The following is a 71097-nucleotide window of genomic DNA, read 5'->3' as shown; positions in this document are numbered from 1 at the left end:
CAGGGAAAACTGTGGCTTGTTCTAAAGCTTTTTTGGAACCGCTTGCGTAGCCCCACAGACCTGGGGGCTGCAGGCTTTCCTGCTGCCTTCAGCCTCAAAACCACCCTTTCCCACTTGGCGCCAAGTCAGGCACTAAAATGGCCATATGTCTGGAGATGGGTCCCACGCCCAAAGAGCCAGCAGGGAAAACTAGGCCTTGTTCTAAAGCTCTTTGGGAACCGCTTGCGTAGCCCCACAGACCTGGGGGCTGCAGGCTTTCCTGCTGCCTTCAGCCTCAAAACCACCCTTTCCCACTTGGCGCCGTGACAGGCACAAAAATGGCCATATGGCTGGAGATTGGTCCCACGTCCAAAGAGCCAGGAGGTAAAAATGTGCCTTGTTCTAAAGCTTTTTGGGAACCACTTGCGTAGCCCCACAGACCTGGGGGCTGCAGGCTTTCCTGCTGCCTTCAGCCTCAAAACCACCCTTTCCCACTTGGTGCCGCGCCAGGCACAAAAATGGCCATATGGCTGGACATTGGTCCCACGGCCAAAGAGCAAGCAGGGAAAACTAGGCCTTGTTCTAAAGCTCTTTGGGAACCGCTTGCGTAGCCCCACAGACCTGGGGGCTGCAGGCTTTCCTGCTGCCTTCAGCCTCAAAACCACCCTTTCCCACTTGGCGCCGCGCCAGGCACAAAAATGGCCGTATGTCTGGAGTTTGGTCCCACGCCCAAAGAGCCAGCTGGGGAAATTATGACTTATTCTAAGCTCTTTGGGAACCGCTTGCGTAGCCCCACACACCTGGGGACTGCAGGCTTTCCTGCTGCCTTCAGCCTCAAAACCACCCTTTCCCACTTGGCGCCGCCCCAGGCACAAAAATGGCCATATCTCTGGAGATTGGTCCCACGCCCAAAGAGCCAGCAGGGAAAATTATGACTTGTTCTAAAGCTCTTTGGGAACCGCTTGCGTAGCCCCACACACCTGGGGGCTGCAGGCTTTCCTGCTGCCTTCAGCCTCAAAACCACCCTTTCCCACTTGACGCCGCGCCAGGCACAAAAATGGCCATATGGCTGGAGATTGGTCCCACGCCCAAGAGCAGCAGGGAAAATTATGACTTGTTCTAAGCTCTTTGGGAACCGCTTGTGTAGCCCCACAGACCTGGGGGCTGCAGGCTTTCCTGCTGCCTTCAGCCTCAAAACCACCCTTTCCCACTTGGCGCCGCGCCAGGCACAAAAATGGCCATATCTCTGGAGATTGGTCCCACGCCCAAAGAGCAGCAGGGAAAATTATGAATTGTTCTAACCTCTTTGGGAACCGCTTCCGTAGCCCCACACACCTGGGGGCTGCAGGCTTTCCTGCTGCCTTCAGCCTCAAAACCACCCTTTCCCACTTGGCGCCGTGCCAGGCACAAAAATGGCCATATGGCTGGAGATTGGTCCTACGCCGAAAGAGCAAGCAGGGAAAACTATGCCTTGTTCTAAGGCTCTTTGGGAACCGCTTGCGTAGCCCCACAGACCTGGGGGCTGCAGGCTTTCCTGCTGCCTTCAGCCTCAAAACCACCCTTTCCCACTTGGCGCCGCGCCAGGCACAAAAATGGCCATATCTCTGGAGATTGGTCCCACAGCCAAAGAGCCAGCAGGGAAGAATATGCCTTGTTCTAAAGCTCTTTGGGAACTGCGTGCGTAGCCCCACAGACCTGGGGGCTGCAGGCTTTCCTGCTGCCTTCAGCCTCAAAACCACCCTTTCCCACTTGGCGCCGCGCCAGGCACAAAAATGGCCATATGGCTGGAGATGGGTCCCACGCCCAAAGAGCCAGCAGGGAAAACTAGGCCTTGTTCTAAAGCTCTTTGGGAACCGCTTGCGTAGCCCCACAGACCTGGGGGCTGCAGGCTTTCCTGCTGCCTTCAGCCTCAAAACCACCCTTTCCCACTTGGCGCCGTGCCAGGCACAAAAATGGCCATATCTCTGGAGATTGCTCCCAAGCCCAAAGAGCAGCAGGGAAAATTGTGACTTGTTCTAAAGCTCTTTGGGAACCGCTTGCGTAGCCCCACAGACCTGGGGGCTGCAGGCTTTCCTGCTGCCTTCAGCCTCAAAACCACCCTTTCCCACTTGGCGCGGCGCCAGGCACAAAAATGGCCATATGGCTCGTGATGGGTCCCACGCCCAAAGAGCCAGCAGGGAAAACTAGGCCTTGTTCTAAAGCTCTTTGGGAACCGCTTGCGTAGCCCCACAGACCTGGGGGCTGCAGGCTTTCCTGCTGCCTTCAGCCTCAAAACCACCCTTTCCCACTTGGCGCCGCGCCAGGCACAAAAATGGCTGTATGTCTGGAGTTTGGTCCCACGCCCAAAGTGCCAGCTGGGGAAATTATGAGTTGTTCTAAGCTCTTTGGGAACCGCTTGCGTAGCCACACAGACCTGGGGGCTGCAGGCTTTCCTGCTGCCTTCAGCCTCAAAACCACCCTTTCCCACTTGGCGCCACGCCAGGCACAAAAATGGCCATATCTCTGGAGATTGGTCCCACGCCCAAAAAGCTGCAGGGAAAATGATGATTTCTTCTCACCTCTTTGGGAACCGCTTGCGTAGCCCCACAGACCTGGGTGCTACAGGCTTTCCTGCTGCCTTCAGCCTCAAAACCACCCTTTCCCACTTGGCGCCGTGCCAGGCACAAAAATGGCCATATGACTGGAGATTGGTCCCACGCCCAAAGAGCAAGCAGGGAAAACTATGCCTTGTTCTAAAGCTCTTTGGGAACAGCTTGCGTAGCCCCACAGACCTGGGGGCTGCAGGCTTTCCTGCTGCCTTCAGCCTCAAAACCACCCTTTCCCACTTGGCGCCGCGCCAGGCACAAAAATGGCCATATGGCTGGAGATTGGTCCCACGCCCAAAGAGCCAGCAGGGAAAACTAGGCCTTGTTCTAAAGCTCTTTGGGAACCGCTTGCGTAGCCCCACAGACCTGGGGGCTGCAGGCTTTCCTGCTGCCTTCAGCCTCAAAACCACCCTTTCCCACTTGGCGCCGCGCCAGGCACAAAAATGGCCATATGTCTGGAGATTGGTCCCACGCCCAAAGAGCAGCAGGGAAAATAATGATTTCTTCTCACCTCTTTGGGAACCGCTTGCGTAGCCCCACAGACCTGGGGGCTGCAGGCTTTCCTGCTGCCTTCAGCCTCAAAACCACCCTTTCCCACTTGGCGCCGTGCCAGGCACAAAAATGGCCATATGGCTGGAGATTGGTCCTACGCCCAAAGAGCAAGCAGGGAAAACTAGGCCTTGTTCTAAAGCTCTTTGGGAACCGCTTGCGTAGCCCCACAGACCTGGGGGCTGCAGGCTTTCCTGCTGCCTTCAGCCTCAAAACCACCCTTTCCCACTTGGCGCCACGCCAGGCACAAAAATGGCCATATCTCTGGAGATTGGTCCCACGCACAAAGAGCAGCCGGGAAAATTATGACTTGTTCTAAGCTCTTTGGGAACCGCTTGCGTAGCCACACAGACCTGGGGGCTGCAGGCTTTCCTGCTGCCTTCAGCCTCAAAACCACCCTTTCCCACTTGGCGCCGCGCCAGGCACAAAAATGGCCGAATGTCTGGAGTTTGGTCCCACGCCCAAAGAGCCAGCTGGGGAAATTATCACTTGTTCTAAGCTCTTTGGGAACCGCTTGCGTAGCCCCACAGACCTGGGGGCTGCAGGCTTTCCTGCTGCCTTCAGCCTCAAAACCACCCTTTCCCACTTGGCGCCGCGCCAGGCACAAAAATGGCTGAATGTCTGGAGTTTGGTCCCACGCCCAAAGAGCCAGATGGGGAAATTATGACTTGTTCTAAGCTCTTTGGGAACCGCTTGCGTAGCCACACAGACCTGGGGGCTGCAGGCTTTCCTGCTGCCTTCAGCCTCAAAACCACCCTTTCCCACTTGGCGCCGCGCCAGGCACAAAAATGGCCATATGGCTGGTGATGGGTCCCACGCCCAAAGAGCCAGCAGGGAAAACTAGGCCTTGTTCTAAAGCTCTTTGGGAACCGGTTGCGTAGCCCCACAGACCTGGGGGCTGCAGGCTTTCCTGCTGCCTTCAGCCTCAAAATCACCCTTTCCCACTTGGCGCCGCGCCAGGCACAAAAATGGCTGAATGTCTGGAGTTTGGTCCCACGCCCAAAGAGCCAGATGGGGAAATTATGACTTGTTCTAAGCTCTTTGGGAACCGCTTGCGTAGCCACACAGACCTGGGGGCTGCAGGCTTTCCTGCTGCCTTCAGCCTCAAAACCACCCTTTCCCACTTGGCGCCGTGCCAGGCACAAAAATGGCCATATGACTGGAGATTGGTCCCACGCCCAAAGAGCAAGCAGGGAAAACTATGCCTTGTTCTAAAGCTCTTTGGGAACCGCTTGCGTAGCCCCACAGACTTGGGGGCTGCAGGCTTTCCTGCTGCCTTCAGCCTCAAAACCACCCTTTCCCACTTGGCGCCGCGCCAGGCACAAAAATGGCCATATCTCTGGAGATTGGTCCCACGCCCAAAGAGCAGCAGGGAAAATTATGACTTGTTCTAAAGCTCTTTGGGAACCGCTTGCGTAGCCCCACACACCTGGGGGCTGCAGGCTTTCCTGCTGCCTTCAGCCTCAAAACCACCCTTTCCCACTTGGCACCGCGCCAGGCACAAAAATGGCCATATCTCTGGAGATTGGTCCCACGCCCAAAGAGCCAGCTGGGGAAATTATGACTTGTTCTAAGCTCTTTGGGAACCGCTTGCGTAGCCCCACAGACCTGGGGGCTGCAGGCTTTCCTGCTGCCTTCAGCCTCAAAACCACCCTTTCCCACTTGGCGCCGCGCCAGGCACAAAAATGGCCATATGTCTGGAGATTGGTCCCACGCCCAAAGAGCAGCAGGGAAAATAATGATTTCTTCTTACCTCTTTGGGAACCGCTTGCGTAGCCCCACAGACCTGGGGGCTGCAGGCTTTCCTGCTGCCTTCAGCCTCAAAACCACCCTTTCCCACTTGGCGCCGTGCCAGGCACAAAAATGGCCATATGGCTGGAGATTGGTCCTACGCCCAAAGAGCAAGCAGGGAAAACTAGGCCTTGTTCTAAAGCTCTTTGGGAACCGCTTGCGTAGCCCCACAGACCTGGGGGCTGCAGGCTTTCCTGCTGCCTTCAGCCTCAAAACCACCCTTTCCCACTTGGCGCCGCGCCAGGCACAAAAATGGCCGAATGTCTGGAGTTTGGTCCCACGCCCAAAGAGCCAGCTGGGGAAATTATCACTTGTTCTAAGCTCTTTGGGAACCGCTTGCGTAGCCCCACAGACCTGGGGGCTGCAGGCTTTCCTGCTGCCTTCAGCCTCAAAACCACCCTTTCCCACTTGGCGCCGCGCCAGGCACAAAAATGGCCATATGGCTGGAGATTGGTCCCACGCCCAAAGAGCCAGATGGGGAAATTATGACTTGTTCTAAGCTCTTTGGGAACCGCTTGCGTAGCCACACAGACCTGGGGGCTGCAGGCTTTCCTGCTGCCTTCAGCCTCAAAACCACCCTTTCCCACTTGGCGCCGCGCCAGGCACAAAAATGGCCATATGGCTGGAGATTGGTCCCACGCCCAAAGAGCCAGCAGGGAAAACTAGGCCTTGTTCTAAAGCTCTTTGGGAACCGGTTGCGTAGCCACACAGACCTGGGGGCTGCAGGCTTTCCTGCTGCCTTCAGCCTCAAAACCACCCTTTCCCACTTGGCGCCGTGACAGGCACAAAAATGGCCATATCTCTGGAGATTGGTCCCACGCCCAAAGAGCCAGCAGGGAAAACTAGGCCTTGTTCTAAAGCTCTTTGGGAACTGCGTGCGTAGCCCCACAGACCTGGGGGCTGCAGGCTTTCCTGCTGCCTTCAGCCTCAAAACCACCCTTTCCCACTTGGCGCCGCGCCAGGCACAAAAATGGCCATATCTCTGGAGATTGGTCCCACGCCCAAAGAGCAGCAGGGAAAATTATGACTTGTTCTAAAGCTCTTTGGGAACCACTTGCGTAGCCCCACACACCTGGGGGCTGCAGGCTTTCCTGCTGCCTTCAGCCTCAAAACCACCCTTTCCCACTTGGCACCGCGCCAGGCACAAAAATGGCCATATCTCTGGAGATTGGTCCCACGCCCAAAGAGCCAGCTGGGGAAATTATGACTTGTTCTAATCTCTTTGGGAACCGCTTGCGTAGCCCCACAGACCTGGGGGCTGCAGGCTTTCCTGCTGCCTTCAGCCTCAAAACCACCCTTTCCCACTTGGCGCCGCGCCAGGCACAAAAATGGCCATATGTCTGGAGATTGGTCCCACGCCCAAAGAGCAGCAGGGAAAATAATGATTTCTTCTCACCTCTTTGGGAACCGCTTGCGTAGCCCCACAGACCTGGGGGCTGCAGGCTTTCCTGCTGCCTTCAGCCTCAAAACCACCCTTTCCCACTTGGCGCCGTGACAGGCACAAAAATGGCCATGTGTCTGGAGATTGGTCCCACACCCAAAGAGCAAGCAGGGAAAACTAGGCCTTGTTCTAAAGCTCTTTGGGAACCGCTTGCGTAGCCCCACAGACCTGGGGGCTGCAGGCTTTCCTGCTGCCTTCACCCTCAAAACCACCCTTTCCCACTTGGCGCCGCGCCAGGCACAAAAATGGCCATATGTCTGGAGATTGGTCCCACACCCAAAGAGCCAGCAGGGAAAACTAGGCCTTGTTCTAAAGCTCTTTGGGAACTGCGTGCGTAGCCCCACAGACCTGGGGGCTGCAGGCTTTCCTGCTGCCTTCAGCCTCAAAACCACCCTTTCCCACTTGGCGCCGTGCCAGGCACAAAAATGGCCATATGGCTGGTGATGGGTCCCACGCCCAAAGAGCAAGCAGGGAAAACTATGCCTTGTTCTAAAGCTCTTTGGGAACCGCTTGCGTAGCCACACAGACCTGGGGGCTGCAGGCTTTCCTGCTGCCTTCAGCCTCAAAACCACCCTTTCCCACTTGGCGCCACGCCAGGCACAAAAATGGCTGTATGTCTGGAGTTTGGTCCCACGCCCAAAGAGCCACCTGGGGAAATTATGACTTGTTCTAATCTCTTTGGGAACCGCTTGCGTAGCCCCGCAGACCTGGGGGCTGCAGGCTTTCCTGCTGCCTTCAGCCTCAAAACCACCCTTTCCCACTTGGCGCCGTGCCAGGCACAAAAATGGCCATATCTCTGGAGATTGGTCCCACGCCCAAAGAGCAGCAGGGAAAATTATGATTTCTTCTCACCTCTTTGGGAACCGCTTGCGTAGCCCCACAGACCTGGGGGCTGCAGGCTTTCCTGCTGCCTTCAGCCTCAAAACCACCCTTTCCCACTTGGCGCCGTGCCAGGCACAAAAATGGCCATATGACTGGAGATTGGTCCCACGCCCAAAGAGCCAGCAGGGAAAACTAGGCCTTGTTCTAAAGCTCTTTGGGAACCGCTTGCGTAGCCCCACAGACCTGGGGGCTGCAGGCTTTCCTGCTGCCTTCAGCCTCAAAACCACCCTTTCCCACTTGGCGCCGCGCCAGGCACAAAAATGGCCATATGTCTGGAGATTGGTCCCACGCCCAAAGAGCCAGCAGGGAAAACTAGGCCTTGTTCTAAAGCTCTTTGGGAACTGCGTGTGTAGCCCCACAGACCTGGGGGCTGCAGGCTTTCCTGCTGCCTTCAGCCTCAAAACCACCCTTTCCCACTTGGCGCCACGCCAGGCACAAAAATGGCCATATGGCTGGTGATGGGTCCCACGCCCAAAGAGCCAGCAGGGAAAACTAGGCCTTGTTCTAAAGCTCTTTGGGAACCGCTTGCGTAGCCCCACAGACCTGGGGGCTGCAGGCTTTCCTGCTGCCTTCAGCCTCAAAACCACCCTTTCCCACTTGGCGCCGCGCCAGGCACAAAAATGGCCATATGGCTGGTGATGGGTCCCACGCCCAAAGAGCCAGCAGGGAAAACTATGCCTTGTTCTAAAGCTCTTTGGGAACTGCGTGCGTAGCCCCACAGGCCTGGGGGCTGCAGGCTTTCCTGCTGCCTTCAGCCTCAAAACCACCCTTTCCCACTTGGCGCCATTCCAGGCACAAAAATGGCCATATGGCTGGAGATTGGTCCCACGCCCAAAGAGCCAGCAGGGAAAACTAGGCCTTGTTCTAAAGCTCTTTGGGAACCGCTTGCGTAGCCCCACAGACCTGGGGGCTGCAGGCTTTCCTGCTGCCTTCAGCCTCAAAACCACCCTTTCCCACTTGGCGCCACGCCAGGCACAAAGATGGCCATATCTCTGGAGATTGGTCCCACGCCCAAAGAGCCACCTGGGGAAATTGTGACTTGTTCTAAGCTCTTTGGGAACCGCTTGCGTAGCCCCACAGACCTGGGGGCTGCAGGCTTTCCTGCTGCCTTCAGCCTCAAAACCACCCTTTCCCACTTGGCGCCGCGCCAGGCACAAAAATGGCCATATCTCTGGAGATTGGTCCCACGCCCAAAGAGCAGCAGGGAAAACTAGGCCTTGTTCTAAAGCTCTTTGGGAACCGCTTGCGTAGCCCCACAGACCTGGGGGCTGCAGGCTTTCCTGCTGCCTTCAGCCTCAAAACCACCCTTTCCCACTTGGCGCCGCCCCAGGCACAAAAATGGCCATATCTCTGGAGATTGGTCCCACGCCCAGTGAGCCAGGAGGCAAAACAGTCCCTTGCTCTAAAGCTCTTTGGTAACCACTTGCATGGCCCCTCGGACCTTGGGGCTGCAGGCTTTCCTGCTGCCTTCAGCCTCAAAACCACCCTTTCCCACTCAGTGCCGCGCCAGCCTCCAAAATTTCCGTTTAGAGGTTGTAGCATCAAAAGGCAAGTCCTGAATGCTTCCCGCTGCCTGTGTCCCCCCCAGCTCCTTTTCTACCTCTGGTCCCCCATTAAAGTCCCAGAGAAATCCATTAGTCAGAGCTGGGGCAAGCTGGGCAGGTGTCCTCTTCTCCGCTTGTGTCATGTCTGTAATTCATGCTCAGTGAGTGTGGGGCTCGTGTGCCTTTAGCTATTGTAATATCATAGAATCATGGAATAGAATCACAGAATGGTTTGGGTTGGAATGGACCTTTAAAGTTCATCCAGTCCCAGCCCCTGCCCTGGGCAGGGACACCTCCCACCACACCAGGTTGCTCCAAGCCCCGTTCAACCTGCCGTTGAACCCCTCCAGGGATGGGGCAGCCACAGCTTCTCTGGGCAACCTGGGCCAGGGGCTCACCACCCTCACAGCAAACAATTTCTGCCTCACATCTCATCTCAATCTCCCCTCTGTCAGTGTAAACCCCTTCCCCCTCGTCCCATGGCTCCCCTCCCTGCTCCAGAGTCCCTCCCCAGCTTTCCTGGAGCCCCTTGAGGGACTGGAAGGGGCTCCAAGGTCTCTGCGGAGCCTTCTCTTCTCCAGGCTGAACCCCCCCAACTCTCTCAGCCTGTCCCCACAGCAGAGGGGCTCCAGCCCTCCCAGCATCTCCGGGGCCTCCTCTGGCCCCGCTCCAGCAGCTCCGTGTCTCTCCTGTGCTGAGGCCCCAGCGCTGGAGGCAGCGCTGCACTGCATCCTGTGCCACATGAAATACCCTGTGGAATCCCTCCACACCTCCACCTGACATTGCAGAGGGCCATCTGTCATTGCCACCAGTCTCCCAGTGGTCCCAAGCCCCATCCATAAGCCACATCCAGAGCATCTCAGATGCTCCTTGGAAACAACCAAACATTTCCTAAGCATTTAAGAAACAAAATTCTGCCCTACAGTCCCTGCTTAGTTTGGTAAAATAATATCGCAGAAGAAAATTTTGCAGAAACCTGCTTTGGAGGCTTGGAGACCTGTCGAGTCATGACAGTAGCCCAGAAGAGGGTTGTTTTTGTTGTTTCTTTAGCAGAAGCAACAATGGTCCTTATTCTCGGGGAAGTTCAGCTTGTGGGACAGGCAGAAGCAGCTCTCCATTTGGGAAAAGTCTGGCCAGAGACATCACAAAAGGATTTTTCACCAGCTGTCAAAAGAACTTGCATTTCCTTTCTTGTTTCTGCAGCAGCTGGACACTTGAAAGCCTGATGTTGTCCATGGGTGTGACCGCTGCAGAAACGTGGCACAAAGGGCTGAGGACTTGGGATGAAGCCTCCCCTCCATCATCTCAGCAGGTAGGACCCTGGGATCCGCTGTCTCAGGAATCCCACACCAGCTCAATTGCTCCGGCACACCAGGGTTGCTCCTGCTTCATGTCACGCAACCGTCAAAGGCTCCTTCAAAATCCAGCCCACCCTGTTGTCTTTTATTCCGACCGAGCGCATGTTACGCCATTTCTCGTAAGGCAAACAGAGGGGTGTCAAGACAACTGTCTGCTAAGGCACTCTCCAACGCCGGAGCACAAAGAGCACAGAAGGGAATTCAATTAAAAGATGCAGGAGGTGGCATTTCTAATGCAAGGAGAAAGAAGCATCATAATTTTTAAAAGGCCATTACATTGGTGGAGGGTAAACTGGATCGAGTGACCAGGAGAGTCCTACAGGGATGTATTTGACAGCAATGTCAATTTTGTAGCATATCAGTGGTTTCTACGCTTGCCGATAAAAGGCAGTGAAGCGCTTAGGCTCCAAATCAACCAAAGGAAAACAGATTGTCCTACAGATGCAAGTTATTAAAGAGAAAGGTTGGGAGAGCAGCAGAAACAGCAGATGGTATTTGCAAAGAAGGAGACAAACTTGCCCGACACAAGGCAGAAAAAGGATGGAGAACACAGAAACAGCAGGAATAGGACATGGCATGGGCTGGTTGGGCTTTGTTTCATCTTTTAACCAGTAAATATGCAGTATCCCACCACGTATCCGCAAAAAGCCCACAACAATTTAAAGCACAAAATGGTTCATACCCAATAAATGAGCAGTTGTCTACTCATCACCTCCCCTCCGAGCAAGGAAGGAGGCGGATGACCCAGCACCACCTCAGCCCCTACAAGTTACCTGAATCCCATCCCAGACTGCCACAACAGAGGAGATTTCAGCCCAATGACAGCTTGAATCCAAGCTCTCCTGTGTGCTTGGTGCACTCATTCTATATATTTATCTATAGACAGATGGGTTGGAAACAGATAGGCAGCTCCACACGTTGCCCTTGGTTCACAAAAAAACACAGAAAAGAAATTCAGCCCAAGTAAGAATTGCACCCTTTATTCTTGTCGTGGTTTTGGCCAAATTGGCCAATGGTCGGCAACAGATGCTCCCCCCCAGCCTCTCTTACATGGAGAGGAGGAAGAGAGATAAAGAGATTTATGAGTTTAGAAGAAACTAAACTACTTTAATGAAATATTAATAATAAAATAAAAAGGAAAATAACAAAATAGATACAGAATATACAAAACCGTATTAAGTTCCCAGGATGATGTCACTGGCAGGCACTGGGAAAGTCCCAGACTGGACTCAGCCACGGGTGGGAACTGGATTCCAGAGCTGGAGTCAGGAACACACGGATCAGATCAAAGGCAGATGAACAGACAGGGTCCTCCTTGGACGTCGGCCATTGAAGAAAGAGAGCCTGACTCTTTGATCCCTCAGCTTTTATACTGAGCATGGGGCAGATGGGATGGAATACCCCTGTTGGTCAGTTTTGGGTCACCAGTCCTGTCCGCTCCTCCCTGCAGGTGGGACCCCTCTATGCTTTTCCGCTTCTGACCTTCCAACAGGGCAAATAACAAAATCAGCTGACCTGGGTTGTTATAGCAATAAACATAAGCAAGAACCTCTCTGCGTACCGTTCCTTGGCAGAAACTGTAAGCGGTGGTCTTATCACTCTGAGAACGAACTGTTTTCAACACGACATGCTATTAATGTCAAAGGGTTAGAAGAGGCCTAGTTAAGATGTAAAATTACTGAACAGAAAGCTGGTTCTGTTTTACCTCAAACCAGGACAATTCCTCGTCGTATCAACACCAATAATAAGTGCTAAGGGTACCACCCAGCCAAATCCAAAAGGAGGAGGAGGAGGACTTCTCATCCACTCACAAGAACAATTTCCCAGTGCATGGTCCTCACAGCAGCAGACACCTCTTCCACTTCAATTAGGACCACCCTAATGACGTTCCCAGTGGATGCCACTGGAACCTGCTTCTCCTTCTCTGCTTTGTTCACATGCCACTTCCAGCTCCTTGGAAAGCTGGAAAGCAAAGCCATGCTAATAACCAGCTATTCACCAGGATAGAATAGCAGCCAAGCAAAACATGAACAGAAATAGGAAGGTTTAAAATGTTTTTTTTTTCAAATCCTTCTGCATTTTACTGGATTTCCATGCATATCTAAGCTGTTGGAAAAACCCCACTTTATATCTCAGCAGCTAAAATACACCCTCCTGAATCCAGTTCACTCCATCTCATTAATCATTTGACCAACGTTTCTTTCTGATCACATTGCAGTTGATTAGCAGATGATGACCTGGCCCATGAGACTGAGCTTCATGGTCTCCCAGGACCGTGAAGCCCATCTGACTACATGCAGGTGTGCCCAACACATCTCCAGATGGACTAATTACTTTTGGGCTCCTTTGAAAGTCAGTGGAGATCCAGTCAATCTAGTTCCTCCTTTGGTTCCAGCTCACACTAAAATAGATATTTCAAGTAAGCCAGAGGTCTCATGCCCTAAAAGTTCTTGTTTCTGTCCTTCAACACGTAGAGGGAGCCCAGGGTGATTTGCTGGACTGGGGACACCAAATCTGAAGATGTCCAACGTGAAGTAAGAGCCACTCCACACTACCCAACATGACAGTGGTATGCATCAAAATTCACGTAGCTTTTTAGAGGCTCTTGGTCAGACCAGTGGTTTTCACAGCCTCACCCTACAAAGGGGCAAGCGTTTCATCATCCATGGCAAACCAAGGTGCTTGTTCCCTGACCCAAAGCCAGGCTGCAACTCATAGCTGGTGTCCACATGCTTAAAACCGTTCCCCCACAAAATAAATGGGCAAATTAGGTCTGGTCCTTGGCCTGTGTCACACCCGAACTTTGCCAGAACATTGTTTGGGACTGTTCCTTCCCACAGCCCAAACCCACGGCAGGTGCATGCTAGCCATGAAGTTGTCTGGGCCATCATCTAACTGAGCTTGGGGCTGTTAAATATAGTATTGGCTGCCAGGTTCCTAAACTGGGGCCACCTCTGACTAGTCGTGAGAAAAGGATGAGCCAAGGCTTTATGGCCAGGCTGTGGATGAGACAGGAAGGTGGCCCCAGAGAAGCCACTCAGTCTTCTCAGAGGACACGTTCCTGTGCAACCTGCGCTAGGTGACCCTCGTCTGGCAGGGGGCTGGACTAGATGGTCTCCAGAGGTCCCTTCCAACCCTACAATTCTGTGATTCTGTGATGCTGTGATTCCCATTTGCGCCATGCCAGGTTCCAAAATTTCCATATGCGCTTCCACCCACGCCCAACGAGCCAGGAGGGAAAACTATGGCTTGTTCTAAATCTCTTTGGTAACCACTTGCATGGCTGCTCAGACCTTCGGGCTGTAGGCTTTCCTGGCGCCTCCAGCCTCAAAAGCACCCTTTCCTACTTGGTGCCGCGCCAGCCACCAAAATATCCATATGTTTGGAGATTGCTCCCACACCCAACGAGCCAGGAGTGAAAACTGTGGGTTAATCTAAACCTCTTTGGGAACCGCTTGCATAGACCCACAGACATCGTGCTGTGGGCTTTCCTGGCGTCTCCAGCCTCAAAACCACCCTTTCTCACTTGGTGATGCGACAGCCTCCAAAATTTCCAGATGTCTGGAGATTTCTCCAACGCCCAAAGAGCCAGGAGGGAAAACTGTGGCTTCTTCTAAAGCTCTTTGGGAACCACTTGCATGGCCCCTCAGACCTTGGGGCTGTAGGCTTTCCTGCTGCCTTCATCTCAAAACCACCCTTTCCCACTTGGTGCCGTGCCAGCCTCCAAAATTTCCATGTCTCTCTGGACATTGTTCCCACGCCCAAAGAGCCAGGAGGGAAAATTGCGGCTTATTCTAAAGCTCATTGGGAACTGCTTGCATGGCCCCATAGACCTAGGTGCTGCAGGTTTTCCTGGCGCCGTCAGACTAAAAAACACCCTTTCACACTTGGTGCCACGTCAGCCTCCAAAATTTCCATATGTCTGGAGTTTGCTGCCACGCCCAAAGAGCGAGAAGGGAAAACTGTGGCTTCTTCTAAAGCTCTATGTGAACCAATTGCATGGCCCCACAGACCTTGGGGCTGTAGGCTTTCCTGCTGCTTTCATCCTCAAAACCACCCTTTCCCACTTGGTGCCGCGCCAGCCTCCAAAATTTCCATATGTCTGGAACCTGATCCCACACTCAAAGAGTGAGAAGGGAAATCTGTGGCTTTTTCTGAAGATCTTTGGGAACTGCTTGCATGGCCCCACAGCCCTTGGGACTGCGGACTTTCCTGGCGCCTTCAGGCTCAAAACCACGCTTTCCCACTTTGTACCGCGCCAGCCTCCAAAATTTCCAGATGTCTGGAGACTGACCCCACGCCCAAAGAGCCAGGAGGGAAAACTGTGGCTTCTTCTAAAGCTGTTTGGGAACCGCTTGCATGGCCCCACAGACCTAGGGGCTCCAGGCTTTCCTGCTGCTTTCAGCCTCAAAACCAACCTTTCCCACTTTGCGCCGCGCCATCCTCCAAAATTTCCATGTCTCTGGAGATTACTCCCACGCCCAAAGAGCCAGGACGGAAAACTGGCTTATTCAAAACCGCTTTGGGAACCGCTTGCATAGCCCCACAGACCTGGCGCTGCGGGCTTTCCCGGTGCCTTCAGCCTTAAAACAACCCTTTCCCACCTGGTGCCGCGGCAGCCTCCAAAATTACCATAGGTCTGGCGATTGCTGCCACGCCCAAAAAGCCAGGAGGGAAAACTGTGGCTTGTCCTAAAGCTGATTGGGAACCGCTTTCGTGGGCCCACAGACCATGGGGCTGCGGGCTTTTCTGCTGCTTTCAGCCTCAAAACCACACGTTCCTCTTTGCGCCACACCAGCTTCCAAATTTTGTATCTTTGGGAACAGCTTGCATGGCCCCAGAGCCCTTGGGACTGCGGACTTTCTGGCGCCTTCAGGCTGAAAACCACCCTTACCCACTTGGTGTCGTGCCAGTCTCCAAAATTTCCATATATCTGGAAATTGCTCCCACGCCCAAAGAGCCAGGAGGGAAAAATGCGGCTTATTCTAAACCTCTTTGCAAAACGCTTCCATAGCCCCACAGACCTTGGGCTGTGGGATTTCCCGGTGCCTTCAGCCTAAAAAACGACTCTTTCCCACTTGGCGCTGCGCCAGCCTCCAATATTTGCATATGTCTGGAGATTGCTGCCACGCTCAAGAATCCAGGAGGGAAAACTGTGGCTTCTTCTAAAGCTCTTTGGGAACCGCTTGCATGGCCTCACAAACCTTGGGGCTGCAGGTTTTCCTGGCACCGTCAGCGTCAAAACCACCCTTTCCCACTTGGCACTGCCTGAACCTCCAAAATTTCCATATGTCTGGAGCTTTCTCCCACGCCCAAGGAGCCAGGAGGGAAAACTATGGTTTGTTCTAAATCTCTTTGGGAACCGCTTGCATAGCCCCACAGACCTGGGGGCTGCAGGCTTTCCTGCTGCTTTCATCCTCAAAACCACCCTTTCCCACTTGGCACCGTGCCAGCCTCCAAAATTTCCATATGTCTGGAGATTGTTCCCACGCCCAATGAGCCAGGAGGGTAAACTGTGGCTTCTTCTAAAGTTCCTTGGGAACCGCTTGCATAGCCCCACAGACCTGGCGCTGCGGGCTTTCCCCGTGCCTTCAGGCTCAAAAGCACCCATGCCTACTTGGCACCGCGCCAGCCTCCAAAATTTCCATATGTCTGGAGATTGCAGCCACACCAAAAGAGCCAGGAGGGAAAACAGTGGCTTATTCAAAACCTCTTTGGAAACCGCTTGCATAGCCCCACAGACCTGGCACTGCGGGCTTTCCCGATGCCTTCAGCCTCAAAACCACCCTTTCCCACTTGGCGCCGCAACAGCCTCCAAAATTTCCATGTGTCTGGAGATTGCTCCCACGCCCAAACAGCAAGGAGGGAAAAATGTGGTGTTTTGTAATGCTCTTCGGGAACCTTTTGCATGGCCCCACAGCCCTTGGGGCTGCAGGCTTTCCTGCTGCCTTCAGCCTCAAAACCACCCTTGCCCACTTGGTGCCGCGCCAGCCTCCAAGATTTCCGTATGTCTGTCCATTGTTCCCACGCCCAAAAAGCCAGGAGGGAAAAGAGTCCCTTGCTCTAAAACTATTTGGGAACCGTTTACATGGCCGCACAGACCTTGGGGCTGCGGGGTTTCCTGCTGCTTTCAGCCTCAAAACACATTTTCCCTCTTGGACCCGCGTCAAACTCCAAAAATTACATATGTCTTGCGATTGCTTCCACGCCCAAGGAGTCAGGAGGGAAAACTGTGGCTTGTCGTAAAAGTCTTTGTGAGCCGCTTGCGTGGCCCCACAGACCTTGGGGCTGCGAGATTTCCTACTGCTTTCAGCCTGAAAACCACCCTTTCCCAACTGGCCCCTTGACAGCCTCCAAAATTTCCATATGTCTGGAGATTGCTCCAACGCCCAATGAGCCAGGAAGGAAAACTTTGGCTTGTTCTAAAGCTCTTTCGGAACCGTTTCCATGGCCCCACAGACCTTGGGGCTGCGGGCTTTCCTGGTGCCTTCAAGCTCAAAACCACCCTTTCCCACCTGGTGCCACGCCAGCCTCCAAAATTTCCATGTGTCTGGAGATTGCTCCCACGCCCAAACAGCCAGGAAGGAAAAATGTGATGCTTTGTAATGCTCTTCGGGAACCTTTTGCATGGCCCCACAGCCCTTGGGGCTGCAGGCTTTCCTGCTGCCTTCAGCCTCAAAACCACCCTTGCCCACTTGGTGCCGCGCCAGCCTCCAAAATTTCCATGTCTAGAGTTTCCTCCCACGCCCAAAGAGCCAGAAGGGAAAAATGATGCTTCTTCTAAAGCTCTTTGGGAACTGCTTCCCTGGCCCCACAGACCTTGGGGCTGCAGGCTTTTTTGGCGCCTCCAGCCTAAAAACGACCTTTCCCACTTGGCATCGCCTCAGCCTACAAAATTTCCATATGTCTGGAGATTGCTCCCACGCCCAAAGAGCCAGGAGGGAAAACTCTGGCTTCTTCTAAAGCTCTCTGGGAACCGCTTGCATGGCCCCACAGACCTTGGGGCTACAAGTTTTCCTGCTGCCTTCAGCCTCAAAACCACCATTTCCCATTTGCGCTACGCCAGATTCCAAAATTTCCATATGGCTGGTGCTTTCTCCCACATCAAACGAGCCAGGAGAGAAAACTCTGGCTTGTTCTAAAGCTCTTTGTGAACCGCTTCCATGGCCCCACAGACGTTGCAGCTACGGGCTTTTCTGGCGCCTTCAGCCTCAAAAGCACCCTTTCACACTTTGTGACACGCCAGCCTCCAAAATTTACATATGTCTGGACATTGCTCCCACACCCAAAGAGCCAGGAGGGAAAACTGCGGATTATTCTAAACCTCTTTGCGAACCGCTTGCATAGCCCCACAGACCTGGGGCTGTGGTCTTTCCTGGTGCCTTCAGCCTAAAAAATCATCCTTTCCCACTTGGTGCCGCGCCAGCTTCCAATATTTCCATATGTCTGATGATCTCTTCCACACCCAAAAGAGCCAGGAGGGAAAATTGTGCCTTGTTCTAAAGCTCTTTGGGAACTGCTTAAATAGCCCCACAGACCTTGGGGCTTTGGGCTTTCCTGGCACCTTCATCTCAAAACCACCCTTTCCCACTTGCTGCCGTGCCAGCCTCCAAATTGTCCATATGTCTGGACATTCCTCCCACGCCCAAAGAGCCAGAGGGGTAAAATGCGGCTTGTTCTAAACCTCTTTGCGAACCGCTTCCATAGCACCACAGACCTGGGACTGTGGGATTTCCCGGTGCCTTCAGCCTAAAAAACCACTCTTTCCCACTTGGCGCTGCGCCAGACTCTAAAATTTCCGTATGTCTGCAGATTGCTCCCACGCCAAAAGAGCCAGGAGGGAAAAATCTGGCTTTTTCTAAAGCTCTCTGGGAACCGCTTGCATGGCCCCACAGACCTTGGGGCTACGGGCTTGCCTGCTGCCTTCAGCCTCAAAACCACCATTTCTCATTTGCGCCACTCCAGCTTCCAAAATTTCCATATGTCTGGCCCTTTCTCACACACCCAACAAGCCAGCAGGGAAAACTATGCCTTGTTCTAAATCTTTTGGGGAACCGCTTGCATAGCCCCACAGACCCGGCGCTGCGGGCTTTCCCGGTGCCTTCAGCCTCAAAACCACCCTTTCCCACTTGGTGCCGCGGCAGTCTCCAAAATTTCCATATGTCTGGACATTGCTCCCACGCCCAAAGAGCCAGGAGGGAAAACTGCGGCTTATTCTAAAGCTCATTGGGAACTGCTTGCATGGCCCCATAGACCTAGGTGCTGCAGGTTTTCCTGGCGCCGTCAGATTAAAAAACACCCTTTCACACTTGGTGCCACGTCAGCCTCCAAAATTTCCATATGTCTGGAGTTTGCTGCCACGCCCAAAGAGCGAGAAGGGAAAACTGTGGCTTCTTCTAAAGCTCTTTGGGAACCGCTTCCATGGCCCCACAGACCTTGGGGCTGTAGGCTTTCCTGCTGCTTTCATCCTCAAAACCACCCTTTCCCACTTGGTGCTGCGCCAGCCTCCAAAATTTCCATATGTCTGGAACCTGATCCCACGCTCAAAGAGCCAGGAGGGAAAACGGTGGCTTTTTCTAAAGATCTTTGGGAACTGCTTGCATGGCCCCACAGCCCTTGGGACTGCGGACTTTCCTGGCACCTTCAGGATCAAAAGCACCCTTTCCCACTTGGCACCGCGCCAGCCTCCAAAATTTCCATATGTCTGGAGATTGCTCCCACGCCCAAAGAGCCAGGAGGGAAAATTGGGGCTCATTCTAAAACGCTTTCGGAACCGTTTGCACGGCCCCACAGACCTTGGGGCTGCGGGCTTTCCTGCTGCTTTCAGCCTCAAAACCACCCTTTCCCCACTGGCACCATGACAGCCTCCAAAATTTCCATATGCCGGGAGATTGATCCAAAGCCCAAAGAGCCAGGATGGAAAATTGTGGCTTCCTCTAAAGCTCTTTGGGAACCTCTTGCATGGCCCCACAGCCCTTGGGGCTGCGGGCTTTCCCGCTGCCTTCAGCCTCAAAAGCACCCATGCCTACTTGGCGCCGCGCCAGCCTCCAAAATTTCCATATGTCTTGAGCCTGAGTCCACGCTCAAAGAGCCACGAGGGAAAACTGTGGCTTTTTCTAAAGATCTTTGGGAACTGCTTGCATGGCCCCACAGCCCTTGGGACTGCGGACTTTCCTGGCACCTTCAGGCTCAAAAGCACCCTTTCCGACTTGGTGCCGCGCCAGCCTCCAAAATTTACATATGTCTGGAGATTGCTCCCACGCCCAAAGAGCCAGCAGGGAAAACTGCGGATTATTCTAAACCTGTTTGCGAACCGCTTGCATAGCCCCACAGACCTGGGGCTGCAGGCTTTCCTGATCCCTTCAGCCTCAAAACAACCCTTTCCCACTTGGCGCCGCAACAGGCTCCATAATTTCCATATGTCTGGAGATTGCTCCCACGCCCAATGAGCCAGGAGGGAAAACTGTGGCTTCTTCTAAAGCTCTTTGGGAACTGCGTGTGTAGCCCCACAGACCTGGGGGCTTCAGGCTTTCCTGCTGCCTTCAGCCTCAAAAGCACCCATGCCTACTTGGCGCCTCGCCAGCCTCCAAAATTTCTATATGTCTGGAGATTGCAGCCACACCCAAAGAGCCAGGAGGGAAAACAGTGTCTTATTCAAAACCTCTTTAGAAACCGCTTGCATAGCCCCACAGACCTGGCACTGCGGGCTTTCCCGGTGCCTTCAGCCTCAAAACCACCCTTTCCCACTTGGCGCCGCAACAGCCTCCAAAATTTCCATATGTCTGGAGATTGCTCCCACAGCCAAAGAGCCAGCAGGGAAAATTGGGGCTTATTCTAAAGCACTTTTGGAACCGTTTGCATGGCCCCACAGACTTTGGGGCTGCGGGCTTTCCTACTGCTTTCAGCCTCAAAACCACCCTTTCCCAACTGGCCCCGTGACAGCCTCCAAGATTTCCATATGTCTGGAGATTGCTCCCACGCCCAATGAGCCAGGAGGGAAAACTGTGGCTTCTTCTAAAGCTCTTTGGGAACCGCTTGCATGTCCCCACAGACCCTGGGGCTGGCGACTTTCCTTGCGCCTTCAGCCTCAAAACCACCCTTTCCCACTTGGCGCTGCGCCAGCCTCCAAAATTTCCATATGTCTGGAGACTGCTCCCACAACCAAAGAGCCAGGAGGGAAAACTGAGGCTTTTTCTAAAGCTCTTTGGTTGTTGACGTGGAAGGCTCAGACAATAACACTACGACCAATATGATCGTGTTAATGCCACTTTATTTCACAGATAGCTCTGTTATTATAGACGTTCTGATTCTGCATCACGCGCCGACAATTTGCTGATTGGTTGCAAGAGCTGTACATGCAGTAAGCAACATATTATAGTTGGCTTAACACATCTGTCCACGCGAACAATCACCCCTCCTATTTCCTGGGACAAGTTCGGCATTTCGCACGCTGAGTTCAGCACACTTTCTCATATCTTGTTTGTCTCAGCATTTCTAATGTTGCTACAATGTTTTCACAGAACGTTCAAACTCACAAGGCCTGCATAGTTGTTAGCAATTCTTTGGTACTTGGAGTGTTCACAGGATGACCTCTTTGTACTAAAAATCCTCCCACAGATCCCCCTTTTTGTTTTTGAACAATCCAAGCACCTGAAAACATTTTTTCTGTAGACACTTCTAAAGATCTTTGTAGACAATAAAACAAACATGGTAAAATGATCAGCAGTATCATTACAACAATCAAAATTACAAGGCCCTGTTTCAACAAATCATGTACCCTGCCAGCCAGTCCCCAAGAATTAAACAATTGCTCCAACCATGAATGACCCTGAGTGAGCTTATGCATATTGTGCTGTAACTGGGCTAAGTGGTCATGAATGGAACGTGAGTGATCAGACAAATTCATACAACACATCCCTTCAAAATCCTCACAACCATGGCCTTGTGCTAACAACAAAAAATCAATGGCAGCACAATTCTGCAGCACAGCATGTCGTATACTATCAGCATCTGTTAATAAAGCAGAAATCATCTCAGAAGTCAGGTTAAACTGTTTTATACTCCAACAGGCTAACTTTTCTAGATCCGTTAAAGCCTTGTCTGCAGCCACACCTGGAGCTAAAAAGCCTGCAAAAATTTTTGACGGGCGATCCCAAAACTCGATGTGGTCACTGCACTCAGGGTTAAAATCAGTAATCGTTTGTCGCGATCGCCGTGACTGGTTCCTAAGACTAATAAGACTAATCCTGTCAGGAGCAAACAAGGTAAGTCTGCCTAAATAACACAGTCCTCCTACTGAACAACTAGGGATGCCTCCCCAAGCTCGGTCTCCACATATCAAAAAATATCCAGGTGGAAGTAGCTTAGGAAAAGATGCATTATTCCAAATCCCTCCAAACGACAGTCCTAGGTCAGCACCTCCATTTTGACAATAATTACTCTTAATAAATGAAGCAGTGGGAGTAACATTTTGCATACCAGTGAAGGCACCTGTCATATTAAATCTATAATCTCTATATAATACTGGATTTTGCCCTCCCAATTCAATGTATCTTAAGCTAAAGTTGCCAATATGCCTGCCAGTATTATTTCCAGCATGATGTCCCACTGCTGGAAGTGACCCCAAAAGATCCAATTCCTGCAAAGGGAGAGGAAATGATCAGTTTAAATGATCAATGAGATTACCTTGAAATAGGGGTCCTACTCCTTCTGGACACCAAGAGTTGTCTGCAAATCCTCGCGACAGGTTACAAGTGACGTTAACCTGCTCTGATTCTAACAGCGAACTATTTGTTAAATTGACTTGGAATACGTAGCCTTCAAAATCCTCCAATCGCAGGAATGGAAAACCAATCAAACATGTTCAGAAAGGATCTGATGGAGTGGCCATGGATAAGCAAAAGGCCGAGTTGCCTGTCTGATTTGCCCATGTTACCCATATGTTCTGTCTAGAGGATATGTTTGTAATACCTTCCACTCCCGATCCCACTAAACCAATAATCATTATCCCAATTATCCAACCCATGTTGCCGTTATGGTTTTCCCTTTTGCTTCCAACCAAATCACCTTGCACACTTTTTCTTTGTTTTCTCCCACTCTTCCAGTTTTACCTTCCAAATGCGGGGTATTAAAACGTCTTTGCTATACTTGACTACTAAAGGATCATAGTTATCCTGATACTTCCAAATTGCTCTAATCCAACAACGTGTTTCCCAAGCTAACCGATGATTATGATTCTCGTCGACGTCATGCCCTGTTAAAATGGCTACACGAACAGCCTGTTGTATTCTTGCATACTGAACTTCCAGGCAAGCCGAACACCAAAACCCTGCTAATCCGGCACATTGATAAAGCTGTTTCTTGCACTCGTTACACTCGCAAAGAACCCATGGTTCACACTCTCTACAAGCTGGACATATGACAGTTGCCAAGCCTGCGAGAGCCAGAGTGGTGAGTTCACTTGGTCACATCACCATCTCGTGTTCCACTCTCTTGCGTTTTAGGTTCCCTCCACGGCTTAATCCAACGTGCTGGTACCCATCTTGGACCTTGATCTGTCAAAACACAAGCATATCCGCGACCAATCATTTTTATCTCCACTGGACCCTTCCATTGCCCTGATTGCAAATCCTTATACTGTACCCATACTGGTGTGGTTGCTTGCAAACCAGACCGTAATGACATGTGATGAATCACTATCGGAGGTGAGTCATGTTCTCCAGTTAACCGCAAATAGTTCAATACATATAAAGCTTTTGCAAGGCGTTCTGCAGGAGAAGAGGTAATTTCTCCCCCTTTTTGTTTTTGCAAAAGCGCCTTCAGCGTAGTGTGTGCACGCTTGACTATGGCCTGTCCCATGGGAGAATGAGGAATTCCAGTATGTTTACGTATACCCCATAGAGTACAGAATTTAGCAAATCGTTGAGAAACATAGGCAGGTCCGTTACTGGTTTTAATTTCCTGGGGTACCCCCAAAAGTGCTATAGCTGCACACATATGCTTAATAACATGTTTGGCTGTTTCTCCAGTTTGTGCTGTGGCCCAGATGGCGTGCGAATAGATGTCAATGCTTATATGGACATATTTGAGCCATCCAAACTCAGGAACATGGGTAACATCCATTTGCCGTAATTGCAAGGAATGGAACCCACATGGGTTCACGCCTAGGCCAAGCCCAAAACCATTTCCTTGGCAATCCGGACAGGTTTGCACAATGCCACGTGTCTCAGAAATAAGTAAATTAAACTGCCTCGCTAATACTCTAGCCGATTGATGAAAAAATTCATGAGACACTCGAGCTTGTTCAAATAAGTTGGTTTGACGGTTCTCCCAGGTTGCTGCAACCAAATGGTCAGCACAGTTATTACCAATGGCCAGGCCATAATCAGGCTGATGGCTACGTATGTGCACTATAAAATAAGGATACGTTCTCTGATTTAACAAATGTAACAATTGTAACAATAACTAATATAAGAGAGAATTTCGAAGAGATCAAAGCATCAATCGTTCCAGTTTCATAACAGTACCGACAACATACATAGAATCTGAAACAACATTAATCGGTTCATTCTGCCAGTTTTGAAAAGCCCACACCACTGCCCGTAGTTCTAAAGTCTGTAAAGAATCTTGTAAAACACCATTTAGTACTTTGGAGTGCCATTGTCCGTTAAGGCACCAGGTAACCGCTGCCCTTTTTGATTTCTTTCCGGCATCTGTAAATACCGTGAGTCCAGACACCGGAGAATTCGAACGTCGTGGATTCTCTTCAAAAGTTTGATTTCGAATTAATGGCAAAAGTTTCATTGGTGGGTACGCATTAGTTATCTGTCCGGAAAAATCCGCTAATGCATATTGTAAAACCTCTGAGGAAGAGAGAAGCCAATCCAGATAATTCTGGGTAATTGGAACATATATAACCCCCGGCTCACGTCCAGTTAAGTCAACGATACGAAGTCTGCCTTTTATAATAAGGTTTGCAAACATTTCTATACGAGTGCAGACAGTATTCTTAGGTTGGTAAGATAGAAAAACCCATTCTATTATAGACACCGTACAGTAGACCTGTTGCACTAACAAGCCTACCAAATGTTCTCTGCCAGACCCACAATTTATCACAATCAATTGTAGGGGAACTCCTGTCGTCAAGCGTTGCGTGCACCCAGTCATGATTTTTTGAACTGTGAAATCTAAAGCCTTTTCTTGAGTTGGTGAGAGTTGCCGACAAACTTCAGCCTGTGTAGAGGTGCCTAGCAATGACATCAGAGGAGCCAGGTCATCATTGGTGATACTGGATACAGATCACACCCATTGAATATCTCCTATTAATTTCTGTACATCCATTAAAGTTTTAATTTTGGTCGTTAGCTGAATCTTTTGAGGCTTAACAGTACTTTGAGTAATAATCCAACCTAAATAGTGCCATGGTGCGTTCTTTTGTACCTTTTCAGGAGCAATTTTCAGACCCTTTTGCTCTACTGTTTCAGTTAACTCCTTCAAGGTTGCTTCAACATCCAAATTTGGGCCTGCCACTAAAATATAATCCATATAATGACATACAAGCAAAAACGGATTATTTTCCCTAAACGGACGTAAGGCCCAGGCCACAAACATTTGACACAAGGTGGGAGAATTCTTCATTCCTTGTGGCAGAACAACCCAATGATACCGCTTAGCTGGTTCTTTCTTATTTGTTGATGGCACGGAAAAGGCAAATTTTTCTGCATCTTCCGGATGCAACGGTATAGTAAAGAAACAATCTTTTAAATCTACAATAAACAAATTCCATTCTTTTGGTATCATCGCAGGTGATGGTAAACCTGGCTGTAATGCCCCCATATCCTGCATTACTGCATTAATGGCTCGGAGATCATGTAATAGGCGCCATTTTCCTGATTTTTTTTTGGAATAGTAAAAATAGGGGTATTCCAAGGGCTTGTTGAGGGTACAATATGACCTGCCTCCAACTGTTCCTGTACTAACATTTGAACAATATGCAGCCGATCCTCTTTTAGCGGCCACTGGTCCACCCACACAGGAGTTGTAGTGGTTCAGGTGAGCTTCAATGTTGGCTGCTCGACCGTGACCATTCCTGAAAAGGCGATGTCACAAGTCGAGCCCCAAGCTGAGAAAGCACATCTCTACCTATCAAGGCGACAGGTAGCTGCATCACGTATGGCTTGACTGAGACTACGGTTCTATCCATAAATGTAAAAGAAACTAAAGTTTGGCTGATCGTTGTCCTTTGTGGACCCCCTACTCCAACTACACTCATCGCAGCAGGAACAAGGGGCCACGCTGATGGCCAGCTAGAAATAGTCACAATGGTAACATCAGCACCTGTGTCTATCAACCTGTGTCTATCAGGGTAATAGACGATCCTGAAGGATGCGTCACAACCACCTTTTCTTCAGGCTTGCCTCGTGCAATATCAATAGCTAACAAGACATCAGGAGACCCTGTTGAGCCAAAACCTCCGGCACCGCTCTGTTTTGGCAGCCACCTGGGGACCATTAATCGAAATAGTATCAATTGTGCAATTTTTGACCCCTGAGGAATGGTAATCGGGGGGGTCAGCATATATACCATAATCTTTATAATCCCTGTATAATCAGCATCAATAAGGCTCGGTACAATAAAAATGCCCTGACGGGACACGGAGGAGCGCCCAATTAACAGAGCACTCAGTCCATGGCCCAGCAGTCCTAGCTGATCTGAATCAATTAGAGTGACCGCCGTTGTGACTAAAGTGGTATCTACCGCTGTTGCCAGGTCCATTCCCGTGCTTCCTGCGGTGGCGCAACAGTCCAGACGCCCTGTACCGCCTCCTGTACTTGTGTCATAGCGTGAGGAGGACGCATTGTGCTCGGTACCTGGTTTCCCGATCGCCTACACTCCGCAGAATTATGGGTGGCGCTTAGACAATTCACACACCATCTACCTCCACTCTGACGTGGGGAGCTTACTTGCCCGCTTGCTTGTCCCTTACTTGCGTTTCTGCACTCTTTATGAAAATGACCTGATTTTCCACAATTATAACATTTCTTATCATTATTATTACATTTTCCTTTTGATTGCTGTTGCACCAACGGACGTACTGCCACTCCAACAGCAGCAGCCATAACCATAGCCTGTTCTTGGGAAAGCACCCGTTCTGCTGTTTCCAGCAGCTGAGCAGTGGTACTGCCTCGAGGTAGGGTACTAAGAGCTTTCTTGGTTTTATCGTTCGCATTATCAAAAGCAAGTCTAAAAACTTCGCCTTCATGGTCTCATCAAGGTCAGGGTGAGAGAAATGGCGACATGCAATCTATCAACAAACCCAGAATAAGGCTCCGTAGGTCCTTGGCGAACATTTGTAAAAGCAGGAGGGTTTTTTTCCCCTCTAATCCCAACAAAGCCCTGTGAGCTAGCTGTTGACTGAGTTGCAAAACCTCCACAGCAAAATTAGCTTGCCAATCAGTTCGAACGTAAGGTCCCGTCCCCATTAACATCTGTGTCTGTACCCCATACAAAGGATCACCTTGAGGATGTGGGGTGGCACCAGCCTGATCACATAGGTTCTGCCACACACTGAAAAACTGCAACTGCTGAGAAGGGGTGAGCAACATTTGAGAAATCTGCTTTGAATCACGTGGTGTGAGTAAATTTGCAGTAAATAAATGCTCCACCATAGCCCTAGTATAGGGAGAGCCTAGTCCATATTGACTAACAGCCTGTTTCGCCTCCTTTAACAATTTCCAATCAAACGGTTCCCAATCCTTTCCACCCTCCGCATTAGCAAACACCGGAAACGCCATAGGCTCAAGAAACATGACCTCAATTGCCTCGTCTCTAATTACTCCCCTCCATCGGTTTTTCAATTCTTTCTCCCCTCCTACCGCTCCCCCACCCCCCTCAAATCCCGACGATGGCAGCCACGACAAGGCATGATGAGGCAGTGGCAAAGGAGCAGGGTAAGCTGGAGGAGCTCGTAAACTGGATTGATCGTCTAGATGAGCTTCCAACGCTTCCAACTTTTTTAACAACTCCCAGAATTGATGGTCTGTCAGTCCACCAGGTGGTACTCTAGTGCTGCTGCCAGGTGATGGCAGAGTAGAGGGCGGCAGAGGAGGGTACGGCATTGGCTGATCCCTGGAATCCTCAGGGGGGTCTCCTTCGGTACTTTTGACAACAGTGTCTTTGGGAGGGGGAGGAGGAAATTTAGTTTCTTCCTCTTTTCCACTTTCATAAGCAGCTGTCTCAAGAGGGTCTGTAACAGGAGAAGGCTGGCTCGGGGCAGTAACGGCACGACTTGCTACATTCCCCTGTGTTATTCTGCAGCCCCGGGGTTGAGGGATGGCAGCTTCTGGCGATCCCCTAAAAGAAAGGCTTGTGGGGGAAACATCCTTAACTCCGGGTGTTAATGCTGCAAAGGCAGAAGCGGCCGCAGCACGTTCTGCCTGCATTCTTTTCAAAGTCTCTGATACTAACCTCCATACAGTGGAGAGTTTCTCCGCCTCCTTGGATCCTTTACTTACTTCATCCTACAACACCGCTCCTATTTTAGCCCACATATCTTGAGCAAAAGCGTCAGCAACAGTGGGAATAAGTCCTTTATCCCGTGCCCATGATAAGAGCACCTTTAAGGTAGGCGTATCATACTTCAATCCTCTCGTAGAGAGTATATGTTGGAGGAGCTTAACTACCGCCTCTTCTTCTTTGGAGAGCGTAGACCCCAACTCCTCCCCGGCCGCTCGCTTGGCCAGAGCGAGATTCCCTAACTTGATGCGCTAGCGTCTTCCCGAGTGCCAAGGCAGCACTCACTTATTGACCGGCTTCTTCCACCCCCTCCGTCCGTCGGTTGCTCATCGGCTATTCGCTGATCCCAACACCGATCTGAGGGTCCCTGTTCGGGCGCAAGTTGTCGGCACGGAAGGCTCAGACAATAACACTACGACCAATATGATCAGATTAACGCCACTTTATTGCACAGATAGCTCTGTTATTATAGACGTTCTGATTCCACATCACGCGCCGACAATTTGCTGATTGGTTGCACGAGCTGTACATGCAGTAAGCAACATATTATAATTTGCTTAAAACATCTGTCCACGCGAACAATCACCCCTCCTATATCCTGGGACAAGTTCGGCATTTTGCACGCTGAGTTTAGCACACTTTCTCATATCTTGTTTGTCTCAGCATCTCTAATATCGCAACAATGTCTTCACATAACCTTCAAACTCCCAAGGCCTACATAGTTGTTAGCAATTCTTTGGTGCTTCGAGTGTTCACAGGATGACCCCTATGTACTAGAAATCCTCCAATGTTTCAGAACTGCTTGCCTGGACCACAGACCTTGGGGCTACAGGCTTTGCAGGTGCCTTCAACCTCAAAACCACCCTTGCCCACTTGGCTCTCCGCCAGACTCAAAAATTCCACATGTCTGGAGATTGCTCCCATGCCCAAAGAGCCAACAGGGAAAACTGAGGCTTGCCCTAAAGCTCTTGGGGAACTGCTTCCATGGCCAAACAGACCTTGGGGCTGCGGGTTTTCCTGCCGCCTTCAGGCTCAGAACCGCCCTATGCCACTTGGTGCTGTGCCAGCCTCCAAAACTTCCGTAACTCAGGAGATTTCTCCCACTGCCAACGAGCCAGTAGAGAAAACTTTGGCTTTTTCTAAAGCACTTTGGGAACCGCTTGCATGGCCCCTCAGACCTTGCGGCTCCAGGCTTTCCTGGCGCCTTCAGGATCAAAACCCCCCCTGCCCACTGGCGCCGAGAACTCTTCCAAAATTTCCATATATCTGGAGATTGCTCCCACGCCCAAAGAGCCAAGAGGAAAAACTGAGGCTTGTTCTGAATCTCTTTGGGAAACGCTTGCATGGCCCCACAGACCTTGGGGCTACGCGCTTTCCTGGCACCTTCAGCCTCAAATCCACCCTTGCCCACTTCACGCAGCACCACACTCCAAAATTTCCATATGTCTGGAGATTGCTCCCACACCCAAAGAGCCAGGAGGGAAAACTGAGGCTTGTTCTAAAGCTCTTTCTGAACTGCTTGCCTGGCCCCCATACCTTGGGGTTGCAGGCTTTCCAGGTGCCTTCAGCCTCAAAACCACCCTTGCCCACTTGGCGCAGCACCAGACTCCAAAATTTCCATATGTCTGGCGATTGCTCCCACGCCCAAAGAGCCAGCAGGGAAAATTGTGCCTTGTGCTAAAGCTCTCTGGGAACTGCTTAAATGGCCCCACAGACCTTGGGGCTTTGGGCTTTCCTGGCACCTTCAGCTCAAAAACACCTTTTCCCACCTGTCACCAACACCCTCCAAAATTTCCATATGTCTGGTGATTGGTCGCACACCCAGGGAGCTAGGAGGGAAAACTGTGCCTTGTTCTAAAGCTCTTTGGGAACCGCTTGCATGGCCCCACAGACCTTGGGGCTGCGGGCTTTCCTGCTGCCTTCAGCCTCAAAACCACCAATTCCCACTTGGCACCACACCGGTCTCCATAATCTGTCATATGACTTGAGATAGCTCCAACGCCCAAAAGGTCCAAAAGGGAAAACTGAGGATTGTGCTAAACCTCTTTGAGAACCGATTGGCCGGCCGCCATACGTTGGGCTTGCAGGCTTTCCTGGCACCTTCAGACTCAAAACCACCATTTACCACTTGGCGCTGCGCGACACTCAAAAAATTTCTTATGTCTCCAGATTACTCCCACGCCCAAGGAGCTAGGAGGGGAAACTGTGCCTTGTTCTAAAGCTCTTTGGGAACCGCTTGCATGGCCCCACAGACCTGGGGGCTGCAGGCTTTCCTGGTGACTTCAGCCTCAAAATGACCCTTGCCCACTTGGCACCACACGAGCCTCCAAAATCTTTCCTCTGTCTGGAGATTGCTCCCAGACCCATAGGGCCAGGAGGGAAAACTGTGGCTTGGTCTAAAGCTCTTTGGGAACTGCTTACCCGGCCCCTATACCTTGGGGTTGCAGGCTTTCCTGCTGCCTTCAGCCTCAAAGCCACCTTTTCCCACTTGGCGCCGCGCGACACTCAAAAAATTTCATATGTCTGGAGATTACTCCCATGCCCAAAGAGCCAATAGGGGAAACTGTGCCTTGTTCTAAAGCTCTTTGGGAACCGCTTGCACGGGCACACAGACCTTGGGGCTGCGGGCTTTCCTGGCGCCTTCAGCCTCAAAACCACCCTTTCCCTCATGGCGCAGTGCCAGCCTCCAAAATTTCCAGATGTCTGGAGATTGCTCCCACAACCAAAGTGCCAGGAGGAAAAACCATGCCTTGTTCTAAACCTCTTTGGGAACTGCTTGCCTGGCCCCTATACATTGGGGCTGCAGGCTATCCTGGGGCCTTCACCCTCAAAGCTACCTTTGCCCACTTGGCGCTGCGCCAGCCTCAAAAAATTTCATGTCTGGATATTAATCCCACACCCAAGTAACTGGGAGGGAAAACTCCACCTTGCTCTAAAGCTCTTTGGTAACAGCCTGTATGGCCCCACAGGCCTTGGGACTGCGCGCTTTCCTGGCACATTCAGCCGCAAAATCATCCTTTCTCATGTTCGCCAGGGCCAGCCTTCAAATTTCCATATTTCCAGAGATTGCTCCCACGCCCAAAGAGCCAGGAGGGAAAACTGTGGCTTGTTCTAAAGCTCTTTCTGAACTGCTTGCCTGGTCCCCATACCTTGGGGTTGCAGGCTTTCCAGGTGCCTTCAGCCTCAAAACCACCCTTGCCCACCTGTCACCACACACCCTACAAAATTTCCATATGTCTGGCGATTGCTCCCACGCCCAAAGAGCCAGCAGGGAAAATTGTGCCTTGTTCTAAAGCTCTCTGGGAACTGCTTAAATGGCCCCACAGACCTTGGGGCTTTGGGCTTTCCTGGCACCTTCAGCTCAAAACCACCTTTTCCCACCTGTCACCATACACCCTCCAAAATTTCCATATGTCTGGTGATTGGTCGCACACCCAAGGAGCTAGGAGGGAAAACTGTGCCTTGTTCTAAAGCTCTTTGGGAACCGCTTGCATGGCCCCACAGTCCTTGGACTGCAGGCTTTCCTGGCACCTTCAGCCTCAAAACCACCAATTCCCACTTGTCACCACACCAGTCTCCATAATCTGTCATATGACTTGAGATAGCTCCAACGCCCAAAAGGTCCAAAAGGGAAAACTGAGGATTGTGCTAAATCTCTTTGAGAACCGATTGGCCGGCCACCATACCTTGGGCTTGCAGGCTTTCCTGGCACCTTCAGACTCAAAACCACCATTTACCACTTGGCGCCGCGCGACACTCAAATTTCTTATGTCTGCAGATTACTCCCACGCCCAATGAGCCAGGAGGGGAAACTGTGCCTTGTTCTAAAGCTCTTTGGGAACCGCTTCCATGGCCCCACAGACCTTGGGGCTGCACGCTTTCCTGGCGCCTTCAGCATCAAAATCATCCTTTCTCATGCCCACCAGGGCCGACCTCCAAAATTTCCATATGTCTGGAGATTCCTCCCACGCCCAAAGAGCCAATAGGGAAAACTGTGGCTTGTTTTAAAGCTCTTTGGGAACCGCTTGCATGGCCCCACAAACCTTGGGGCTGTGTGCTTTCCTGGAGCCGTCAGCCTCAAAACCACCCTTGCCCACTCGGCACAGCACCACACTCCAAAATTTCCATATGTCTGGAGATTGCTCCCACACCCAAAGAGCCAGGAGTGAAAAATGAGGCTTGTTCTAAAGCTCTTTCTGAACTGCTTGCCTGGCCCCCATACCTTGGAGTTGCAGGCTTTCCAGGTGCCTTCAGCCTCAAAACCACCCTTGCCCACTTGGCGCTGCGCCAGCCTCCAAAATTTCCATATGTCTGGATACTAATCCCACACCCAAGTAACTGGGAGGGAAAACTCCATCTTGCTCTAAAGCTCTTTGGTAACAGCTTGTATGGCCCCACAGGCCTTGGGGCTGCTCGCTTTCCTGGCGCCTTCAGCCGCAAAATCATCCTTTCTCATGTTTCCCAGGGCCAGCCTCCAAATTTCCATATTTCCAGAGATTGCTCCCACGCCCAAAGAGCCAGGAGGGAAAACTGTGGCTTGTTCTAAAGCTCTTTGGGAACCGCTTGCACGGGCACACAGACCCTGGGGCTGCGGGCTTTCCTGGCACCTTCAGCCTCAAAACCACCCTTGCCCACTTGGCGCAGCGCCAGCGTCCAAAATTTCCATATGTCTGGGGATTGGTCCCACACCCAAGGACCTAGAAGGGAAAACTGTGCCTTGTTCTAAAGCTCTCTGGGAACCGCTTGCGTGGCCCCACAGACCTTGGGGCTGCGGGCATTCCTGGTGCCTTCAGCCTCAAAAACACCTTTTTCCACTTGGCACTACACCATCGTCTAAAATTTCCATATGTCTGGTGATTGCTCCTCACCCACAGAGCCAGGAGTGAAAACTGAGGGTTGTTCTAAAGCTCTTCGGGAACCGCTTGCATGGCCCCACAGATCTTGAGGCTCTTGGCTTTCCAGGCACCTTCAGCCTCAAAACACACTTTCTCAGTTTCCCCAGGAGCAGCCTCAGAAATCATGGAATCATAGAATTGTTAGGTTTTTGAAGGAACCTTAGAGGTCGTCTAGTTCCAACCCCCCTGCCATGGGCAAGGACATCTCCCACTATATCTGGCTGCTCGGAGCCCCATCCTGCCTGGTCTTAAAAAGTTCCAGGGATGGGACTTCCCCCACCTCTCTGGTTGATCCTTTCCAGTGTCTCACCACTCTTATGGTGAAGAACTTCTTCCTAACATCCAGTCTGAATCATCCCATCTCTAGTTTTAATCCCTTCCCTCTAGTCCTACCGTTACCCAACATCCAAAGAAGTCCCTCAGCAGCTTTCTTGTAGGCCCCCTTAAGATACTCGTAGGCCACTATAAGGTCTCCTCGGAGCTGCCTTTTCTCCAGACTGAACAACCCCAACCCTCTCACTCGGTGTTCATAGGAGACCATGCCCTGTGATAGGAGATCAGCCCTCTGATCATCCTCGTGGCCCTTCTCTGGATACGTTCCAGCACGTCCATATCTCTCTTGTAGTAGGGGCTCCAGAATTGGAGGCAGTACTCCAGGTGGGGTCTCACAAGAGTGGAGTAGGGGGGGAGAATCACCTCCCTCGACCTGCTGACCATGCTTCTCCTGATGCAGCCCAGTATACGATTCGCTTTCTGGGCTGCTAGTGCGCACTGATGGCTCATGTGGAACCTCTCATCCACCAGCACCCCCAAGTCCTTTTCTTCGGGGCTGCTCTCAAGCCAGTTGCTGCCCAGCCTATATTGGTGCTTGGGATTGCCCTGACCCAGAAGGAGGGCCTTGTACTTGGTCTTGTTGAACTTCATGAGGTTGGCATGGGCCCACTCCTCCAGCCTGTCAAGGTCCCTCTGGATGGCATTCCTTCCCTCCAGCATGTCAGCCGACCCACACATAGAATAGAATCATAGAATTGCTGAGGTTGGAAGGGACCTTTAAGATCATCAAGTCCAACCATTAACCTACCCTGACAAAAACCACTTCTAAACCATGTCCCTAAGTGCTCCACCTACCCTTTTTTTAAACACCTCCAGGGATGGTGAATCCACCACCTCCCTGGGGAGCCTATTCCAATGGTTAATAACCCTTTCAGTGAAAAAATGTTTCCTAATATCCAATCCAAACCTCCCCTGACATAACTTGAACCCGTTTCCTCTCATCCTATCACTTGTCACCAGGGAGAAGAGGTCAGCCCCCATCTCTCTACAACCTCCTTTCAGGTAGTTGTAGAGGGTGATAAGGTCTCCCCTCAGCCTCCTCTTCTCCAAGCTAAACAACCCCAGCTCCCTCAGTCGTTCCTCATAAGGTTTGTCCTCCAGACCCCTCACCAGCTTTATAGCCCTTCTCTGGACACGCTCCAACACCTCAATGTCCCTCTTGTAGCGAGGGGCCCAAAACTGAATGCAGTACTCGAGGTGGGGCCTCACTAGTGCCGAGTACAGGGGGATGATCACTTCCCTAGTCCGTCTCACCACGCTATTCCTGATACAGGCCAGGATGCTGTTGGCCTTCTTGGCCACCTGGGCACACTGCTGGCACATATTCAGCCGGCTGTCAACCAACACCCCAGGTCCTTTTCTGCCAGGCTGCTTTCGAGCCACTCTGCCCCAATCCTGTAGCACTGCATGGGGTTGTTGTGACCCAAGTGCAGGACCCGGCACTTGGCCTTGTTGAACATCATACCATTGGTCTCAGCCCATCGGTCCAGCCTGTCCAGATCCCTCTGCAGAGCCAACGTACCCTCAAGCAGATCAACACGCCCGCCCAGTTTAGTGTCATCTGCGAACTCACTGAGGGTGCATTCAATCCCTTCATCCAGATCATTGATAAAGATATTAAAGAGAACCGGCCCCAGCACCGAGCCCTGGGGGACACCACTTGTGACTGGACACCAACTGGATTTAACTCCATTTACCACCACTCTCCGGGCACGGCCATCCAGCCAGTTTTTTACCCAGCAAAGAGTACACCTGTCCAGGCCATGAGCAGCCAGTTTCTCCAGGAGAATGCTGTGGGCAACAGTGTCAAAAGCTTTGCAAAAATCCAAGTAGATAACATCCACAGCTTTTCCCTCATCCACTAAGTGGGTCACCTTATCATAGAAGGATATTAGTTTTGATAGGCATGACCTGCCCTTCACAAACCCATGCTGACTGGGCCTGATCACCCTGTTCTCCTGCATGTGCCGTGTAATGGCACTGAAGAGGATCTGTTCCATGACCTTCCCAGGCACCGAGGTCAGACTGACTGGCCTGTAGTTCCCTGGATCCTCCTTCCGGCCCTTCTTGTGGATGGTGTCACATTTGCTAACCTCCAGTCAGCTGGGACCTCGCCGGTTGTCCAGGACTGCTCATAAATGATGCAAAGTGGCCTGGCGAGCACTTCCGCCAGCTCTTTCAATACCCTTGGGTGGATCCCATCCGGCCCCATAGATTTGTGCACCTCCAGGTGCTGAAGCAGGTCCCTCACCATTTCCCTTTGGATTACAGGGGCTTCATTCTGCTCCCCATCCCTGTCTTCTAGCTCAGGGGTCTGGGTACTCAGGGAACAACTGGTCCTACTGCTGAAGACTGAGGCAAAGACTTCATTAAGTACCTCAGCCTTTTCCTCATCCTTGGTCACTATGTTGCCAGACCCATCTACTAGAGGACAGAGATAATCCTTAGTCCTCTTCTTATTGCTAATATATTTATAGAAACTTTTTTTGTTGTCCTTGACAACAGAAGCCAGGTTTAGTTCTAGCTGGGCTTTGGCCCTCCTGATTTTTTCCCTACATAGCTTCACTACCTCTTTGTACTCCTCTTGAATGGTCTGCCCTTCCTTCCAGAGGCCATAGATCCTCTTTTTTTCCCTAAGTTGCAACACTAGCTCCCTGTTTAGCCAGGCCGGTCTTTTTCCCCGGCAGCTTGTCTTCTGGCACATGGGGACAGCCTGCTCCTGCGCCTTTAAGACTTCCTTCTTGAAAATCATCCAGGCTTCCTGGGCTCCTTTGCCCTGGAGGACTGCCTCCCAGGGGACTTTGTCAACCAGGCTCCTGAAAAGCCCAAAGTCCGCCCTCCGGAAGTCCAAGGTAGCAGTTCTGCTGACCCCTCTCCTTGCTTCTCGCAGAATCGAAAACTCTATCATTTCATGGTCACTGTTCCCAAGACAGCCTCCAACCTTCACATCCCCCACAAGACCTTCCCTGTTTACAAACAACAGATCCAGCAGGGCACCTTCCCTAGCTGGCTCTCTCACTAGCCGTGTCAGGAAGTTATCCCCAGTACATTCCAGGAACCTTCTAGACTGTTCCCTCCCTGCTGTATTGTATTCCCAGCAGATGTCCGGCAAATTGAAGTCCCCCACGAGGACAAGAGCTCACGATCTTGAGACTTCTCCCAGTCGTTTATAGAACATTTCATCTGCCTCCTCATCCTGATTGGGCGGTCTATAACAGACTCCTACTACGATATCCTCCTTGTTAGCCCTGCCCCTGATCCTTACCCATAAACATTCAGTCTCATTATCACCATCATTTAGTTCAAAGCATTCATAACACTCCTTAACGTACAGGGCCACACCCCTGCCTCTCCTTGCTTGCCTATCCTTCCTGAAGAGCCTATAGGCATCCATGGCAGCACTATAGCTATGTGAGTCATCCCACCACGTTTCTGTGATGGCGACTACATCATAATTATCCTGCTGCACAATGGCTTCTAGCTCCTCCTGTTTGTTGCCCATGCTACGTGCGTTAGTGTCTAAGCACTTCAGCTGGGCTATAGGTCCTTTCTCCTTTTTACTGGCGGGAGCCGAAATTCTGCCACCCCCAGACTTATTCCTAAGGAGCCTGGTTACGCCCCCTGTCTTTTCCAAGTCTAGTGCCAGCATGCCACCTTCAGGCTTTTTGCTAGCAAGCTTGGATCCATCCCCATCCCCCTTCGAATCTAGTTTAAAGCCCTGTCAATGAGCCCCGCCAACTCCTGCCCTAAAACCCTTTTCCCCCTCTGAGACAGGCTTTTGCCGTCTGTTGCGAGCAGGCCTGGCGTCCTGAAAAGCAGCCCATAACCAAAGAACCCAAAGTCCTGCCGATGACACCAGTCTCTGAGCCAGGCATTGAACAGCTGGCATTTCCTATTAATCTTCTCATCAATCCTCGCAACTGTTGGGATAGGAGCAAACACTACTTGTGCTCCTGATGCCCTAACCATCCGTCCCAGGGCCCTGAAGTCTTTCTTCATTGCCTTCAGGCTTCTTTCTGAAATTTCATCATTGCCTAACTGAAAAATCAATAAAGGGTAGTAGTCAGTAGGCCTAACTAGGGTAGGGAGTTTCTTCTGGACATCCTTAACTTTGGCCCCAGGGAGACAGCAGACTTCCCTACAGATTGGGTCTGGTCTACATATGGGACCTTCCACTCCCTTCAGAATCGAGTGCCCTACTACAAGGGCCTATCTTTCTTTCATAACTGAGGATGTTGTTATACAAGGCATAATCCGTCTTGGCCTCGGTGACAACTCCAAGTTCAGCAAGCTGTTGTCCTTCTCATCCTCCGGTTCCCTTTGCAGAACATCATATCCATTCTGCAAGGGCATCTGGGATGGTGTGGGGGTCACCTGGGTGGCACGCCTGCCACGCCGGACGGGGACTTGTTGCCACTGGCCCCTGTCCTCTGAATCTCCACATTCAGCTATGCTGCTAGAGGGTGGGGTGTGCTCTGTATGTGGAGCTCTGTCTGCCTGAGATGCTTCTTTCAGGGAAGGCAGGATGCGACTCCAGTTATCTATCTCCTGTTCACAATCCCTTATACTTCTCAAACGACTTACCTCCTCACGAAGCCCCATCACTAGGTGAAGGAGTTCCTCTACCTGGGCACACCTCCCACAGGTCTGCTCACCACTACCATTCAACACCAGCGCAAGAGCAGGGCACACCCTGCAGCCTGACACCTGGGTGGCAGCATGTTCCCATGCAAGCTCTGTCTGAGTGGCCACATCGGAGCTGCTCAGTGCAGAGCTCAGGGATAGCATGGCCTTCTGCCGAGTTCTTACCATGACGTCCTGGTCAGGTTGAGAGGTTTCCAGTAACTTACTGTTCAAGGAGCAGCGTCCGGTACACCCGCTCTCACCGCGGTGACACCCACCAGCTGCCTGCGTGCTGGGTGCACAGCAGCCGGCCGCTGCGCTCCGGGACAGTCCGTTTAGAACTGCCGCGTGTGTCATTGTCTCCGCCCCTGCCGCGTCAGCAGCCCACCCCCGAGCTGCCAGTTCCGGCACGAGGCAGCCGCTTTTCCCAGCCACGAAAGCCCTCAGAAGAGCCTTTTTGCCAGCCTTACCCTCTGCGATCCCCTTCCCCAGTGAGGCCTTACCTGCACTGGAGCTGGTCTCCTCCGCACAGCTTGATGTCTTCGGCAAACTTGCTGAGGGTGCACTCTATGCCACTGTCCATATAGCTGACAAAGGTGTTAAACAAGACCGGTCCCAATACTGATCCTTGAGGGACTCCACTTGTCACTGGCCTCCACTTGGACATGGACCCATTGACCGCCACTCTTTGTGTGCGGCCGTCAAGCCAGTTCTTTATCCACTGAATTGTCAGTCCATCAAAGCCATATTTTATCAGCTTGGAGACCAGGATGTCATGCGGGACAGCGTCAAAGGCTTTGTTCAGGTCCAGGTAAATGACATCAGTTGCTCTCCCCTTGTCTATTGATGTTGTGACCTTCTCATAGAAGGCCACCAGGTTTGTCAGGCACAATTTGCCCTTGGTGAAGCCATGTTGATTGTACCCGATCGCCTCTTCGTTATTCTTCTGCCTCGGCAGTGCCTCCAGGAGGATCTGCTCCATAATCTTACCAGGCACGGAGGTGAGACTGACTGGCCTATAGTTCCCTGGTCCATCCTTCTTTCCCTTTTTGAAAATGGGGATTATGTTTCCCCTTTTCCAGTCAGTGGGGACTTCACCAGACTGCCATGACTTTTGGAATGTAATAGAGAGCTGTTTAGCAACCTCATCCACCAGCTCCTTCAGTACCCGTGGGTGTATCCCATCCGGTCCCATGGACTTGTTCACTTTCAGGTTCTTCAGATGGTCACGACCCTGATCTTCACTTGCAATGGGCAGTTCTGTCCAACCCCTGCCATTGTCTTCTGTGACTCTGGGAGTGTGGCTGGAGCCCTTGCCAGTGAAGACTGAGGAAAAGAAGTCATTGAGAACCTCGGCCTTCTCCATATCACTTCTCACCAGTTCCCCCATTTCCTTTCTGAGGGGGCCTACACTCTCCCTAGCCCCCTTCTTACCATTAATGTACCTATAGAAATTTTTGCTGTTTCCCTTGATCTCCTTGGCTAGATTTAATTCCAGCTGAGCTTTAGCTTTTCTCACCAGGTCTCTTGCTGTTCGGACAGCTTCCTTATATGCTCCCCATTCTAGCTGTCCTTTCTTCCACTCCTTATAAAGTTTCTTTTTGCGTGACAGTGTGTCCAGGAGCTCCCTGTTCATCCAGGCAGGTCTCCTAGCACTCTTTCCTGCCTTCCTCTTTGTCGGTATAGTTTGCTCCTGGACATGGAGAAGGTGATCCTTGAATACTGAGCAGCTGTCCTGGGCCCCCCCTTCACTCTAGAGCTTTGTCCCACAACACTTTGGCCAGCAGATCCCTGAAGCGATCCAAGTCTGCATGCCTAAAGTCCAGGGTCATAAGCTTGCAATATATCCTCCTAGTTGCCCTGATGATCTTAAATTCTATCTCTTCGTGGTCACTGCAGCCAAGGTTATCCCTGAGCCTCACATTGGTCACCAGCCCTTCCCTGTTGGTGACAACGAGGTCCAGCATAGCACTGTTTCTTGTTGGTTCCTCTACCATTTGGAGGAGGAAGTTGTCATCTATGCATTCCAGAAACATCCTGGATTGCTGGGGCCTGGCTGTGTTGTCCCTCCAGCAGATGTCAGGGTGGTTGCAACCAGTTCCTCCTGCAGAGCCCCATACTTGTTCTGCAAGGGCACTATAGGTGGTGCGCTTCTTACAGGAACCTGCTTGCTCCGTTTCTTTCTTTTGATCCATCAGACAGAGACCTGCTCCCATTGACCCAGCTCATGAGGGTTACTACGGGAGGGCTGGGGGGCTTGCTGGTGAAAGGATACAGAATCCTCTGGTCCACTAAGAGTTACCTCCCATTCTGTTTTTGCAGAGAGCAGTTTGTGGAAATGGTCAATTTCCCTCTCACTCTCTCTGATGTTCCTCAATCTACTCACCTCTTCTTTGAGCTCCATCACTTCACCTTGGAGCTGTGCCACCCAGCGGAGAAGGCCATCAACCTGCTCAGACCGCACGCAGCCGTGGTCAACATTGTCACCCGCTGCCAGTGAAAGGCTGTGGCATTGCTCACAGCCTCTGGCCTGGATACCAATACCCATTTGGGTGGGTGCTGGGAAAACACTCTTCCTCCTCCAAGTGGCAACAATCACTCCTTGAGTGAAGTGCAGCACCTCGTGTTCTGCCCAACGAGCTGCAGACAGCAGCTGAAACAGCCCAACGAGCTGCAAACAGCCACAGCACCCCACCTGGGGCACCCACAGTAGGTTGGCTTGCCCTGTGGGCAGCAAGTTACTGCCCTCACAGAGGCTTCTTATAGTCTGATAAACGGTGGGTGGTGATGGATCTGCCCATGCTAGCTCAGCAGGCCCCCCCCACAAGCTATCAGCTGTCAGTCCCCAGCACAGGCACACGGCTTTTCCTGGCTTCCAAGAAGCCCCAAACAGAGCTCTTTGCCAGCCCTTTTGGCCTCAGATCACTTTAGATCTGGGTGATGACGGGCACGATAGTTCTCCTACCTTGGAGGCATCAGCGAGGTCTAGTCAGACCTCCCCCTGCATCAAAACCTCTGCAGTAAAGAAGAAAAGACCTTGTCATAGGTGACTCCCTCCTGAAGGGAGCGGAAGGCCCAATATGCAGGCCGGACCCGATACATAGGGAGGTCTGCTGCCTCCCTGGGGCCCGGGTCAAGGATGTGAAGAGGATGCGTCTTTCCCTGGTACGGCCCTCAGACTACTACCCACTTTTGCTCTTTCAGGTAGGCAGGGACGAGGTAACAAGGAGAAGTCCAAGGGCAATGAAGAAAGATTTCAAGACCCTGGGACGCCTGGTCAAGGGATCAGGAGCGCAAGTTGTGTTCTCGTCTATCCTCCCAGTTGCGGGGAATGACGAGGGGGTAAATAGGAGGAGCCAGCAGATCAATACCTGGCTTCGAACCTGGTGCTGCCGGCAGGACTTTGGGTTCTTTGATCATGGCCTGACCTACAAAACACCTGGCCTGCTGGTAACAGGTGGGAATACCTTGACTTCCAGGGGAAAAAGGGTTCTAGGACAAGAGTTCTCAGGGCTCATTGAGAGGGCTTTAAACTAGGTTTGAAGGGGGGTTGGGGACGGTACTGGGCTTGCTAGTGAGGTGCCAGGGCATAGTTGCTCAGTGCTTGTGGGCCAGTGTGCCAGTATTTCTGAAAGCCAGAAGGCATACCACATCTCAAGGTACACTCACACATCTCAAAACTACACACACAACTCCCTCTCTGAAATGCACCACTGCATTTGGTGCATTATACACCAATGCACGCAGCATGGGGAATAAGCGGGAAGAGATGGAAATCTGTGTGCGGTCACAGGGCCACAATCTCATTGCAGTTACTGAGACATGGTGGGACAGCTCACATGACTGGAATGCTGTCATGGATGGCTATGTCCTCTTCAGGAAAGACAGGCCAGTGAAGCGAGGTCGTGGAGTTGCATTTGGAGTTGCACGTGAGAGAGCATTTGGAATGCATCAAGCTCTTACTAGGGGTGGATGAAGAAAGGGTCGAGAGCTTATGGGTAAGGATTAAGGGGCAGGCAAATATGAGGGACACTGTTGTGGGTGTTTATTACAGGCCACCTGATCAGGATGGGGAAGCTGATGAGGCTTTCTACAGGCAGCTGAAGGTAGCCTCACAATCGCAGGCCTTGTTTCTCATGGGGGACTTCAATCACCCCAATATCTGCTGGGAAGACCACACAGCCAGGCACGCACAGTCCAGGAGGCTCCTCCAGTGCATTGATGATAACTTTTTGACACAGGTGGTACAGGAGCCAACAAGGAGAGGAGCACTCCTGGACCTGGTACTGACAAACACAGAGGGACTGCTGGAGGACATTAAGGTTGGGGGCACCCTAGGTTGTAGTGATCATGAAATGATAGAGTTCAGGATCATGAGTACTACGCACAAAACAACAAGAAGTAAAATTACAACCTTGGATTTCAGAAGGGCTATCTTTGACCTCTTCAAGAAACTGCTTGGAGAGATCCCGTGGGCTAGGGCTCTGGAAGGCAAAGGGGCTCAAGAAAGCTGGTTGGTATTCAAAGACCACTTCCTCCAAGCTCAGGATCGGTGCATCCCTAAGAGAAATAAATCGGCTAAGGGATGCAGGAGACCTGCATGGTTGAGCAGGGAGCTTCTGAAAAAGCTCAAGTGGAAGAAGAAAATTTACAATAAGTGGAAGAAGGGACTGACCCCTTGGGAGAGTTACAAGAATGCTGCCAGAGCGTGCAGGGATGAAACAAGGAAAGCCAAGGCCACCTTGGAATTAAACCTGGCTAGGGATGTCAAGCTCAACAGGAAGGGCTTCTACAAGTATATTGGAAGCAAAAGGAAGACCAGAGAAGTTGTGGGCCCACTGTTGAATGAGACAGGAGCCATGATGACGGAGCATGCAGAGAAGGCGGAGTCACTGAATGACTTCTTTGCTTTGGTCTTTACTGCTCAGACCAGCCTTCAGGAGTCCCCGGCATTGGGGGAAGTAACAGGGAAAGAAGAAGACTTCCCTTGGGTAGAGGAGGATCGAGTGAGGGATCAATTAGATCAATTAGATATTCACAAGTCCATGGGCCCCAATGGGATGCACCCGAGAGTGCTGAGGGAGCTGGCGGAAGTCATTGCTGGGCCGCTCTCCCTCATCTTTGAAAGGTCCTGGAGAACAGGAGAGGTGCGTGAGGACTGGAGGAAAACCAATGTCACTCCAGTCTTCAAAAAAGGCAAGAAGGAGGAGCTGGGGAACTACAGGGCGGTCAGCCTCACCTCCATCCCTGGAAAGATGATGGAACAGCTCGTTCTGGACGTCATCTCAAGGCATGTGGAAGAAAAGAAAGCTATCAGAAGTACTCATCATGGATTCACCAAGGGGAAATCATGTCTGACTAATCTGATAGCCTTCTATGATGGCATGACTGGATGGATAGATGATGGGAGGGCTGTAGATGTGGCCTACCTTGACTTAAGCAAGGCTTTCGGCACAGTCTCCCACATCCTCATAGGGAAGCTTAGGAAGAGTGGGCTTGATGAATGGACAGTAAGGTGGATAGATAACTGGTTGAAAGACAGAGCTCAGAAGGGGGGATCCCCCTGTGTGATTAGGGACACAGAGTCTAGTTGGAGGTCAGTGATGAGTGGTGTTCCCCAGGGGTCAGTACTGGGTCCAGTCCTCTTCAATATATTCATCAATGACCTGGATGAAGGGATAGAGTGCACCCTCAGCAAGTTTGCTGATGACACAAAGCTTGGGGGGGTGGCTGACACAGCAGAAGGCTGTGCCACCATACAGAGAGACCTGGACAGGTTGGAGATTTGGTCAGAGAGGAACCTTATGAAATTCAAGAAGGGCAATGTAGGGTGCTGCACCTGGGGAGGAATAACCCCCTGCACCAGGACAGGTTGGGGGTGACCTGCTGTAGAGCAGCTCTGTGGAAAGAGACCTGGGAGTCCTGGGGGACAACAGGATGACTGTGAGCCACTGATGGGGCCTGGTGGCCAAGAAGGCCAATGGCATCCTGGGGGGCATCAAGAAGAGTGTGGCCAGCAGGTGGAGGGAGGTCATCCTCCCCCTCTACTCTGCCCTGGGGAGGCCGCACCTGGAGTACTGTGTCCAGTTCTGGGCTCCCCGGTTCAAGAGGGATAGGGAACTGCTGGAGAGGGTGCAGCAGAGAGCTACCAAGATGCTGAGGGGACTGGAACACCTCTCTTATGAAGAAAGGCTGAGGGATTTGGGTCTCTTCAGTCTGGAAAAAAGACAGCTGAGGGGGGACCTTATCAACACTTATAAATACTGAAAGGGTGGGTGTCAGGAGGATGGGGCCAGGATCTTTTCAGTGGTGCCCGGGGACAGGACAAGAGGTAACGGGCACAAACTTGAGCATAGGAAGTTCCACCTAAACATGAGGAGGAACTTCCTTCCTGTGAGGGTGGCAAAGCACTGGAACAGGCTGCCCAGAGAGGTGGTGGAGTCTCCAACTCTGGAGACATTCAAAACCCGCCTGGATGCATTCCTGTCTAACCTGCTCTAGGTGACCCTGCTCTGGCAGGGGGGTTGCACTAGATGATCTCCAGAGGTCCCTTCCAACCCTATGATCATATGATTCTATGATCGCTTCCCCAGAGCAGACTTACCTGCCATGAAGCTTGTCTCCGCACCAAAAATAGCAAACATCTGGAGATTGCTCCCACACAGAAGGAGACAGGAGGAAAAACTTGCACTTTCTAAAGCTCTCTGGGAACCACTTGCATCGCTCCACAGACCTTGGGGCTCCAGGCTTTCCTGGCGCCTTCAGCCTCAAAACCACCCTTTCTCACTTCCCCCGGGGTCGGCCTCAAAAATTTCCGTATGTCTGGAGATTGCTCCCACGCCCAAGGAGCCAGGAGGGAAAACTGTTACTTGTTCTAAAGCTCTCTGGGAACCACTTGCATGGCCCCACAGACCTCATGGCTGCCACATGGCAAGTGCCAGAAGGAAAGAATTGTGTTTCTTATCATGGTCTGTGGGAACTGCTTTCACTGTCCCAGTTACCTAAGTGCTAACACTGTCCCCAGAGCTGGGCTTAAAACCAGTAAACATCTAAAGATTGCTCGCACATGGAAAGTGGCAGGAGGGAAAAGTGGGGTTTGGTCTCACTGTCCCTGGGAACAGCTTTCACTGCCGCAGTCACCTCAGTGCTCACGCTTTTCCCAGAGCGGGGCTCAAAACCAGCAACCATCTAAAAATTGCCCTAATATGGAAAGTGCCAGAAGGGAAAAGTTATCCTTGTTTTCACTGGCTCTGGGAACTGCTTTCACTGCCCCACTTACCTAAATGCTAACACTCTCCAAAGCGCTAAGCTCAAAACCTGCAAACTTCTAGAGTTTGGTCGCATATGGAAAGTAACAGTGAGGAAAAGTGGGGCTTGTTTTCACTGTATCTGGGATCTGCTTTCAGTGCCCCAGTTACCAGCGCTGGGCTCAGCAACTGCAAACATATAGAGATTGACCCCACATGACAAGTGACAAGAGGGAAAAGTGGTGCATGTTTTCACAGTCTCTGTGAGCTAATTTCACCTTCCCTGTACTGTAAGTGCTAACATTCTCCCCACAGCTGGGTTCAAAGAGAGCAAACATCTAGCCATTGCTCCCTCATGGCAAGTGCCAGGAGGAAAAAATTTGCTTATTCTCACTGTCTCTGGGAACTTCATTTACTGCCCAGTAACTTAAGTGCTAACACTCACCAAAGCATGAAGCTCAAAACCTGCAAACATCTAGAGATTGCTCCCACATTCAAAGTGCCAGGAGAAAAAAAGTGGGGCTTGTTCTCACTGTCTCTGGAAACTGTTTTCACTGCCACAGTAACCTAAGTGCTACCACTCTCCCGAGAGATGGGCTCAACATCAGGAAGCATCGAGAGATTACTCCAACATGAAAATTGCCATGCCGGAAAAGAGGAACTTGTTTTCACTGTCCCTGGGAACTGCTTTCACTGCCCCTGTAATCTAAGTGCTAACACTCTCCCCGGAGCTGGACTCAAAAACAGCAACCTTCTCAGGATTTCTCCCACAATGAAGGAGCCACGGGGAAACGTTGTGCTTATGCTCTCTGTCTCTGGGAACTGCTATGACTGCTTTTATATTCTAACTGATACTACTCTCCCCAGCGCTAAGCTCAAAACCAGAAAACATCTGGAGATTGCTACCAGAAGGCAAGTGCCAGGAGGGAAAAGTAGTGCTTCTTTTCACTTTCTCTGGGAACAGCTTTCACAGCACCAGTAACCTAAAGCTTAAAACTCTATCCAGAGCGGAGCTCAATGAAAGCAAACCTATAGAGATTGACCTAAAATGGCAAGTGCCAGGAAGAAAACTGCAGTTTGTTCTCATGGTCTCTGGGAACCGCTTGCATGGCCACACAGACCTTGGGGCTGCGGGCTTTCCTGGTGCCTTCAGCCTCAAAACCACCCTTTCCCACTTGCCCCAGGGCTGGCCTCAAAAATAGCAAATGTCTGGAGATTGGTCCCACACCCAAGGTTCCAGGAGGGAAAACTGTGTCTTGTTCTCATGCTCTCTAGGAACCACTTCCATTGCCCCACCAGCCACAGGGTGCCAGGCTTTCCTAGTGACCTCAGCCTCAAACCCATCTCCTCCCCTGGCCCTTGCACCTGGAGCCAAAAATCCCGAATGTCCAGGGATGGCTGCCACAGAGAAGGCGCCGGGAGGGAAAACCCTTCTCATTGCTGGGGGGTTATTAGCCCAGTGAGTGTTTATCACTGGGCCCCAGAGCCCTTGTTTTCCAGTAAACTGACATGGTCTGGCAGGTGATGGTTTGACGAGTAATTTTTTACCTTCAGTCATCTGTACATAACTACACATGTACAGCATTTCTCCTTCCACCTTCTTTGCATTTCACATACAATTCTCTGATCTTGCAAAGGTTTGCCGCAGCACTATTTGTAACCACTGGGCTAGGATATAATTGGAAGAGAAAACCCTTCTGCAATTGTGCCTGGGTGAATCTGCAAACCTGGGTCTTTGAGTTCAGTGGCCAGGGCAGTCGCTCACCATGTCTCCCTCCCCTGCCTGGAGCTCTTTCCTCTGCCACTTTATATGTTCCCTCCTGCCAAGTCAACTGAAGAATGGTGCATGCATTTGTCTCTAAGGTGGGAGGCTGCATTGAAGAGCTGAGTAACTCAGAGGCCTCAATTTAAGAAGAATGATTCACAGTGCGCTGCCTGCATTTCAAAACCCGTGTATCTGAAATTTGAATGGGGAGGGGAAAGGGGGGACTTCAGCGCTTTAATTTTCAAGCTGACAAACCTTGCAGCAAGGATGGTTGAAAGGGCTCAGGAGGGTGGGGTGTGGAGGTGGGCAGCAACCACAGTGAAGGGAGGAGGATTTTGAACAAGCAATTTGTGTAAAATGGATAAACAGCAGCTGGAGTCCCAGTCTGCCCATCCTGCGTTTTATCCTGGCCAGTCCTCTGCTGCTGGGTGACAGGCTGAAGTCCTCTGGATGAAATCTGGGGAAAGCACGCATGTGTTGCAGTGACGTCTCCAGGCTGCACTCACTAATGATCCAAACAGCTGTACAATGTCAAAAGCAAAGCAGGATACCAGGAATAACTTTAGCATTTGGAATGAATGTAAACTGAAGGAACACGCCAAAGCAGTAAGACAGAGTAGGTGAAGGAAGGACTAAAAGTGAACGTGGATTCCTGCACCTTTAATGAGAAACAGTGAAACACTGTGAAAATAGCGAAACCACCATTGTGTACAGGAAAGAAGGGATCCAAATTATGTCCACATCAGAATTTATTCCCCACAGCAAAGGTGGTGCTTTGTGTTGCTGTACCACTGCTGTGCCTTCTTTGACTGGCCTGCATCCTGTGGTGTCATTTTAGACTACACAAATCACCATCATTCCTTCCTTTATAGGTTGTGTGGTGATAAAAGGAATGCCCCAAAATAAGTGAGCATCATTTAGTACTTTTCTTCTGAGTCATAAAAAAAAAGAACTGTGTGAATATTTCCTCCCCTGCAAGCCTAATGTGGATGTTAACTTTGAAACATCATTAAATGCTAAATGTGTTATCTACATAATGCTGGTCCTTTGGCAAGGCAGGGGAAAGAAGATAGAAAGGAAGACTCCGAGAAAGGAATTTGGAAGTAATAAAGAAAAAAACAAGAAAAGGATCAAGTGGAAGAAAGAAAAGAGGGGAAAGGGGACAGAAACGGCAGGGAGAACCGAGCTGTTTGTTACAGCAAGCTCATGCTAGATAGATACTTGTGATCCGTAATACCGGGATTTGTGAAGCAGTTGCACCGTGTTGTGTGGTTGTGCTGCACACACAACTGTCTTAACTCCGGTCTCCTGGAGACTTAGAGCAGCGTGCAATCCCAGTGATGTATCCCAAAGCACAGGCTGGAATCAGGATTGTGTTCTGGCTTCCTTGGAAGAGCGAGACGCTTGGTTTTAAAGAATGGAAACGAGAGATTGGGTTGTCTTTTAGATGTCTTGATCTGGAAAGGCTGCCTTAATTCTATTAACCTTTAGGAGAGCAGTTAACATCTAATATTCTTTAATGATAATATGTTGACACCATCTCTGGTTGCACAATCTTAACTTTACATGGAATGTTTTGCATGGACTTTGTACACTGTATATGGCAAAAGCAAAAGCAGACATTCCCATGGTGTTTCTGCAGGGTGCTGAAGTTTTGGCCTTTGTCTTTCCTATGGAGCAAACTCTTAACTTGTGAGCAGCTGAGACACCACCTGCAGCACCTCCAGGTCATCAGCAGCAACAACAATGCTCAAAACCAGACTCACCCAATGAGGTATGGAGTACACATAAAGTCATGCATGTCTTTGCTCTAGCCCTGTCTCGTCTCGGGAGCCCAAACCATGGACCCTGTGCCAGCCCAGCACTATGGGGTCCTCACTGCACCATGCCATGTTGCCTTCCTTGCTCTACTCCCTGCTAGTCCGCAGATCTTTGCACTCTGCTTTAATTAATTTTGTCTTTTGCCTGATATATGCCTTTTTTCCCTAGCCTGGGAAAGGCAACCAGCTATTGCCCACAGAAAGCTTGTACCGCACCCATGTGTGTAGTACTTTGCTGTCACTACTCCCACAAGCTCATTGCTTCCACATATGCTGCTTTTAACCAAAAGCTGCAATCAGTATTCAGCGGCACTTTCCATAAGAGCAGAATGCTTTAAATGCTCTCCTCTTTCACCCACTCTTTTGGGGAATCTTTGTTGCGGTAACTGCAGACCAGAGACTCCAACAGCAGCAACAACGTCAGTGTAATAGAGAAAGCAAACACGCAGCCCAGCGAGTGGAACAGGGAGAGGCAGAGATCTGAGACGGATATTGAATGCCCTGTGGCCATTACACAGCGAGTCTTGTTCTGTGTGGTTCTCTGATCCTGCAGTAATAGACTCCCAGGGAACACTTAAAATAGATTAGCAGATTTGGAGGCCAAAAGTAACCGTGACTGTTTAATCTGATTTCCCCAATAACTCACATCATGATATTCCATTCAGAAACTCTAGCGGGGAGGGGGCAGTTCAGCAGCCCTTCTGGAAATGTCTGTGTACCCAGAAACACGATTTATTACATTGACTACTGGTTCAACTAAAGTATACCTCTCGGAAAGCCATCTGATCTCAACGTGGATATTCCAAGGCTGGCGCCCTTAGTATTGGTATATCCCCCCTGAATGTGTGTGTGTGTGTGCATATATATGTACACACACACACTTTGTTTAGCATTCCTCTTTGTAGCTTCAATCCCACTCTTCTCTCCCCTCGCTAAGAAAGGTTTTGCGGTGTGGCAGGCTCCGAATGGCTCTGTGTTTGGCCACAGAAGCAGCAGCACAGCAGTGAAAGTCAAAAGACCTCCACACTGTGCCTCTAATTTTCCTGCTGTCCCCGGGACATTAAAGATTCTATGTAAGTGAAGTCGACAATTGTCATTGAAACATTAAACACCGTCCTTCCTTTTTCTCTAACGCTGTTTCTCTTTATCCTGCATGCAGGAAAGCCAACATCTTCATCTCTCTGCTGATTGATGTGGCTCTGGGGATGCTGCTGATGTCCTGGCTGTACCAAAAGAACCGAATTGGTCACCTTGACGATACCCTCATCCCCGTGGCTGATGTAAGTCTGGCCAAAGCCGTTTCTCTTTCACCTGCTGTGGGTACTGACCACCTCTTGGTGTCTTGTTGTAAGAAGGCAATGACTTATGCGCAAGGATTTCAGAGAGAGTCCTGTCTGAAGTAACACAAATTAGGTCTCCTCAAGAACAGTGAAATCTTCAAATCAAGCCTGCTTGGGCTGCTCCAAAGGAACACAGCTCTGCTCTGCGTGTGCAGTGAATAGTAATTAGATGTTTACTGGAGGCCTGCTCCAGCTCCTAAAGTAACAATTGTGGCTTGGCCAGAGCTCCGCAGCTGCAGGTTGAGTGGTTATCGAGCCAGAATACTTTTATTCTGAAGTCAACAGGAAGAGTCCTCAAGTTGTTGCCATATGGGGCATTTGGGGGAAAAAAAAAAAAGCTGTAACCTGGGTTGAATCTGATAAACAGCTGAAAAGTCAAACTTGATAAGCAGTGCAGCTGTGCTTCTGAAGAGAAATTTCATGGGGAGATCCAAAGACGTTGGCGAGTCAGGACACAAACACCTGAAATCCTAAGAGCTCTGCTGTACAGATGGTCAACTAGGAAAACTTGCTGTGTCCTGTCATTTTCTCAAACATAACTCCTCTTGCCCACTAAGATCCCTCGGCATCAGCATAAATAAATGAAGATTCTAAGCATGACTCATACAGTCCTACTTTTCTGGTGGCTCATTTTAGGTGCAGTACTCCAGTGTATCTGTTTAGAGGCAGTAAGGAACATATAATGTACTTCAGAGGCTGGAGACCAGACCACTAATCTGAAATGAGCTCCATTTTAAGAGTTCTGTGTCTTGGGAACACATGTGCAGCCGATGTTGAGCTCTGGCATGCAGCTGCACAGCCTAATCCTTTCTCTGCCCACTTTCCTTTCATTTCTGGGAGAGAAGGTAGATCTTTCCATTGTTTTTTCTAGCAGCTGGAGAATGTCCTCTCTTTGCTCTTTCTTGAGCTTCTTAGTTGGGAGGAATTTTATTCTGATTAGAAAATCCCAGCAGCAATTTCATTTTCCTATTTATCCTACCTTTCTTGAGAAGAGCTCATGTCTCCCTTGATGATCTGCTTGGTCCACTTCTAACCTTTTAATTGTTACAAGCCATAGGTCTCCGATCATTCTTGTACATGCTGTGCCTTCACAAAGTGTGTATGGAGTGCCCAGCATAGCTGTGGATCATGATTATTGCTATTTTTGTTATCTTTCATAGACAAATTTTTAAGGAGGGTATGTTTTAAGGGTTGCTGCAGACACTATTCAGCAGCAGTGGTGGGGTAGAAAGGACCACAATTCTTGCAATGCTCTTGTATTTGAGCTATACATGAAAAATATTTTTCTAAGTCTTATTACTAAGTCTTTTGCCTTACAGATATTTTAGCTGGAGAAGTTTAAATTCTCTATAGCTCTCCCTATGGGATTACTGCAAGCGCCCAGCTCTCAGAAATCTGATTTCTTAACAAGTCTGCAAGGAAGTGGCTTTTGGCTGCACTCCTGTTTGCGCAGGTGGCTCCAGGAGGGCTTCCATCTGCCCAGTGTCTTTGGCAGATGGATGCTCTCCATGCTCAAGGTGTACCCAATTCCAGCACCTGCCCTGCACAGGCTCTTTGTGAGAGTTGCTTGTTTGTTCCTCTTTCAGTAATTTAGCTCACCTGTCACTCAACTTAGGCATCATAGTGTCAGCTGTTTTCACCATATCTCCTACATGTGCAGACTTCATTGCCTCGCTATCACCGAGAGCTGTTTACTTGCTTTCCTGGAAGCGCTAACTCCTCCTTGCATGGGTGGCCTGGTCATCAGTTGCTGCCTTTCTTCTCTGCTTCTCCAAGCTTAACAGTTCAGGCCACTTACAACTCTTCTTACATTCCAGCCTTACTTTCTTCTTTCAAGCATATTAGATTGTGGACATAAAATAATTTGGAGTCCTTTTGCTGTCTTTGGTGCACATAGATTTATATGCATTATGTGCAGGCCTTAAAAAATTGCAGATCTGAGTGATCCCAAGATATCCCAGTGACTTCAGCACGTGGTGTGCAAGCCAGCACCACTTCTTTTCCAGTATGACAGCAAAATCTCCCCTTAGCCATTCAGCAGTGGGTTTCCTCTTTGCCGCTGAGTGTCCATCTGGTACACATTATTCCCACCACTTGGGCTCCCTCAAGTGCTTATGTGTTGCCAAGTTCAGTAACACAAACTCTGTCATGTGCGGAATGAGTTACTTTTCTTTCCGCAGCACTCCTTGCTGGTCTGCGTTTGGTGTATGCCCCAGGTCTGATGATAGTGTCGACCTTACATCTCTGTAGCTCTTAGTAAATAGACATTCTATACATTATAATAAGATTGTTATGTATTATAAGGTTATATACATAACCTTATTTTAACCTCATTGATTTGATTGATTTTAATATTGACAAACCTTATAGTGACAGAATGGTAGCTGTGTGGGGACTGGATACAGTGCTCTTTTTTTTTTTTCCTAGCAAACATCTCTCTGGAAGAAAGCAAATGCAGGTAGGTTATTTTGGCTCTCAACAACTGACAGGGTCACAAGCTCAGCCTGCTGACGTGAGGGTCAGGCCGTGTTCCCTAGCCATCATTCGTCATCCCTGATATTATGGTTCTCACATCAGCACTCAGCCAGCAATTTTTGGTGATGCACAAGCCATCGTGGACTGCGGCTCCCACTTTCACAGCTTGATGAGCTGCGCTGGGCCGACTGCAACAACAAGTTGCTTTTGTCAGTAAATGAGGCAGATGTGATTCAGAGACACCTAGGGAATAGCTGGCAAGTAGCTGTGTGCAATACCAAGGACTGATTTTTTGGAGCAGGCTTTCAAATCCAGGAACGGAAAATGTGAATAATCTTCTCCATGTAGGTGCCCTCAGAACTCCCACCCTCCTCCTTCTTCTCAATCCCACCAGGCTTCCCAACGGTTGTCCTTGTTTTTGGCTTCCACAAGATAGCCTTCTTTCAAAAATACCTGATTCAAAGCACTACATTTGTCTGTTTTTAAAAGAACTGCTTATAAACCATTTTCTTTTTTTTTTCCTCCTTCACCTCTTTCATCCTTGCTGATGTCTCTTTTTCTTAATCTGTAATCTCTTTGAAACAGTTAAATATTTATCAGAGATCGTGCCTCCAAAATTATTGCTGGGGCTTAGAGATAATTGGATGTGAGTTCCTATTCAGTCATGTCCTGCTAATCCATAAAGAAAGCAAGCAGAGGGGACACTTCCTGGGAAATATTCTTGAATGTTAATTTGTAGAAAAGTATAATTTAGAGCCCCAAATGTCTGCAACAGATACAGGGTGCCTGCCAGGTGTCTGGTAGGGGGTGCTTTGGCTCTGCTTGCTCTGACTTGCACTGGATGCTGCACTCGGGCAGTTTGCAGCACGCTTCCTGGTGCCCACCCGTGGTGCGCTGTGTGTCCTCTGTCCCTGTCACGTTCCCACAGACCCTCTGTGTGTGGACACTAGAAAGAAGAGCGTGACAGGAAAGAAAATATTTCAACAGCGATCTCATCTAAACCATGTTAGCTTTAGTCTCCGATCTGGTAACATCCCTACACCCCTTTATGAAACACTTCCAATTCTGTATTGGATTCCAGTTCCAATAACTGTATCTTACTTATTAATCCTGGCCACATTCAATATTCATGACTGCAACAGGAGTATTGGACTCCCAGTCACCTTTTCTGATTCTGCTTGCTATTGATCAGTCCTAAAATATCTGTCTGGAAAACAAGGTTATGCCTTTGGACTAGGTTTTGCAATGCCTTGTGCAGCTGAATAACAGCAAGTGGAGGTGAATAACAGCAAGCGGAGGTGAATAACGCCTTCCTGCAGCCACGTGCCCCTGACAGAATTCAGCAGCACCTCTGGGACTGGCAGCCTCCACAAGCCTTGCGGAAGGACTGCTTTCCAGCATTTAAATATTTCATTAAAATCCCTAAATGCTTTTTCTAAGTTACCGATCCAACACTTTAAATATTAAAAACAGCCTATTTATAAAGCAGCTAACACTTCTGAGCCACAGAGGTAAGATCCATGGGTTAAAATCAGTTCTGACTTGCAGTGAGACACAGGGAAAATGAACAAAATAAAAAGGCAATCCTTTTCTTTAAGTTGAAGATGGAGCCCTTAATTTTTCCCCTACACTAAAAGTAAATGTTTACAAACTAATTTTGCAAGGATTCTGTTGGCTAAGAAATAAAATGGACTCATTCTCTGGAAATAATTTCCCCTTAGGGAAATTATCCATATGAATGATGGGGAAAGTAGGCTACAGTGCATCAGCTTTAGGTAGCATGTCTTGATTCTTCTATACATGCACGATTTTCAGTGCAACTCTCTTGCATGGACTTGACTGTAACTGGGATTTTTGGAGGTAGAGGGCTTTACTCACAATCTCTGGTCCATGCAGGACAGCGTGAGAGGTCAGTTCTTACACATATATTCCCTGCCTGTTTGCTGGAGGCTACCACTCTCAGCTACCTCGATTCACAGCCTGGTAAATGGACTTCACCGCTGGTTTCAGCTTAGTGAGTAGGTCAGGTACAAACTAGCCAGCAGCAGAGTCACCCCATCTTCTGCCCTGTCAACTGCAAGCGGGACCTCCAGCAGAGTCATGGGGTGGAGAGAGAAAAACAGTAAATAACATCAGCCTGGGATTAAATCACCAGAAACTGTGAACCAAAGCCCTCGGTGATTGGGGACAAGCTCCATTAGGCTTTTTTTCTTAATGATTCAGAGGGCTTCTTTTTCACTGGGATGCCACAGGTATCTTTCCACGAAGCCTACAGGGAGACATGACAGTGCAAGGCAAGATCAGTGCTATCATGGTTAATCTTGCCAAGTACACCACAGAGCATCAAGAAAGTTTGTTTATGTATGAAATACATTTATATAATTGTGTTTTCTACCCTGCAGTAAACACATAGGGGTTATTTGTTGGTAAAAATTCACTTTTTTTGCCCATGAGTGCATTGCCATCTTCCCTTTTTGAAATCCTGACAGCCTTCCCCATAGTTAATTACTTGCTCAGTTCTGACTTTTCAGTTGACTGTCTGAAGAAGTCTATTTGTGCGCCAGCGTTTGCCATCTATTTCAAGAACTCTCATTACACCAAGAATTCATACTGTGCAAGTCTGCCAGAGGTGTCCGTAAACAAGCACTAGACTCGTGTTCACAGCACTAAGACCGTCTAAGCAGTTCGGCTTCCTCTTTGCTGTTACGTTTGGATTCAGTCAAGAGTCAATAACGGTGCATTTTTGATTTAACTAGCTGTCTGTAAAGTAGTTGTTTGGATTTTTTTTTCCATTGGTTTGAAGAGTGTGGTAAGAATGCAGGGGGCAGCACGTAGAGAGCACTGGACCTGCTCAGCGTGGTAGTAGTATTTTATCTCAAGTGCCCTTGCTTCCATGCCTTTGTAGCATGTAGCTGAAGAGCTCCAGGACCTGCTCCAGTGGCTAATGGGAGCACCAGCTGGACTGAAAACGAACCCAGCTTTGGATCAGGTTTTGGGCCGCTTCTTCCTTTACCACATCCATCTTTGGATTAGTAAGTGCCATTGTTTTAACTTTTCAGCCTCCGTTTTCATCTCTTGCCTCCCGACTGTTTAATGTTTGCCTAGAGGTGAATAATGAATCAAAATGTACTGCTGCAAGTACAAACTTGTCTGTGAGTCTTCCTGCTGTGGGAACTCAAGCCAAAGTTAGATTCCCACACAAGGAAGTCATGCATATTAAATAAAGTGCTTATACCGATGCTTTGCAAGGAGTGCAAATCATGACGGAGCTTGCTTTCTTGGTGCCGTTAGTGGTGAGTGACCAAGGGAAGGCATTAGGTCTTATGAAGGTTTTCGTGGTCTTTGCCATGTAAGAGGCAGCTCATAGGACAGGGATGAGAAGTGTGCTCTCAGGATGCAAATGCCAACCCTGCCATCCTTGATAAGGAGGACAATCATGATGGACATGAACTTCTTAGTTATTATACTGACTTCCTTTGCTCACCAATCAAGTATTGTCTTGTTTCTGTGACTTTGCTCCACTTTGGTGATGAAAAAGACTGTGTGCCTCCACACTGTTTTATTTTACAAATACCATATGGCTTTTGTGGGAATAGCAAGAAAAGGGGAATGGTTGCAGTAAAGGTTGATGTTTGCAGTTACAAATGGGAACCTGGACACAAATCTAGAAAAACAAATCACATGTGGAACAAGGTGACAGCTCTGTTCAAGCTAAGCATGTCCTCCCTTCCTCACAGAGCTGCCCCACCTGGTCAGAAACCTGGGGGAAAAGAGAGTTTTTGTGGGCCCTCCTAAAGAGAAGATGGCATCTAAAGGAGTCTTCCAGTTTTAATTCCATGTGTTCATGGCTATGATTTCTGGAGCAATGTTCGGGAGGGAGGGGGGGGGATTCAGTCTTTTAAGGCTGTAAACAGGAAAACATCTCATTCAAATACTGACACTCTGCAATGTCCACTAGGCTACATTCACCTGATGTCCCCGTTCATTGAGATGATCCTCTGGTACGTCGGGCTGTCAGCTTGTCTAGGCCTGACCTTGGCTCTCTGCATCCTCTCTGACATCATTGCACTTCTCACCTTCCACATCTACTGTTTCTATGCCTACAGAGCCAGGTGAGTTGCTCTCTTTTGGCTGCGTCTTGGCTATGTTTGGAGAGAAGGGCCAGTGAGTACTCAGGCCACGTCTTTGATTTGTGGAGCATCCAATCCTGGTGTAGGTCTCTTGATTTCACAGTTTAGACAGCAATTAAATTATAGCCTTCTTTTATGCATGTACAAATGATGGCCGCAGTAGTACAAGCAACCTGTCTTTCAGTTCTCCTATGTTTAAATATTTATTTGTTGTTGTAGTGACCTGGAAAAATAAAACTAGATGACAGGCAGAGGACAAGAAAGCAGTTCACATGACTCCTTTGAGGACAAGAAAGCAGTTCACCCCATCCCTTTGATTCAACCTTATAGTAATCTTTTCAGTTGCACCCTGCCCAGTAGCTCTGAGGGGAACTGGAGGAGAGGAGGAGGAAAGGGGAACCCTTGTACCTCTGGAGAAGCCCCAAAATCCCTGCCTCTGCCCTGCTTCAGAGGTTTTTGTCTGCATTGTGGAGCACAGATGGCAGGTTTGGGGTTACAGCACCTGGTGTCATTGTCTGGACCTATTGGAGGACCTCATGGGCTTTGGGGCAGGTCCAGGGTATGTTGGAGTTACTGAGCAAACGGTGCCCACCAGAGTGCTCTGTTGCTGCCCTCCATTAACACGTGCTGCAGCAAGGAGCCACACAGGCCACTGGAGAATAGCTGCTGCTGACAAGGAGATGAGAGACAAGGTAATAAATAAAGGAACTTTTGGCTTATAAGGGACAGAATGGTCATCATTCCTCCTCAGGCTATGAGCAGTGGGTGTTACATTTCAAACAGGAGAAACAGTACAACTTCAGGTATGGGTAGTTTAGGGAATGGTTGGAAATACTGAGATATGAATCGGGTCTGTTGCGAGCGGAGGGCTTGTACCCGAAATCAGTAATGTCAGTTATGGGGAGTCTCTTGAAACACCTCTAATTACTGGAATTTCTGTTTTGGTCTGTGAGGAGTGGCTTTGCTCCTCCTAATTGTGCAGAGAGTGGAAATAGGGAAAGCATTTTCTCAGCTGATTGCTTGTCCCTCATGAGCTGCAGGGAGCCAGCCTGCTCACCTCCGTGGTTTGTTAGAAGTATAGAGCAGCTATATCTTATCTTGCTGCTGGCACCCAACTGCCCCTGCTGTGCCAGGTATCCCCCGTGGAGAGTCGGGAAGGGATAGCGGTCACACACATCAACACAGCCACCACAACACCTTGCGTTCCTGCAGCTGGCAGAAGAATTTTCTGGTTCAGGTGCTGGTGAAGCCTGAGATCCCCTTCTGAAACAAAGCACTCGGTGAAACGAGAGCGGGCAAGTGCGTGCAGGCAGCCGGGGAAGGTGGGGCAGGTGCTGCAGCAGGAACAGCCACCCCGTGCCGTGCCAGGGTGCGCAGGGGAGTGTGTGGCCCTAGAGCAACAGGGCAGGTGGGTATCAGCAACCTGGAGTCATCCTGGGCACCCTCCTGCCTGGGGATCCGGGGATTAGCGCACCGAGCTGCGCCTGCCAGTCTGGGGCACGCTGCCAATTCCTTGAAGCAGTTGGTGTTCCTCAAAACAGGCTCTTCTCTTGGATAAGACCCCTTGCCTCTGCTTTCACAACGCTGCCTTGAAATCGGAGCAGCCTCCTTGCCTTAACTGGGCTGGTTAACTGCCCTGGCTTCTGTAGCTCAGGCTTTCTCAGGCTCTGTCCTGCCCCACAGATGGCCTGTGTCCCCTGTTTTACATCCCTGTGTGTTGGACACTGCTACCCAGGGCTCTTTGTGCCTCTTCTCCATCCCAGGGGCTCTTTCTTCCTCTGTGTTATTCCATAGATGGCTTGATTTCCCACCCCTAACCACACCAAGCTTCTCTCACTGTTGCCATTTTGTCTGGGAGGGAAGTAGCTTGAAGTGTTGTAGCACCAGGTTATAAAAGCCCAAGGAAAGGATGCGCTAGGGGTGCCACCAGCCATTTAGTTGATCTCTTCCCACTCTTACGGATGTCTGAAGCAGAGATTTACTAAAGAAGGTGCAGGGGCTCCAGTCCCCTGCCTTGTCTCTCTGTGCTGCGGAGGCAAAAGTGAAGTGTACCGACTCCAGTGTGAGGGGTAAGACCTTGGCCACTGCTGCTGTGGAAGGGGGGTGAAGCAAGGGGACCAGGGCAGATCTAAACTGTAGAGACAGAGGTGAGCTTGGGGGAATAAGCTTGCTGCTCCCTTTGCTGCAGGGGAGGCGGTGGCGTGGGGCTGGCGATTGCTGCGGCTGATAGGGGCCACCCTCCGGTGGCATTTGCCACATCCCATATGCCAGACCCTTCATCCACAGGAGCAGAAATCGAGAGCATGGCACGGCATGGCCGTTGCCCTCCAGTGGTCCAGAGCTGTCTGCAGCAGCCTGCTTTGCCCATGCCAGAGGCCAACCCAAATACGCCTAACTGAGCAATCAGTATTTTATCTGCGTCATTCTCGGGCTGATTTCTTTTGCCGCCCCGAGTTCTGCGGCATGGGTAAGCGAGTGGGCACAGGGGTGTGATGATGACAGCTGTTTTGTGTTGAAGCTCAGGAACTCACAGTTCTGATGCACAGCATCTTCTCTTTGCCCAGGCTCTACTGCTTCAAGATTTACGGCCTGTCATCTCTCTGGTGCTTGTTCTGTGGGAAGAAGTGGAACGTCCTCCAGCGGCAGGTGGATTCCTGCTTCTATGACTTGGACCAGGTAGTGCTGCAGTGCCTGGGGCTCACTGCAGGACGCTGCCTGTGCACAATACGATCCTATCCCGCTTCATAGAATCATCTAGAATCATAGAATCATCTAGGTTGGATGGGACCACTAAGATCATCAAGTCCAAGCATAAGATTCAGTTAATATTGAGACAGAAGACACAGGAGGCTTTGTGGTGTCCAGAACAAGTGCATGCCCCAGCTGTCTGCATCCGTGGCTCTTCAACCAAATTCTTGGAGGCTGTTTTACAATTAGGCCCCCTTTGCTTCTCTGCGTGAGGGGGCCTAATTCTCGCAAGTGCTGAGCCTTTGCAAGGTACCCTGGGGAGCTACTTCGGTGGGCGCTGCAGGTGCTCGCAGCTCCAGGAGCACGGGAGAGGGGATGGAGGAGGGAGGCGATTTAAAAAGTGGTGCCCAACAGCGTTGCCACAGTAACAGCCGTGCCAGCATTTCTATTAAAAGGCCCTGTTTCATTCACGTTGTGCTGGAGCCTGGCCCACACGCTCTCACTCAAGCAGAAGAGGCAGGGTTTTTTTGTCAAACGCCGCAAGCTCTTTTTAATTTCTGAAATGCCACCCAAAAGTTCAGCACAGCCTGAGTTGCTCCACGCCCGCAGTTGCAAACATCGCTAAAATAATACAATAATATTTGGTAACTTCCAGGGCCAGTGCTTCTCTCTCCATCACAACAGATAACCTTGAGCTTCTCACACTGCAGTGGAGGAGCTATTTTTCGGTTTCTTTGGTGATGGAAAAGTAAGCGCCTCCGTGCCAGGAAGATGATTTGCGTCAGGGCTCGGTCCCTGGGTACTTTGAGGAGAGCTGGTTTGGCACGTCAGGCTTCGTCCTGCTGCTCCGGAGACCAGTGGGAATTATGTCGTTGGCCTGGGTGGGAAAAGACAATTCAAAGCAGACCTTTAAAAGACTTTTGGAGACATTAAGCAACTGCAGTGGAGTGACAGAGGAGGGCAGAAACAACTGCTGTAAAGAGAATGAGTTGGGTTATGATCTATTTCTGGTTATGTGCATAAAGCTGGGATGTTGACCCACCTCTGTCACAGGACTGTCTGGGTTATTTTCTTTTATAATATACCACGACCATGATCTCTTTTGGCAGAAATGGCAGTACCCTGTCTTCGTGTGGCCTCTGTGTTCTGCAAGTGGTGACTGAAAATTGACGAGTCAGATCCCTCTTTGTCATAAATCTGCATTTCTCCCAGTTGGAATTATTTAGGCTTACGCCAACTGGGCTGGCCCAGAATAAAAATAAGTTTTTCTGTGGGCAGTGGAGTTAATGACACCTGCTTTCCTATGGATTTTTCTCCTTCATCCTCTGAATATTGCTTCCTCCACCCCAGTAACTCCAGCTTCTTTCTCTCTGCTGGTTTCCCAGCAAGCAAGAGGCAGAAGTCCAGTGGCTGGGCTGACCAGTCGGCTGCTGCTGGGAATGTTTATCAACCAGATTTTGTCAGCTTTTCCCCAGCTGCTTGTTCTGCTAAAACAAGGAGGAACAAAAATACTTCTCAATTCTCCACAAAATTCCCTACCAAATTTCTACTCCTTTGTACCCTTCCACCTTTGCCTGATAAAAACTGAACAATGGCTTTAAAATTGGCAGGGATGGGATTGTCTCTAAAGGCAAAAATGCTATCAGGATCCAGCTTCTTTATCTTTCCAAAGATACTCCTATAATAAGGAGCCTTCCAAAAAGGCCCAGTAAGAGAAGTAGTACTGAAAATATTCAAGGTAACAGCATTATTCACATAGGGAGTAAAACATGTTAAGGAGTATTTCAAACTTTTACTGTCTCACAGTTTCCTATTCTTTTTTTGGTTTTTTTTTTATTTTGCCATCACTCTGCTAATGATTGTGTTTCTTTTTTCCCTAGCTATTTATTGGCACTTTGCTGTTTACAATCCTGCTGTTCCTTCTGCCTACAACTGCACTGCATTGTTTGGTGTTCACTCTGGTAAGATTTAACCCTTGAAGCTAATCATATACTGTCTCCTGAGATATTAAAAGAAGGTTTCCTAGTCATTTACTGTCATCCACAAAGAAAATATAAATCTGTCTCACACAGCCCCTGTACGCCAAGCAAGTGGAATTCAGGATGCGTGTTTGTGTTTCTCCAAAGGGAATTCCCAGCAAATCCCAGTCAGCGGCACAAGCTGTTCCCCTCTCTTTCACTCAGGAGTCATTTTTTTTTTATCTTTCCATCCCACATCTGGGGTGACGGCCCCTCTAGTTTCATCCAGGACTTTTTTTTTTTTTTTAATTAACTTGCTGTGTTAAATGCTTTCAGCCGGGCTTTGCTCCAGAGGGTTGGACTTCTTTATTTTTATTCTCTTCCCCCAGTATGACCAGTCCTCTCTGAGGCCTGCCTGGAGCACAACTTTCTGCAGACTGTGGCCATCACATGTTTTCAACATCTTTTTTGAGCCCTCTCTTTTCAGATGAGTTTGGCGGCAAAAATAAATGCAGCCGGACAAAAGGAGGTGCTTTAATCAGGGGACAGAAAACACTGAGCACGAAGCTTGTTCCTGACTGCTTTGCTCTTGCTTAGGTGCTCCACATGGGGTTCCTTCAGCCAGAAATAAGCAACTTCAGTTCGCTGTTGGAGAAAGAAAAATTTACGTTCGCTGATCAACAGTGATGGTGTTTGCTAGAAATGTAAGCCCGAATTCTGCCTTTTAGACTACGGCTGTTGAAAGTGGAATTGCTTTCATGTCCTGGCAGGTCACAGCCTCTGCACCTGCAGGAGCTTCATCTCAGTTACACCCTTGAGCTGAGATTGTCAAGGAACCTCATGCAGGATCTGGATGCCCAGCACTTCTAAACATCAAACCCACTTTGGGAGGCTTTAGCTTAGCACACAGCCACGTCAGATTGCAGATCGGCTCATGAATTTTCTAAGTGTTGCATCTCCTGTTTCTCTGAGATGTTCTTATTTTCTCTTTCTCGGTAGCTCCGCTTGCTGGTGGTGATCGTGCAAGGCCTGATACACTTGCTGGTTGACCTGATTGACTCCCTGCCTCTTTATTCAGTCATCCTTCGGCTCTGCAGATCCTACAGACTGGCGGGTAAGCGCTGCACATGCAGAAGGTCAAGGAGTTTGCATTATGCATTTCATTTTTGGTGCAATGGGGAGCTGATGAATAGAAAGATGTGGGAGGCAGGGCAGGAAAAAACCCAAGGCTCAAGTCGCGCGGTTGTCCATACTGGTAACCAATTACTGCAAGGAGCAGGACGAGGATGTCAATGAAAAGAAATGCGATGCTGAAGCAGAATCAGGAGCACCTTTACGAAGCCTGTGGCAACTAAAAGTGACATCCAGACAAGCACCGTATAAATGAGTTTGTCTGTTGATTCCAGTTGTAGTGTGCCAGGTCAGGTGAAACCTCTGAGAGTTAAACAAGCTGTTAGTCTTTGGTTTGGGCTCTGGTCTTTGGTTTGGTTTGGGCTCTGAAATAAGCGAGATTACAAAAATACTTGGAAAATCTGCTGTTTCAGAGGGCTAGATCTGCAATGGCTGTGAATCAATGGAGCTGCTTCAGTTCTGACTTGACTAACTGAAGTCCTGAGCTGAGGTGTTTGCATTAATTTCAGAGCTCTGGGCAGATCTCTGATAATCATTCTCTTTTTGTGACTAATCTGTCACCATTTTGAAGCTAGACATTGTTTTTCCACTTTTGGTAACTGTGAACCGTGGTTGGCATCAGAGTAAAGGGGCGTTTGGAAATGGGTTTAACTGTCAACAGCTCTGGATAACGTAGTTAAAATCAAGCAGGTCTAAATTTTTCTCTCCCCTCCATTCGAAGAGCATGCAGCAGGGATTTTAGATATGAGGAAGAGCTCGATCATCACTAAACCGAGGCTGGTCATCAAACGCGAAGGAAGCTTGAGGCAACCGCTGACAGCTTTGTGTGTTGGAGCAGTGCCAGGCTCGATTTTGGGAAAGTAGAGCTGAGCCACGTTACCAACTCGGTTGCTCTTCCATGGGTCCCTTCAGCAGGTTCCTATGAATTTTCTGGCAGAAACCTCTTAACATTTCAGGGCTGTCTTTGGAGAACAGGAGATGCTGCTGGAGAAAACTGGAGAAAACAGCAGGTCACAGGGCAGAAGGAAATCTTGCTGCCACCGAGAGATGAGGCCATCTATTCCCACCAGTCTTAGGTTACTTCTCAGTTTTGTTCAGCCTTCTGCAGGGTAATAGGCCACCACTCAGGCAGAAGGTTGGCCGCTCAGTTGAGTTTGTTACCTGACTGACTTTCTTTGTTGGCTATTTGTTTGCTCCTCTTAAACGTTTTAAGAAAGAGAACACTGCAATGCCATGCTGCCTGAGAGATGAAGAGGCATCTCTCAGAATTTCTGCAGCCTGTGCTCCTGCCCCAGCACAAAAACGTGTCATTGGAGTGGTAACAGATGGAGCAGTTGAATTGAATTCAAAGGACTTTAGAGAGTACATGTCACTTGGTGTCCTGACTGCTTAGGTTTTGCCTCCCTTTTCAGTCTCAGAACATGGATAAGACACTCTCTGGCAGACATTATGGCAGCTGATTTTACAGGCACCATCAAGATGGTTCTACCAACGTGAATGGGTAGCTTTTCATGACAGCAAGGGGTTAGTGCAGTGTTTAATTTCAACCCGGTTCAGTCATGGCATCTGGCCTCCAAGTTCTTTGGCTCGGTTTCTGAATTGATAAAATACGATATTGATGAAACCTGGGCCAGGACAGATGAACAGCCCATCCCCACACCAGAAACAAAACACGTATTTTCTTTCCACGTGTCAGAATTGAAACACTTTGGACTTTAAAAAGCCTTTTGCAAATATGTCAAAGCTGATGTCCTCTCTGCAAAAGCTCTGTCTGCCCAGCGTCAGCTCAAGGGATGCCACCTTGGGTGGGATGGGTACATTGTCACATCACTTTGGAGTGCGAAGTAAGGCGTAGCAGTGAGGTTCAGGGGTCTCAAACTCAGCCCGCACACAGGTTACCAACATGTTGTTTGATCATGCACAGGTCGGTTCATTTTCTCTGTACTTCTCTTTCCATCTTGCCCAACACGTAGATATTCACATGACAAACTTTGGGGCAAGTTTTGCCGTGGTGCTGTAGGACCTGTCACGGTGGTGTCTCCATGATTACCGGAACACAAAGAAGCAGCGAGCTTGCTTTAGTGCACTGTCATGTGAAACAAATGGGTTCATGTCCCCACCTCTCTTGTCCCATCGATGATGCCGGTGTACAGAAGCAGCAGAACACTGAGCTCTGGGGTTGGCTGGCAATCACGGGAGAGTTTAGGGTTCCTCTCTGCTAGAGTCATCTGCAGTAGACAGAGCCTTCCTGCTTTTAGTGTGAATTCCTGAGAGTCCTGAGCATTGTAGTCATCTATAGGTCATTCCAAAATACATTTGTAGCCTTTTTGTGCATGTGTTTTCCTAGAAGTTTAAACAATTGAATGATCTCATGAGGAGCTTGCTGCCCTGCAGCTGTACAAGGGAAGTGTGTGGCCATGCCCTACAGAAGCAGCATTTTCGGTTCTAACGGGCTGCTCCTAGGGTAAGAGCGCTCAACCACATACCTGAAATGTCAGTGCCTGCTGGTTTCTGTCTCTCTCTGACAAATTGCCTGCCTGGAAAGTAGTTCCTGGCATGGCTTAGACACTTCCTCTAGCCAAAGCACATTTGGTTATTGAGGTACTCAAACACCTTTTGGAAGGCATTGGGGAAGCCCGTGTTTCAGTATAACCCTTCCTGTCTTAAACGAAAAAGGCTGTATGGTTTGGGGAGACACTTTAAACCAGAGCTATCTGCTAGACGAGTGTTGTCTCCCAGAAGGAGGAAACTCTGTAACTTTAATTAATTCGAATTATTTCAAAGATAAAATGTTTTGGTTTTTTAAATGTGTAAGAGTCACACAGATGCTACAGTGATGGAGCTTACACAGATGAAGAGGTTTATTTCTGTTTGTGCTCCTGAGTCACTGGTTGATCCATGGCAGATCACTTCATTACTCGTGCCTCATCTTCTTACCTCTAGAAAGGAATAATAGGGGCAGACTTGGCTGGTGCAGGTTTGCAGAAGAGGGATTAGTTTTATTTATGTGAAGTGATTCAAGATCTTTCAAAGAAAAATGCCTTGCTAGTCTTACTTGTTACCTTTGTTTGAAACATTGCATTAAATGTTCATGTGCAATACGTCACCATTGCAATCCAAAACCTTTCCTATTTGTCTTTAAAGTATTGGGAACGTAGCAAGGCCAAGAGGAAATCCCAAAGTGGCAGGTTTGATGGGGTTAGCGGTGTGTTAAAGACATGAACGCTGGGATTAGTAGGCAGTGATTGCTTTAAAATGTCTTCAATGCCTCCAGGCCAGCCACTTTCCTCCCTTAGTGTGAAAAAGGAAGAGATTCGCACATGTGCTGTATCCACATGAGCACGAATTAAAGGGGAGTTCTCTGCCTGCTGTTAGCATGGAGTTCCCATTCTGATGGAAGCTTGGGAAAAGAGATTTTTCCAGTCCCTTTGTCATCATCAGGTCTGACTGGCTGATTTCTAGGCTTTGTGCTTGCTTTAGCACAGCGTTTCCAAGCTGGGAGACAGAGGGGCACTTTTAATGGAGCTGAGAGAAACACATCATTTGTCATTATGCTTAAAACCACAATAGAGAGAATCTGTGCTTCCTATCAAAAATGTGTAAGGGTTCACAAATCAAGAAAGGCTGAACACTCCATTTCAAGGAAATCGATGCTCAGCCAACAGAGCTGAGCCGCAAACGGCATGGGCTTTTCTCCAAGGGTGGATTTGGTATCTTTGTTTTGTTTCTTTTCAGCCAGTGTGAAGTTCAGAGTCCTTGAGCAGCAGGATGGAAAACCTCTTCAGCTCCTTATGCAGGAGAGCCCCTTATGCCCTCCGTGACATTTTCTGCTGCGGGCTGTGCCTCAGACTGACCCCAAAGCCCTTCTCTCTTCTGTAGCAGTTCTGAAACTGGTCACAATGAAAGGCCCCACTTAAAATATTCCAGCTGTGAAATGCTGAAACAAGGGAAATACATTTCACATTGTAATAATTGGCTGCTGCTTTCTCTTCTTTTTAATACCCTGCTTGAATCCTCTGTTTAGAGAAAATGCAGCATCCTGTATAGTGTGAAGTGAAACATGAAAGACAGGAGAAACACGGAGCTCTGTTTACTTCTGGAATTAAGACTTGGCGTCATTATCACCTCGCGTCCTGGCTCTCTGCAGCCTCACCTTAGTAACTGCTGGACGCTGAGAGAAGCAAAAGGCAGCAGCTAAACCATCCAAAATGAAGCACCAGTAAACGGTCTTCCCCTCCAGGTGTGTTGAAAAGCCTCAGCTGATCCATGATGCTGACAGGATGAGTGTGTGGGCAAGACAAGAGAGTTATTCTCCTGAGTGGCTCTGGCAAGGTGCATAGGAAAAGCTCACCTGTGCTGTTGTAACCTCGCACTTCCATGCTCTGTCGTCAGAGATACTAAAGGGAATTTTTTTTCCGAAGGCAAATGATGTGATGGTGGTAGCAGTGAATTTCTCGTTACACTTTCAGGAGTGATTGTGAAATATCCATTTCATGACATTGCCGGAGTACTGCCGTATCGCAGGGCTGCTTTTCTTGCTCTTTGCATCCTAGGAGGAGAGCTTGCAAGTAGTGTACAGAATTTATAAAAAACACTTGGGCGCTGGGGGAATGTGTGTGAGAAGGAATGAACTGCAGCTTCCCAGTTTTTTTGCTTTTTCCATCATGGGTCCAGCCCCAGCCCTGTTTGAGCAGAGGTCAGATTAGCACGGAACCAGCACACCAGCAAGAGCAATTCAACAGGGAATCCCTTCAACAGATGTCTTCCAGGGCAAAACTAGTGTTTCTGAAGCACGCTGTCTTCCCAGTTCCTCTCTTTCAGTAGGATATTGGTGTAAGAACCAAAATATGTCATTCTCTCTGGCCAGAAGACTCCATAAAAAAGAAACCAGACACCAAAGACAAGGCACAGGAGCCGCTGAGCAGAGAATTTGGCATCAGTGTGTTTGTGAGATGAGGTGGATAGCTTCTCCAGAGGAAAAAGATCACGACTTAGAGAGCAGAGGCAGTGAGTCATAAGAATATGATGAATTTTCCTTGGAGCACTGCAGAAAGATCCTTTTGCTATCTAGAATACAGTATAAGTCATATCAAGTGGTGGAAGTGCTTTAGTGGATGTCTCTCTTGGCCTTCTGTTCAAATAATAATGAGCAGAGAGTCAGTAAAGGCACTTTTTTGTTCTCCATGTGCTGGTAGAAATGAAAAACGGGCTTGTGTCAGAAATCCTGCTGAATATACCACTTTCTGCAAGGTCTTTTGCAAGGACAATCTACAAAGCCTATTTTTAAGTGACACGCTAAAATTCTTAGTTATGGTACATGTTAGTGTTCCTTTCCAGAAATTTCACGGTGGCTTTGTCCCCTCCCCACATGGCAGCCCTTGGGAGCCATCCCTGATGGAAGTCAGGCTGTATGCATGTAGCTATGCCCAAAATAATTTAAGATATTGGTGACTGATACATTCACAGCTGTCCTTTGGGGCGCTGGTAATGGGTTAGAAATCAATAATGCTGGGTTTGAGCATTCACACTCAGCTTGTCGTTCAGCAGAGTGATTATTTTTTATGTTTAAGATGGTGTCACCAGAATGCAAAGTCCAGACAGAGGCAGGCGGAGGGCGGAGGATGATATTTCCATCCCAAATGCTACTTAATTTTCTCCAGGAAGTCTCACATAGTTCAGGAGTTTCATTAGTGTTTAAAATCTTTTATTTTGGTGCACAAGAACTATTTCTGGCAGTGTGGCTCAACTGAACTGCTAGCCCAGTGAGAAGAGACGATGAGTTTGATTCATCTGTATGCCTTCTGCTAGAAGTGCCATTTTTCACAGCAATTGCTGTGAAAGAGGAAGGGAAAAGGGAACACCTCCATTATGAAACAAAGGATGTATATTATATCAGGATATATTATAGCTTTGGACTACAGAAATTGCATAAAAGGAACTCATATTGCCACTTCCCTAATAAATAGTTGCTTTTGTTTTGCTTGTTTGTTTCCATTTAGAATAGGAGGCAGACACCACGTAATTGCGCTGGGTGTAAAACCATCTCTTGTTATTTCTCCATAGGCAAGCATTACCACTCGCTATCACCACTCTGCCAAGGGATGGTTTTCAACGAGAGATGTTGTGGCCAAACCTTCCAGCCCCCGTAGCTGATAGTCAAAGGAACATACACTGCGTATCTCCCATGTATAGCAGCAGTTCCTATCCTCCCCCGGCATGTTTTCACTTAAAACATACTGGTTGCCTACAGCTGAGGAAATAGGCAGAAATAGTTACTCAGGTTTTACTGTTGTTTGTTTTGGGAGCAGGTTTCTTTAGTGTTTTTTTTAATTTATTTTTTCTTTTTTTTTTTTTAGCTAACTGTCTATGACTGCAATGCAATGTGGTTGGTTCTAGTGGTGCAGAACGTCCCGTAAATGCTGTGGTCAATCCGTGGCCTTTCGGCTGTAGAATGGGTTTGAAATAGGAGCTGGGTGAGTTTGGGTTAGACACACCTCAGGCGGCATGAGCTACGCTCTCCCATTGCTGCTACAAATGTTCGTTTTGATCACATTTAGAACTAGCTTCCCGGGAATCTGTCTGGGACCCACTTAATATCTGCTAATGAGTGGGTGTCCAACAGCTGGACCGCGCTGGGTCTGGCTCTCCTTTGGGTTCCCTCAGCCTGTGTGATCTGCTGCCCCAGCCTTTTTTCTAAACTTCATAAGGATGCTTCTGTCTACAGGCATTTTCTCCTTCTACTGCAGCAGTGGTGTACTTTGAAACAGATTTGACAAAGGTCTCCAGGATGAATTCTAGTGCACTCTTTGCTGAGTCCCCCTTTACCAGAGCTCTGTCTCCGCAGGCACTCTGAGTTTATCCTCCCTCTCTCCCTGAGCACCAGGCAGCTGGACCAAACTGGGGGTACAGGCAAACTCCCAGAAAAGTGGTTGCTTTTCAGTGGGCAAAAGAAATACTGAGCTTTTTGACAAAGTAGTGGCTGGCTGCTTGGTTTTTGTTGTTTCTCCTTTTTGTGGCTTGATTTTCTGCTGTGAACTATAGTCTCCTTTCACACAGCTGCTCAGCTGGTTCCAGCACATTGGACCCTTTCACTAGAGGAGGATGTCCTTCCATTTCTCCCCACTGTCCAAGCTTCCTCTAGCTCTGTAAGTCTCCTCCCTTGGCATCTCTCATGGTCTGTTTTCTGAGACCCACCATTTCTGTGTAATCTGTTCACTCTTTTGGAGACAATCTGTTGCTGTGCATCCTTTTCATGCATCAGATCTTGGCCAGACTGGATCAATCCTCTGGACTTCACCTGTCTCTCTACTCTGAAATGCTTCATTGCAATGAGATTTTCCAAGGTGTAATGTGCTTCTGTCACCCTTCGTCCAGCTAACGCGTGTGTCTGCCTCCTCCATCTTCCAAAAGACCAAGACAGGAACCTTGTGACCATAATTGGAGGCCACGAACTTTCATAGGCAGAGAATCCAGAGGCGGTCATTCTTGGGATGGTGATTGAAATCAAATTAGAAAGGATTAACTCAGCCCAGGAGCCTTAATTTCAAATGGTAATGAGCAGCCCTGCGTGGCACTGTGTGGTGTGCGTCCTGTTCTGCTTGGACTCCATTCCTCTGGGCGGGTATCGGGTGATACCAGGTCCAGCTTAAAGCATGGCCTTGGGCTGAGGGCTTAGCACATTAAAGCGGTGGCTTCATAAAAGATATGGCTTAATTGGCGCATTGTAGAAGAGTTCCCAGGAGTCGCAGTGCACTCCCAAAGGAGTATTGCTGGCTGCATTGGGAGGCCCCCACCTCTCCAGCCACTGCAACTTCCTAACGCAGACAGGTGCTGGTTCCACACCCTCCTGTAATGAGCATCACGCTCAAATCCTGCTGCTGCTTGCATCTGCTTCTCCGCTTGACAACGATCCTGGTAATACTCCTCGCCAAGCTCGATTTGTTGATGTCTCAGGGTGTTGTAGGAGGCCAAAGAGCTTTAGCTAGCCAGAGAGGGATTCTGACGCTGTATGAGTAGCAGCATTGACGTTTTAACAGAGGCCAGCGCTGTGTAAAAGTTGTGCTCGCCCTCCTCAGCTGCCTTGTGTTTTTTGCTACAATACATTTTCATCGCTGCTCTCCCTCTTTCGTCTCCTCACAAATCAACCCTCTATCGTATGGCAGTGTGGTACAGACATACAGGCTGCTAACCTACAGCTGCTACCCCAAGGATTCCTGGACATCCCTCTGCAAGAAGCTGTTCCTTGGAGAGCTCATCTACCCTTGGAAACACAAAGGAGAGAAGCAGGACTAAACACAGCAAAAGAGCTTGAAAGACTTGGTCGGGAAAACATATTGAATCCTAATTCTTTTGGACCAAAGGCATCTCAGAGCCAGCGTCTGCTGGATCCCTTTAGTTAGATTTTGGTAACATGGGAGGGGCTGAATTTTTAAAGGCAAATATTTTTAAACATTATTTTTCAACTCTCCTCTTCCCCTCGGCTGTGTTTGTGTCATATGCTAATGACTATTTTTGAAGCAAAAGGTTAAACCCATCAGTGCCTCATGGAACCAGCATTTATGTCACGGAGGAATTACGTCCGAACTGGTTTGATGATGTATGTATCCTTCCATGTAAGCTCACAGGCTGTATTAAAACAGACCTTTGGTCTTCGAAGCCACATTGCTGAGGTGCGTTCTTCCAAATATTTTGGACCTTTTACGCTTCAGCCTTCAAGCCAGCTGCTCAAAACCAAGATAAAGGGTCAGCTTGTCAAGTTATACACTGAAAACTGTACAGCAGGGTCTTCTGTGTTCGTGGGATATTTATTCTTTTCCTTTTGGGTGGGCTTGGATTCAGCCCCACGGCAGCACCAGGGAAAGTGTTAAGCGTAGAAAAAACAGGGCTGGAGGCCCAGAAACACAGACTGCTGCACCTTTGTGCCTGTATAGTCTCATCTACATTGTTTCAACAGCAAGTAGTGTTTTGGGGAGAGCTGAGCCCAGAGCCGAGCCCAGAGCCGAAGTGCGGAGTGCACAGTCCCAGAGCCCAGGCTGCTGGGGTGCACATG

General features: G+C 49.5%; 1 protein-coding gene across 1 annotated transcript; it reads left to right on the top strand.

Moving 5' to 3' along the window:
• Nucleotides 1–22816: 22816 nt before the first annotated feature.
• Nucleotides 22817–70340, top strand: PIGQ (phosphatidylinositol glycan anchor biosynthesis class Q). The gene is made up of 14 exons (XM_074599347.1): nucleotides 22817–22833; nucleotides 23158–23240; nucleotides 25164–25298; nucleotides 25898–25994; nucleotides 39817–39990; nucleotides 48149–48280; nucleotides 49486–49606; nucleotides 55047–55173; nucleotides 56100–56253; nucleotides 58836–58947; nucleotides 60840–60920; nucleotides 61917–62031; nucleotides 65784–65865; nucleotides 70211–70340. The coding sequence occupies exons 1-14, from the start codon at nucleotides 22817–22819 to the stop codon at nucleotides 70338–70340; spliced, it is 1560 nt and encodes a 519-aa protein (XP_074455448.1).
• The last annotated feature ends 757 nt before the right edge of the window (nucleotides 70341–71097 follow it).

This window comes from Larus michahellis, chromosome 8 (genome assembly GCF_964199755.1).
Source record: "Larus michahellis chromosome 8, bLarMic1.1, whole genome shotgun sequence".
Lineage (NCBI taxonomy): Eukaryota > Metazoa > Chordata > Aves > Charadriiformes > Laridae > Larus > Larus michahellis.
The sequence above is the reverse complement of the archived record's forward strand: the minus strand, read 5'-3'. Positions and strand labels throughout refer to the sequence as shown.

Excerpts from the sequence above, each read along its gene's own strand:
- PIGQ (XM_074599347.1), top strand. Across the intron at positions 56,254-58,835 it reads TTCTATGCCTACAGAGCCAG|GCTCTACTGCTTCAAGATTT; the intron begins GTGAGTTGCTCT and ends CTCTTTGCCCAG. Across the intron at positions 62,032-65,783 it reads CAGATCCTACAGACTGGCGG|CCAGTGTGAAGTTCAGAGTC; the intron begins GTAAGCGCTGCA and ends GTTTCTTTTCAG.